Below are 72,089 nucleotides of genomic sequence, written 5' to 3'. Positions count from 1 at the left end.
TTCACAATTGATGTTTTCTGTTAACAAAGAATCACAAACTTTATCTGGTTTGTTATCTATTATACATTTATTACAAATTTCTAAAGTATATCAAATTATTTTTATTTTTCACAATTATATTCAGTTTTCGCAGTTACTAAAAATCGAAACTAACACAAGTTTGTAATCAAAATTTCAATGTACTGAGAAGATGTATTATATTTAATACAAACAGAACAGTTGTGATAAATTTTCAATGATAAAAAAGTTGTCATTCATAGTTTTCTACAAGTTCAACATAAGCTTATTTATATTCTCACAAGTTCTAAATAACATATTTGGATTGTTATCGAAACATTAGAATGTACTAATTTCTGTAATTTTTCTTTCTTTACTGTTGTTAAACACAAAATTAAACAGTGGTTTATCTTTGCTGTGATGTGCCCATGATAGATATCGAAATTTTTAGTGTTATAAGTTCACAGACTTACCACTGTGCCATTGGAAGGGGGCTGTAACTTTTGTAATAGTTTTTTTTATATATCTTGAATAATATATATATATATATATTTTAATCTCTTCAACTTAATTTAATATAATATAATCAATAAAGAAAACCACATTTTACAGTTGAAGTATCTTCATTCAGTTGTATTTGTTGAGACAGATATTTGATTTATTCACTTATAAACTTTGTACTAAAATAACTAATAGCAAAACTTCTTCAGTTTTTAAATGTATCTAAAAAACTTGAAGAATAAGAGATACCATGAGATATTTACACCAAGCATAACCAACCACTTCACACTTTTATTCTCTTCGGTTTCTTGAAATTATGTGGAGCACAATAATTTTTCACCAGCACAGAATTTATAAAATCTGCAATAAAAAGTCAGTTAATATTAAATATTAAATAATACAAATTCTATAAATTAACCCAAATGTATTTTAAAACTTAGTTAATCTATATATCAAATTTAGTTCTGAATATTGATGACAATAATTATTTCACAAAATATAAAAAAATTAGAAGAGATACAAGCGAGAACAAGATAAGTATTTAAGTATCCTATTAAAACTGTTTTGATCCTCTTTGTCGAGTATATAAATGCCACTTATCTGGAAATATAGCTTTTAAAAATTCTGTCTGAAAAAGTTTGAATTTATTAAAACAGAATAATTTTAACAAACAATAGCGAAAACTTTTAAGACTGCGACATTTAAACTGGTCCGTTATAAAATTTAATTTAGTGATATATCAAATCTGCTACTAAATATTAAGAACGATATAATTGTTTACAGTGTGCTTTCCTTAAATACTACACAGTTTAAAACAGAATATAATCTGTGACTTAAATTATGTAAGTGAATAATGTCTTATTTAATATCTAACATTTTGGTGGTAACGTCTTTTTATACTCGATAAACGTGTTCTTCTCCAATACTAAATTTACCATCAGTACCATATCCCTCTCTTAGTCTAAACTTATTAATTTTTATAACTACGTTTATAAATAATCTAAGTAATTCTTTCAGTGACAGTCTTATTTTGAAACACAAAGTGAAGAAAAGTGGAAAATTAACGCAGATATTCCTCGAGTTAAAATTTAACGGACGAGACACATACTTATCTATGACATTTTACAATGTTCTACAAGGAGTATTTGTGTGCCCATATTAGTGGAAGAAATATTACGTACACAGTACAAAGTACAGTATTTGCTAACTAAATCCATTATTCTTCTAACTTTATTAAAACTGGAGTAGGGCTTTGGCCCAAATGCAGTAATAAATTCACTTATTGCAACGTGATGGCAAATTTAGTAAAGGATTCCTGGGTATTTTTCAGTGGTCTTTCTCTGCTGCCTCATGAAATGTAGAATTCCAAGGACAAAACAAGAAATCGAAAAAGACAATCATCGTAAACAACTAACTCTCATATTTCGATCTTATCTCAACGAAGTAGGCATGGATAACATAGCATTTAAAGACGGTAAGTATTTCATTATTGGTTTGGCTTGCATTAATTGTCATTGCAGTGAAGTCAAATACTTAAAAAAATTTTAAACTTTAATCCACTCAAGCTTTTTTTTTTTAGACAACTACAAAAACATTTTTCACTGTAAATATGAATCTGCAACTTGAAAGATCAATGGTTAGTAAATCAATCTTTATTTTAATACACCTATTCTTTCCACATTTTAATTGTGCTTTACTTTCATTCTTAAGTTAGGACTAATTCAGCCACACTATATTTGCTATATCCAGTGCCGACGAGACTTTTCACTTAATATCAAAGTCTCATCAGGTAGATTGAGATACATCAAATACGGTAGTGATTTAAAAGTTATTTATTTTATCAAGCTGCACGAACAACAATCCCACCGTAAAATGTTAATATCACGCGTAATATATATATATATATACACACAGACACATGAACTTACATTTGTATTTCTAAGTTATATTCTTTATTTATTTGAATAATGTATTGATTAATATCTTTTGCTTAATTTTTGAATTTTTATCTAAATAATATGTTGTTTTAAATAAACGTTTTTATTATGTTAGTAAATACAATAACAGCAATTCGAACAATCACCGTGCACAATTACTGAAATGTGATATTAAAAAGATATAGATAGGGTAGCTGTGTTTTCAATATTATTCAAACAACTACATTAACATTTTTATTTATTTTAATCCCACAGCTTCACCTATTTGTTTTACGACTGATATATGATATTATCTTCTGAAACAAACGGTTATTAGGTTATCTACATATTTCTTATATTACCATACACATTTCTTCCAGCTTTGGAGAAAGTGAAAGAAATACATGAGGAGAAACATCAGTCACACTTAGAGAGTGAAAAGTCCTCATCTTCTCTCTCAGATCTTACCGCCACGGGTAGTAAATCTATGCTCATTGATGACGACGATAAACTAGATGAAGAGGCAGTTGTGGAAGGAACCACGAGAAGATCAGCTTTTTTAACAGACTTCACACCGCAGTTGATGGAAAGAAATCTAAAACGGTTAATTTTTAGTGGATTTTATTCATCATTCAGTCTATGGATATTACGAACTTAGTTGGTCAAAACGACTAAGAAGATAATCAAAATGCTGTGAAGAAGACTGACTGTTCAAGTGTAATTGAAACTATTACTTATGCTGGAACTTTGGCAAGCAAGAACAAAAAATCAAGCTATTGTTAGTTAGGCTAACATGAAATTATTCAAGTCTGAGAACGTTTCTGAAAAATACATAACAATTTTAACAAGTTACCAACCTATATCTGAGGAATACAATTATCTGATCAGTACTTTGATATTTTAGAAAATGTATTATCATCTATAGTCATTTCTTACTGACCTGTTGTGTCTACCGGAGTATGAATTTTTCACTTACTGCTCTTTTGCTACAAGCTAGAATTAATTAAAGTTATATAAATTAGGTTTAAATTATGATAAACAAACTAAGTATAAATAAATATATAAAGATATAGATAGATAGATAGATACACTCGCGCACTAATACAGATTTTTTGGGCTGAATTAATTATATTTAACCAGTTTAAACTGTACATTAGCTATATTTTAAATACAGTTCTTGTCTATAATACTTGTAGATCAGAACGATAAAATTTTACAATTCATATTAATTCATTTTTAGACATTATTAATATATTTACATTTTTGCTGGTGAGACTTTATGCCTGACTATTTTAAAAGTCATTCAAGAACACCTTTCCTACATATTGCCAAGTACTCTTGAAGAGATTATACTTTCTTATTTATTACCAATTGCAATGGGTAAACGCGTCAACATTAAATTTCACCACATCCATTTTGTATGGCTTATAACTAAATAGTATTAGTATAAGAAAAACTACACCAAACGAATTGTGGCACAAACGTTTTCATATCTGTATTTCGTACTTCACAAGGAAATAAATTTGATCTGTAAATCGATCTTGGTTCCATAATACTGAATGACAAGTGGCAAATAATATATATATACATTAGTTCGTTACTAAAATTTTGCTCAAACACTTTTTCAACTGAGCTAAATTATACAGTCTGGAGGCTTTTCAATTTCCTGTTTTATTTTACATTGGATACTTGAAGTTAAGTATGATAGACTGTTTACAACAAGCGCTTCGTGAGTCTTTCTTAAAAACACATCTCCAACTAGGATATATATTCTAATTTTACTCTATCATTATTATTATGTATTATTATTTTGTCTCACATATATATATAGTCACCTCTGATTAAAATAGTTTTGTTTGTTTGTTTGTTTTTAGCGCAAACCTACAGAACTGTTTATCTGCCATCTCGAGGCTCGGCATAGCAAGCTGATTAACATACTCGACTCGTATAGCCGTGGTGGCGTTATAATGTGGCGGTCAATCCCACTGTTCGTTGGTAAAAGAGTAGCCCAAGGGTTGGCGGTGGGTGGTGATAACTAGCTGCCTTCCCTCTAGTCTTAAGCTACTAAATTAGGGACGGCTAGCGCAGATAGCTCTTGTATAGCTTTGCTCGAAACTCAAAACAAACCAAACCAAAGCCACCTCAAACGCAGGTTTTACCACTGCGTTAAATATACCAGAAACATTAACCAGAGAACTTTGTTAAAAAGGCATTTGAAGCTCATAAAGCTGCATGTGTATTCTGATCTTTATGCTTGCTTCAATAAATTTAAAATCAAATATTTGATATACTGATAAATACCATTAACTTAAGCAAAGTAAACAGCAAAATAGGTTAACCATAAAATTAGCCAAAATACACATTAAATGATTATCATGACTAAATTTTTATATGATATAAACATAAGACATCCATAACTTCTGACGACTAAGCAACATTATAGGAGTTAGCTGCATTTTAGGAGCTAATTTTAATCATATGTTTGATACGTCAGTAATTAGTTCATTAAATCAAGAAATTTTGCTTATCGTAAGAATACTCCAGAAAATTGTTTTATTGCAGATTGAGACTAAATAAAGTTGATTTCTTTAAATGAGAGTTCAATAATCCTGAGACCAGTAACTTTGAAAAGTAATTATTTATAAAAACAAATAAAGGTTAGGCAGTCTGGGACAGTACCAAATATTTGTATATGTCGCAGATGTATTTTATTTTCCCTGAAAATTATCATTCGTGACGTAGAGGTTTAATGCAACTCCCATACATCCTATATACACATCGTTATTGTATGAGGTCTAACTGTAATTTGTTGGTTTGCTGATCCAAGCAGTGGTAATAAACCTTCAATAGACGAAACTGCAGTACACAGCAAAGGGTGCGGTCAATCAGATAATGCATTAGGCCTGTACGTCACAGATGTTGTTTTCAATTTTATCTTTTGTGAAAAAGGAAACAAGTTTCTAATATATACATATAATAATTAAACAGTTGGTCCGCTGTATAATATCGAAAATGAATTAGGCACAATGCCGGAATATTATGCACATACCTAAATTAGGTTAATATATAGTGAAGGACTCTAAAACCCCGTAAGTATTAATTATATTACATTAACCAAACGTACGTCTATACTAACAACTTTTACACATTACAAGAGTACAGCTTCAACAGCTTTTAGAAACATCCAAGGATGGCATAACCTGATATTTTAAAATTATGATTACACTATATTGAACTGTTAATCACATCAATCCACCGATGTAATGAATTAAAATTTCCATCCCTGAGAACAAATGAACATTTCATTACGCCATTTAAAAGAATAACTAAAACTCTATTCCTGGTTTAGAACTTCGAACAAAATGTCTTTTTATCACTGAAAACGTATCAAATGTTATTATTTTGTATTTTCGAAAAAAACAAATTATTTTACTCCAATTTTTCGTTTGTTTATCATACACATTTAATCAAAACTGGTACATAAAATTTACAAATATTTTGAAGATTTATGTAGTGTTTTGAAATAAAAAGTTGTTTGTTTTATCTCGTTTAAGGCTTAATTATGACGTGTTTTATTCAAAGTAAAATTTTGTCTTTCGCACGGGCGTTGTCTCTTTATAAACAGTTAATGTAATTATAAATGTATCAAATGAAATAGTAATATGTTTCTTTTTATCGCAAGGTTACATAATGGACTGTCTCCTCTCTGTCCACTGTGAATGTAACTTCAAGTTTTAATGTTCTAATACCGTAAATTAACAACTGACCCACCGGAAGATACATATCTTGGTCCAAGAAAAAGAATCATCCGAGACTGTAATCTTAAAAATGTATCATTAAAAACGTAGTTGAAAATACGGTAACACAATATAATTAAATATTTATCTACATATATAACTTTCTAAAATATACCACTCAAAACCAAAAACACAATTGCTCTAAACAAAAACTATAAAGAAAGACGTTTCTTTCTTCGGTTGGACTACTCTTTATTATACTACCATACCAGATGATTCCTGTGAGAAATCTTCAACGTGGAATACACTTTTATAGTTCACAACTTTTTATGATAGTTTAAGGTTTTAAGGAATCATATTAATGCAGAGTGGTGGATTTGAAAGAAACCATTCGGAAATATCAGGTGTACCAAAAACATGTACACGTTTAATCATAACAGACTACGTTTGGACTAATATATTATCTAATACTTCAGGGAATGTTTGTAGAAGGATGTTCCGAATCTTCCTGTCGATATGTCGAGGGTTAGCACAATTTATGACTTGTAGATAACCCCATAAAAAACGTCTGTAAGAGACAAACCAGTTGCATACGGATGTCATTACATACCTCATAAAGAAAAAATCAGTCACTGTTAACAAGGTTGTTATGTTTTACAATTAATCCTAGACAAGCCTCCAATTTATTATATAACGTATTACAATTTGAAATAGCTTGAAACTGACTTAAATGATAATTCAAATTTAAAAGTTAATTAAATGTCGATATGTATCAAATTTATTATATTTCTTAACAAGATTGATACAGTTTTTTTTCTTTTCTAATACAAATATATATTAATATATAAACAATAACACAATTTATAATAACGATCATTGCAAATAATGATTTATGCGCAAAAGTTTTACAAACTTACAAACAATATTGAGTGTTCTATCTGGTCTGGAAATGAATATGTTATCGAGTGTTCAACGTGAGCGAATTAATTTTGTGTTGATACAGTACAATTCACTCAACTGGAGGCTAGCTAGCTCAGCGTCGAGTTTTCCACCAATGAAGTTATATTGTGTTTCGTAAAAATACTAATGACCGATATGAATCCAATGAAGTTAAATGGTTTGTAATATTCAAAATCTATAAACGTTCCTATTCAATATATTTAAAGTTTTCGATGACTAAGTGTTAACCATAATTACAGCTTCCGTGGATTACGAAATACCAATTATAACAAATTGTCTCTAGGCGCGTTATATTCATGTTTATAAGCGTGAGAACAGTTTCTTGAAATTTGAATTTACAAAATATCATACATATTATACTAATGTTTAAATACACATGTATTATTAATTCTTACATTCGAGAATCTTCTAGAATGTTAGTGAATAGGTGGGAATTTCGTAAAGCACACTTAATATTATAAGTTACATGCATTTCTAAATATGTATTTAACTGAAACAAACCTGGATATTAAGACAGATATATAATAATAAATCCGTCACAAGATTAACTATCGTGAAATGATTGAGGGATTTTGTCTTCCTTAACTACGCAGTTTTGCAAAGAAAGGGGGATATTCGCAAGAGAACGTATTGATCCCAGCAAGACTGGGCAACTCCCCACACAGCCAAGGGAACAAGGTGTTACCTTCGCGCGAAATTCCCAAATACACTGATATTTCTTTATAGCCTCCATATTCATCTGATTTTTCACCCGCAAGTATCCTTTTATGGAGTTATATAAAAGACACAGTTTATGCTAACCCCAAGCCTTCGACTGTTAACAAGCTTAAGGACAATAAGTGCATTCGTTACTTGTTAATAACCAGGTTCTGTGCTTTTTTAAGGACGCATTGAAATGTGTACATTTTGGAACACCCATTATTAGTCTATATGTAACAATCAATCTCCATCTTAACGGCAGAAAATAAGATTACTTTGATAGGAGAAAGGGTATCACCTTAGATTTAAAAATCCAGAAGCCTGAGAGAACATGGATGTCTAGAGAGAATCTAGGAATCACTTCACTATGATGTTTTTTTTTTATCTGAATATCTGTTAACGTTAACAGCGTTTCATGAGAATGGAAATTTCTTGTTTTGCTGCTGGAGCACCATTACATCACATATCAAACCAACTTTTTTCATCAGCTACAATCTAAACCCTGTTAATGACAATTTCTACCTTCTATTGGGAGCATCATATTGAATTTAAAGCCTGCTAAGCATTGCTAGTAGTTATCCTGGATACTGTGTGAAACGTTACCACCAGGGACCACACGCGTGCTGACCTCAGGCAATGGAGAGGAGGAAGAAGAGCTAGCAATGATGATGTCACCAGAGACGAATTTCAAGAAGTGTCAATAGAGGACTCGCAATAAAGAAGAGGCAGAGGTGACAACATCACCAGAAACAATTACGTCTAGAAAGTAACGTAATAAATTGAAAGCTTGTTTCCGAAATCTGAGCCAGAGACCAAACTGGTTCACAACTAAATTTCAAAGTATAATTTAATTGACATATATTTATATATATCAGCACCAACAAGATTTCATCCTGTCTGATTATCAAGATTTTCTTGAATCACTCTCTCTCGAATAACTAGAAAAATATAACAAAGGTGAATTGCATGAAATTGACAATATTTCAAAATCAAATGTTAAGAAATCATTCAAAAAATGAACTAAAAAGCAAATTGTTGAAATATTGGTTGATAATGACTTGTGTGAGGAAACATTAGGGGAATAGCTAATCATAACTGAGTGATAAAGATAAATTAGAAAGCCAGTTAAAACTCGAACAAAATGAGCTTGAACAAGTCCGTATCGAAGCCCAGAAAGAACGAACTGGTATCAAAGCTGAAAAAAGAGAAATAATAAATCTGTGTCGAAGCTGAAAGAAAAGTAAACGCCTTGAGTCCGAACATGCTCGTATCGAATCCGAGAAAGAATTCAGACTGAAAGAAACGAAAATTAGGTCCAAATCTATTCGACCAAGGCGAAGTGACAACTTTTAATTCAATAGATATATTAAAGTACAACCATTTAATGAAAATGAAGTTGTTAAATACTTCCAACATTTTGAGAAAGTTGCCCAAACCAGCGAATGTCCTACCAAACATTTTTCATCATTATTACAAAGTGTTTTAACCGGTAAAGCACAAGAACCTGATGCCCATTCTCTCTCTGGGTTGCCCAGTATGGCCAGGTGGTTAGAGTGCTCGACTCGTAATCTGAAGATCACGAGTTCGAATCCCTGTCGCACCAAACATGCTCGCCCTTTCAGCAGTAGGGGCGTTATAAGTTACGGTCAATCTCACTCTTCGTTGGTAAAGTTGGTAAACATAACAAGAGTTGGCTGTGGGTGGTGATGACTAGCTGCCTTTCGTCTAGTCTTACCCTGCTAAATTAGGGACGGCTAGCGAAGATAGTTTTCTTATAGCTTTGTGCAAAATAAAAAAAAAAATTCTCTGCAAAATGTTGTATGGATTGTGATAAGATTAAAACAACTATTCTCAAACCACATGAATTAGTTTCAGAGACTCATCGTCAAAAAGTTTCAAGCAAGATAATCAATCTTAAAATGAATTCGCTCACAAAAAAGAGATTTATTTTGATCGATTGTGTAATTATATGCATATAAGCAACAGTTTTGAAAAACTAAGACAATTGATTACCTCAAAACTAACTTGAATGAAAAAGAAATTGAAACACGAAAGGAGGCAGATGCTTTTATCGATGATTACACTTTAACACATAAAACCACTTTTCATAGAAAAGAAATTCCTACTATTTCGGTAAAAACCTGTACCTTTCAATCCACTAAAGTTGAAGATTCTTCTAAAAATCTAGCTCCTCTACTTCGAAACCTTCTGACAGTCAGAGTAAAACTTCATCAAAACTATCAAGAACTGATTTTGCTTGTTTTGAATTTTCGCGCAATGGTACTCGAGGGCTATCTGTGCTAGCTGTCCCTTAATTAGCATTGTAAGGCTAGAGGAAATGCAGCTAGTAATCACCACCTACCACCAACTCTTTGGTTACTCTTTAATCAATGAATAATGTGATTGACGGTCACATTATAACGCCCCCACTGCTAAAAGAGCAAGGATGTTTGGTGTGACAGGGATTCGAACAGGCGACCCTCAGATTAATCAAGAACTGTCTTCCATTTTCGTAAAAAAGCCTGATCGTGTTATGTCCGATTATTAAAAAGGAGGTAACACCCGATGTGTCCATGTACACATATGGGCATAATTTCACCATATCATATGATGTTTTTTATTTGGCCACTAATATAAAGGCTGATGTATCTAAGGAGAAATTCTACGTTATGCTGGGATGACTCAATCATTGATTATTGAAGTTATATAATTTTTCATAGTGTATTATATTTAATGTACCTTTTGCGAAGCATATATGTATATATTACCATAGTTGAAAATTGTGTAACACCAATTTTAATTCTCTAACCTGGAAGGTGTAAGAGATTTGCGATTATGCATTTATTTTAATATCAATGTTTATTTTCGTTAAATATATATTTATAAATGCTTGTAACTGATAGTTTTAAGTATGTATTGCAAAATTCCCGCTCATTTTCCAAATTTGTAGATGATTCACGAGTGTAGGGACCAAGGATGTGCTACATATGTAAGTAAAATATTGTTGTCAACTGAACATTCGAGAACTTAGCCTGAAGTTTATAAATCGACGTGCCAAGAAACAGTTTTCATTATATTGTTGGTTTGCTACAGTTAGTATACTATAAATCTTGGAAGCTATAACTGCGATAACCACTTATTACTCAGAAAACTACATATATTTGACCGGTACTACCTTTTTCCGTGAGGTCACAAAACTTAGAAGTATATCACCATATTGAAAAACAGTTACTTTAATATTCATGAAGCTTATTATTCCCTTGATAGAGTGAAAAGCATTTAGCACATTATCTGTGCTTTATATCGTACTAAAGCTACAATCAGTGTTTTATGTTGTTATATATCAGATGAAACATAGTTTTTGTTTTTATTACGTAATAAAGAACTAAATATTCTTCAAGACGTGTCATGTTAACCAACCCGTTCATTTTTCTGTCCTTCTCTTCGTGTCTGGATTGTCTCACAGAGCTCACCCACTTTCTTATAGCAGGCTCATGTTTGGTCACAACTAAACTCTACTTGAATTTTATCCTTCACGTCTTGTCATACCCATTACGCATATGCTTACCTATTTTCTTGCAGGTGGCTCACATGTTTCTACAACGAGGTATTACTTTTTCCAATATCAGTTTGGAAACATAACATTCGTCATTCAATTCTTTGATATTCAATATTATCATATACTCTATTCATATTTTTTCTAGTTTCCAAACCTTATTATAATAAAAATTGTCCGGTACTACAACTTACTTCTCTTTGTATTTTGCTGTAATTCTGAAATAGCGTTATTGAATTTGACTCTCTTCTACTTGATCTTAATTTCTGCCTTCTAGTTTTTATATAATTTATTATCCGCTGTTTTATATTTGCATGATTACTCTTCTTTTATTGTTTTATATTTGAGTGCATTGTGACTACCACGCATACAAATCTCACTCAATCGTCTAGCCGTTCTTCGACATCTACTCACGATAGTTTGGATTCTATTCTAATTTGGAAGACAGTTGTCTAAGTAATTTTTAATATGTTTCTTTCTTTTTCACGTGCATGAGATCATTAAACATTAAAGGCAATCAATTCATGATGACGAGAAACCAACTTAAAGTGAAAACATATTTTGGGACGGCTGGTACGGGTATTAACAGGTTAACCTGACTGAAAAAGGTCGAAACGTTGTTCTCTGCTTTATTAGTATTAAAGGCGGCCACTTCTTCCAATTAAAGAAATGCAGCAGATGTTAACAAGATGTGTATAGTAGAATCAGAAACTACCTCTATGTTTTTTATTGTTGGAACATAACTATTGGATAGAATATTGTTGATGTTTTGCACTGCTTCCTCGAATGTTCTTTCATTCACACTCCTGTCAGTGTCCGGCTGGATAGGCTCGAGGCCTAATTTGGTATAATTTGGGCTACAATAACTTTAACATTGATATGAAAGAAAAGCGTCTTGGTGTAATAGTCGATCAGTCTATTAAGCCACCCAAGCAACGTGCTGTTGCTAATGGTAAGAAATATAGGAGTTTAGGTTGTATCCACAGAAATATTTAATACAAATCCAAAGAGGTTATGATTGCTTTGTATAGGTCACAGGTTAGGCCACTGTTCTAATATTGTGTTCAGTCATGAGGTTCTTACCTTCCTTAGATTGAATTCTTGGAAATAGTTCAAAAGAGGGTTACTAGAATGGTGACTGGGATGGAGTTGTTGTCATACAAGGAGAGACTGAAATCTCTGAAATTGTTTTATCTTGAAAAGAAACAGAGTTAGAAGGAATATGATCGAGGCATTTAAGATTTTAAAGGGAATTTATAATGTTGAAATATCACTTTTTTTTTCTCAACAGTGAAAACAGTAAGAAAAGGAAACACAATATATATAGTGATAAATTCTGATAAGATACGAGTCGCCTTCAGCTAAGACAGTTCTATGTTTCTGACAGGATGGTTAGCACTTGGAATGGGTGGGTTGCCTTTGAATGTTGTAGAGAGAGTAATTTTAAGCGAATTTAAGATTGATAGGTATAGAAAAGATAAGGGTAAGCTTTCAGATTTCAAATTTACCTATTAATAGTTTTGGTAACTTTAGAGAATAGGACAACCGAATTGGACCAATATGTTACATGTTGTTTCAAAACATTATGTTATGTTATGCTTGTGTGATAACTTGTTCTCATTTCGAGTATGCAACATATCGTTATATACAACTTGTGGCATAGACTGTACTATGCAAGACAAATTTTGTTCCTGGATAGTATGTGTTATTTCTTAATTGTTTATGTTGTAAAAGTACAGAAAATGACCATTATTCCCTTCAAACTTTGCTTTTGTGACCTTGATAATGAAATTTAGGAATTAACCTATTTTCTATGTAAAAACCGGCAAATTTGCACATTTTTATTTACATAAGGTCTGAATAAAACTACATATGAATCAAGATTTACATGTATTTATACTAAAATTATACAAAAATGAACAAAAATGTTTAGAAGTGAGTAGTTCTTTGACATTTGCGACTATAATGTAAATCACTTTCACGTATCAGCCCCAAATATAGTCTCCTATCATGTTTTCGTTATACGCTCCTTGGTAGCGACGTTCAAAGTTCAGTATACTTTGTTGGAAGCGCTCGCCTTTCTCCTCTGAGTATGTTCCCATGTTATCCTTGAATTTATTAAAATGAGCGTCAAAGATATGGATTTTCAGGGACATCCTGCAGCTTATTTTACCGTAGTTTCACCATAGCCTCAACCAGTTCCACATAATTTTCGGCCTTGTGATTGTCCAAAAAATCCCGAACCACTGAAACAAAGCTGCCCCAAGCGTTTTTTTCTCTCTCCTACTGAGCTTCTTGGGGAATTCTGTGCATTCCAGGATCTTCTTTATTTCGTGTCATCCAACGAAGACACCAGCTTTTACCTTTGCCTCAGACAGCTTAGGCGCTTGAAGACTGTAGACTCCTTATTAAGAGCTGTGACAAATTGTTTCATAAGACCAAGTTTTATATGCAATGATGGGAACAACACCTTCTGGAGGACCACTAGTGGCTTACACTTACATTGTGCCTCCCGCAAAAAACTCGGTCCGTTGTGGCCAGTGCTTCCTTTTGTAGTGCGCTGCGACGTCCCTGCTGTCCCAAAGGGAAAATAACAGGGAAATTTGGTAAAGCCTCCTTGAAGACCCATCAGGAATGCCACCGTTTTGAAGTCTCCGGTAACCTTTTAACCATACTCATCATACTTCAAGACTTCTAGCAAAGTCTTAACGCTGTTGTATTCCTCTTTGTATTTACATTTTAAAAGGTCTAAAATTTGTATAGTATAAAATATTATTATTCAAGCAAGCAAAAATTGTCCGTCTTACCTTCTAGAGTTTCTTTTGCAGTGCTTGCAGGTAAAATGAGGTGCCCAGGGTTTTCCTTGATCCCCGACAAGCATATCGAAATATGCCTTGTGGGTTTCACACATTTTAGCAGATGCTGTCACAGAGTACTTTTTCGCTCTTGTCTTGATAAACTGGCCACATACATAGCAGAATGCGTCTGGAGAATTCTTGCAGCTTGATGCTATCTCTGATAACATCAGATAGGTTTACATGTTCATTTGGCAGCTTGAACTGAAGTGAAGTGGTGAGTGGTGAGCCTCTGTATATATATTACTATGAAAAGTTCTAGAAAATTCTAAAAGGTTCTTGAACATTCTTGTAAGTTCTACAAGATTCTAGAAAGTCCTTGTAAGTTCGAGGAAATTCTCTATCAGCTACTCAGTACTGAATCTACCTGCAATGTTCTGGAAAGTGGGTAAATTTGGAAATTTCATTACTCAGGTCACGAAAGCAAAGTTTGAAGAGAAAAACAGGTCTTTTCCATTTACTTTAGGCATAACCAACTGAGAAATAACTTTCTGTCCAGGAAGAAGAAAAAGTAAATATTTTGTTACATTGTGCTATTTGCTAAAAGAAACAAAACAAGAAACTTTACGGCATCAAAATTACCGTCTTGTCGTTACAAAAAGATTCGTTACAAGTTTTTTTTTTTATGTGTGTGGTTGGTGAATTTTGTTGCTAGCTAGATTCACCACTATCTAATTCAAGTATATGGTGTTACTAGCCCACCCTTATAAAGTTGTGTAAATTTTAACAGTTCCAAAATGCTTGTAAAATTTATGGTCCATTGCCATTTTGTATGTATTTTGTAGTTCAAAAAGCTACCTGTTGCAAAGTCAGTATTTGTAACAAAAACTGCTATATCACAAAATGATGTAACAATGATAGATCCATCACAAGTTTCCCTAATACAAAGTGGGTGTAGTGAAATGTTCAGTAACTACTTGTTTGTAAGAAAATGTCGAGATTCTCTCATGACAGATCACACCTACTTTATCCCCAAAATGCTGGAGTATCCTTTTGCTGGCCAAGTAGATGATGTATTGTGTGTTTCAGCCAATAAATGCTGTGAGAGAATGACTAATGAAATACGACCTATTGTAAAAGAAAGTACAGAAAATTTATTGTTAGACTGTGAACTACAGTGGCGGACTTAGGTTTTGAGGACCCAGTGGCTAATAATTTTTGTTATTTTACATAGAAAAAATTATAAGTGAGCCCACATTAAGACCATGAATCTCTAACCTCTACCTAAATATATTTTATCCGTTGTACTTGGTTTTCATCGTATTTAATTATGTTCAAATTCATTTTGTGAAATACAAAAATAACGACTGATCTAATTAGAGGTAATTGCTCTTGTGTCTGCACAAGTTGGTACACTGTGTGTTTGTGCGTTTTTTATTCTTTAGTAGGGATAGAGTTTGTTCTCCTTTTCATCTCATATCAGTTAGGTTTTCAAATTTAGATTTATTTACGAATTTCCTACTCGATCTTCTCGTTATTTAATCGTACTTATTCGCTGCTCGTGTGGATATTGGTTTATCTGAAAACGCAGTGCATTGCATCAACAAAATAATGGGTGAATCATGTTACAATAAAACAAAAAATGTGTAAAATATATCGGGAAATTATTATGAAATTTCTTTAATCAATTTCGTTTCAAGGTAAATGTTATTTAATCATTTTTATTACTTGTTTTCTATTGTTATATTTAAAAATCTTTCTAAATATATGAACGTCAAATTTCTTGTTCTTGCATATTATTTAGCAATAATATGAGTAATAACGAAGACCATTGTTTTGTACACTTCTAGCGGTGGAAAGGGTAGTCTTGGGTGTAAATGTGTAAATATGGTAAGCCTTAGCACTAGTTAATATTAATGGTGAAAAATATTGTTGTTGTAAGTATGTCGGTAGCAAATATATAAGCAAACACTTATATTATGTTGAGTGATAGTCAAATTTATTGAAATATTTATGTATAATTTAAGCAATTGTAAACTGTTATGTTATTAGGTATTACAATTTGCCAGGTTGCATTAGCAGTCGCATTTAACATCCCACCCGCCTTCTGTTATTTTGTTTTTGTTGACATCGTTCAGAAGGGCGTGAAATCGTTAAGGTAAATGCTGTGTGAACTTTCCATACTTTACTTTGTGGAGAAAGAAAATTTTGTATTTGCATCCACCCCAATCTTGTAACTTATGTCTATATACTGTCTAGACTCTTAGAATTTAAAAACAAAACTTGTAAACCTTTGTAATTGAACTTTGAAAACCACTTTATATTTATCCGACCTATGTAGACTTTCTTTGCGTAGATTTCTTCTAGAAAAAGTAAACATCAAGCACATCCTTAAGTTTAACATCAAATATGGATAACTATTGAAAATGCAAACCCACCTTTGAAAAGTAGCAATGTTAAACTTCCACTCCACTAATGCTTGATAAATAAAACTATCTTTAACTGGAGCTTAGCATATGTATTTAATGTTGTACAAGGTGTTTGGAAAGTCACTGTGCACATGTATATCTATTAACAGACATGTTTCAATATAGAATACAGGAGGTAAATATGAATGATGATTATAAACAATGTTGAAAGTGATCCCCGTTGGCATCAATACAGGCCTGGATCCTTCTTATTTTGTTTCTAAACACTGCTATCAGTTGCTGGCTTCAAATAGACTTAATAAAATATGATTACAAAACTGCACAGTGACTTTCTGAACACCCTGTAGTTAGACGTGTCCTCTCATTGGCATGATTCTGCTTATAATATGTTCCCATTTCGTTGTGATAATATTATAAAATAATGTTTGGTAAGCCCCAAGGTTTTTATGTCTATTACCTGTTAGTCATCTGTTCTCAAGAAAACATAATTTAAATGACTTGAACTTATCCCCATAAGACAAATTCCATTTCTAGAATCATGTTAATTAGCCATTCTCTGAACATTTTCAAATCATAGATAAAAAAGAAGAAAATTGTACATAATACTCCAAGTGAGGCCTGATTAGCAGTTTTTAAAAAAATGCAGAGTTTCAAGTGTGTGTGTGTGTGTGTGTGTGTGTGTGTGTGTGTGTGTGCATGTGTGGAGGGTTGAGCATTAAGAGTAGCTTCACAGGTGGCATCTTTTTAGCTTCCCTCTGGTCAACAGTTATAATGTAGGAATAGATGTGCAAGAATCTAGTAAACTATGATCAAATCTTACCATCATCCTGTTGGTTTTAAAACCATTGTCTTTGAAAATACCATAACTTCAACTTTCATTTTTATATACATTTTCTCTACATAAGTATAGTGTCTTCACTTTTTTGACACAGCTAATGCAACCCATGCATAACCAATCATATTACATATGCATGTTATGTGATTAATGTACTGTAACTTTTCAAGAAACGGTAGCAGATGAGAATGCCATGTATGTTAACTATCATTACTGCTACTAACCAGTCAATTAAAATGTATAATGTCTTTTTGCTTCAGTGTCTCTAGCAAATAGAAAAAATTTAGAACTATTTTAAACATTTGTTTACCCTGTAAATTAGTATTAACTACATTCATCTTTAGCAGAGTGAAAATAATAGCAGCTTTTTTATTTATTTCTTTTTGATGCAGGTTCAGTGTGGATATTTTTATTGTAACTGGACTTGAAGTAAGTCTACAGCTTAACAACATTCTTTATTAATTTTTATTTAGACTGTAAAATGCACCAGGAAATACTAACTTGGTGTATAGTGCACGTTTTTCAGTAAGTAGTTTTGAAAAACTATTTTTCCTTTGGTAGTTTACTGGTCATTAACATATAGTAATTGTGGCTTTTGTGAGATATTAAATGCTAATTTGTGTTTCATTTACTTGGCAGTTTCAAAAAGTGACTTCTATAACTTTTTCAAGATCTGTAAGTTATAAAGATCTATAAAAGGTTTTGCTTACTTCAACAAGTGCCTTTTGTGAACTATTGAGAAATCACTCCATTGAACTTTTAATTATTACCATGTCTAAGGCCCCAAATGAAAATCTTGTAACCTACATTCTTGTTGTTGTTGGTGACGGGGGTGTTGGAAAATCTGCACTTACGATTCAGTTCTTTCAAAAACTGTTTGTTACTGATTATGATCCAACCATAGAAGACTCGTACATACAACATACAGAAATAGATGGCCAGTGGTGCGTTCTCGATGGTAAGTTTTGTTTTTCACAACACTACTCTTTTATATGCTCTCTTTATATTTTCAATTAATTTTGTAGAATATTTTAGTATGCAAATTTTATTTTAGTATTTGTTTTATTATTTCTTTTTTTGGAATGAAAATTATTATAGAATTGCATGAACTGTGATTTTGCAGATTATATTTCAGGGCATTTATATTTTAAACACTTTCACTTGTAAAATGCAGTACAAAAACAGGATATTATGAAAAGTTCTTGACTAAATGCTTGATAATTTTTGTTTTGCATATGTTTAGCAGTTTTTAAGCTTATTACAGTGTATGGTTTAAGAAGTGACAATTCTATTTTGGGCTAGTATTCTCCCATACAAGAACTGTAAATATGTGCACAACTTTTATGCAGTTTTATACATAGTCATCATCTGATTTTTTTTAATCATTAAAATTTGTCTTCCTCATGTAAACATCTCAAATATTCAATCTTAGGAATACTGGACTAGAGCAGTAATTTCATTTCCTTATGTTTCAATACATTGTAGTTATATTTTCTCAGTCTTAAAAAAAAATTAATTGTATGTTTTATATACTACCAGACATTCTTTATCATTATACAGTTTAATCCTTTTTGCAGGTTCTTAAATTAAATCACAGTTGTAAAAAAATAAATATCCAATATTCAGTTTTTTTTACCTTTTCCTAAATATAATTAAAATAGGTAATTAATGAACTTCTAAATTGATTAGCCCTTTTTTCATCTCTGTTTGGTACCTGGTATTTTTGTTTTTATCCTTGAAATAGTTACTGTTGATGATATTTTGTCAGGAAAATTAATATATATTTTATTTCAGATATTAAATTCACACTAAGCATAGAAAGAAATATATATATATATATATATATATATATATATATATATATATATATAAGGTACCAGTTGGTCTTTCAAGTTTCTACTTACATATACACTGATTGATGAAGAAAAATAAAAATGAAAATTTTTAAACTTGCTACTTGTTTTTCAAGAATCATTGACTCTCCTCTTAAACTTTTGTGATGTTTCAACCTCTGTTGTTGCTGACAACAACTCATTCCATAAATTAATAACCTTGCTAGAAAAATAAAACTGTCTTAAATGAGATCTAGCCCGTATTTCCCAAAATTTAAACTAGTGCCCTTAATGTCTTCAGATAAGGCATAAAGAAATCAAAGGCTTTTATCCTGTCTTTATCATAGATAATATTCTAAACATCAGTAAGATTACCACTTAACTCTTTCTTTCCTTAATGTTCATAAGAATGGTGAATCTTTTGTGTGTGTGTTCTATAGACCTTTTATTTAAAATTACTTCATATTTCTTCACAGTTTCAAATAAACCATAAGAAAAGTTTTTTTTTTAGCTTATTTTAGTACCTGTTCAACTTCATTTCTATTCACCGTCTACTGAATACCTCTCAGATCATTGACCAGTAATTCACAAAACTACTGGTTCTTGTTGATCAGAGAACCGAGCTCATCTACCTAGTCTAAGCTGTTTTTCTTTTGACAATACAACTTAAATCTTTTTTTATGAGTCACTACAAACCTTAAATGTTAAAGTCAAGAATACTCTTCCCAGCTGAGTTTTCAGTCCAAATAAGAAAAAAATTGCTTTTCTCTAAATAAAATTTTATACATATATTAGTATCCATTGTGAATTTCATGCTATTCTGTGTGTTCAGTTTTCAGTTCAGTTTATTTAAGAAATAAGGACTATACACCCAGTATGAAATTAAAGAATAAAAATATAAAAAATATACAATCATGTAAAAGAAAGAAGATCCACATAATTAATCAAGTGTGGGTCACAATGAACAAATATTGTTATAAAATATTGAATTAATTAAGATTCCTTTCATTAAGTTTTGTGCAATTTAAGCATATTGTAACATTTTAATATACATTTTTTATGTATATAAATAATTTTTTGGTTTCTCTGTGTTAGTTATCCATGTCTTTTAATACTGACTTAATATTTAAATTTATCTTATTTCACTTTGAAAATTAGTAAAAAATTTTGATTCTTCATATAAACAACTTTTTCCTTGTTTACTCTAGGAAGTTTTAAATATCCTTCTTCTTCAGTTCTTTTTTGATTTATTGATTTTATTTGTTGCCAGTTTTGAATATCTGCAATGAATCTATTCAGTTTTTTTTAACATATAATTTACACAGCAGTAGTATATTTCAATTTATAAAGCTAATTTAGTATAATCATATTGTGACAATGGTAATACACACATAATATATTTTATAAATAAATTAAAACTGTTTAATATGTACTTCCCCAGCAGATGATACCATATTATAGAATTGAATCAAACAATATTTTTCAATTCATTCTTGTGTAAATATGATTTTAATAATAAAGCCTTACTACTGATATCTTTATTTTTGTCTCTTTAGTTGAATGTGTTCTATCCAATTTAATTTACAATCTAATATTACTCTAATGTATTTAACACTGATTTTTGTGTGTAATTGGATTAAAATTCATATTATTCTTAACACATAAATATGTACAAATAGTTTTAATAAATTATCATTTTGCTTTGAAATAAGTTTTTATTTAATTTTTTGTGGAAACTTTCATGAGCACTGTTTTATTTACATTTAAAAATAAATTGCTATCATTCCAAATTCTTATGCATTTTAAATCATTATCATACATTCTGTTATGGATTGATGCTGAATCATTTTCAAAACATTTGTTCATTAAACTTAATTTCTTAGAAAACATTTAAATATAATAAAAAGAGTAATAAACTTAATGAGGGTACTCCAACAATTAAGTTATTCTAATCACTTATTGTTCTAACTGCTTGTTTAGTATTCTTATGTTTATGATAGGAGGGGCTGAAATCTCAATTTTTTTCTTGTAAAAGGAAGAGGGAGAGAAGGAATCTGATACAGGTGTTTAAAATTGTAAAAGGAAAGAATAGTGTCAATACATTCTTTTTCATATTTAACAGTGAGAATAGTAGGACAGAGATATACCCTTGTGTGGTGTATATAAATATATATATAAAGGAGACTATATTATTGTTTTAATGCTATCTTATAATTCAGTTAAACCTGGCTAAGTTTTCATTCTTATTACCTTTTTTTTTTCTAATTTATTTGGGAAAATTTTAGCTTACAAATCTTTTAATATTCTTTCAAAAGATTACTGCTTATGTATGTACATTACATAAAATATTTTTGTGAAAAGTTTATCTGTTGTGTAGGATAAGCCATTGCTGGATGGAAGAACAGAGGGTTTTACAAATGGGGTTCATTTACATTAATCTTAGACCATTGCACTTTATGATTTACATTAATGACATAGATGAAACCATTGTTAATAAATTACTATGAAATTGCAGATGATATTGCAGGTTTGGATATTGCTAACTGCAAACAGGATGCAGCTCATTTACAAAAGGATTTAGTAAATAGAGCAAGTAAATGGCAGATGAAATTTTGTTTTAATAAATGTAATGTAATGTACAAGGGTTATCATAAGTTGAATTAAGTATAATTTGGATGAGAATAACCTTAACAGTGTTATGAAGGAAAGGGATTTTGGTGTAGTGTGCAATCAGTCTCTAAAGCCATCCATGCAGTGTACTGTTGGTAGCAATAAGGCAAATAAGAATTTTGGTTGTATCCAGAGAAATATTGAATACAAGCTTAAAGAGGCTATAATTTTATTGTAGTCACTAGTTAAGCCACAATTGAAGCATTGTGTTTAGTTTTGGGCTCCTTACCTAAGAAAATGCATCAGATTGTTGGAAAGTGTTTAGGAAAAGGTTGGATTTTTGTCCAAGGAGAATCTGAAATCTCTCATTGTTTTCTCTTAAAAAAAAAAAGTTAGAATGAGATATGTAATATTTTAAAAGGAATTGATAGTGTTGATGCAATATCTTGTTTTCATGATTAACAGTGAGAACAGTTGGACTAGGGAACACAAATATAAATTTTGGCAGGATATGAGTTATTTTCAGCTGAGATTTTCATTTTTTAACAGAGTGATTGGCACTTGGAGTAGGTTGCCTTCAGATGTTGTAGAGATGGTATATTTGAGTGAGGTTAGTAGATAGCTTGACAGGTATATAAAAGATAAAGGGTGGCTTTAATTTTTTTTAAATTTATTTATAATTAGTTTTAGTTTAGAGGAATGAAATAGTCAAGCTGGGCCAGTAGGTTCCATGTTGTCCCATGACATTGATATTGAAGGCTAGTTGCTTGTCTCTTTTTAAGTTGCTGCATTCATTTTGTATCCTCTTGTTTTGTAGTACAATTTCCTATTTTGGTATTTTGTTTCCTTTATATTAACCATCATTTCTAACATAATTTTTTAACTTATTTTTCTTGAATGACAGTCTGTTGATGATTTAGGATCATTCATTTCACTTTTACATTCAGAAATTTTCTTTCTAATTTTACATACATTCTGTTTACTCATTTAGCATGTATTATAACATGCTGGCATGTGCATAGTTAGTCTTATCGTACTTACATTTGTACTTTTCTGGTTTTCTTAACAAGAAAGTGAAAATGTAAATACTCTTCATTTCATGACTGCAGCTCAGTTTCCAGCTGTTCTTAATCTAATTGGCATTTCAGCTTTGGAACAAAAGGCAGTATGGTGGCTGTATAAAAGTTAATGGCATCCTGACTGGAATATTATGATGTAAAAAATTGGCCAATCATGCTTGAGCCACAGTAAAGGTGATTAGAAGAAAATTGAGTTGTCTTAAATCTCTGTTAAAGTTATAAAAATATCACATATTTCAAATGCATATAACCATGACTTTTTTTTTTTAAATATATATATATAAGCAATTTTATAGTTATGACAATCAGATGTCAATAGTTATCCTGGTTATGCAACCATCTAATAGGTACTGATATGTTTTACTAAATAGTAATTAATAATTTAATTATTATGCTAATTTGTTGTTGTCCAAGGAAAGCCCTGACAGAGACTTTTTTGTATCTTCTAGCCATTGAATAGCACACCACTCTTCTGATATAATTACATACTTTTTGTTGGCTAGTCTCAATTAACTGTTCTCTAATGCACAAACTTTTGCTTGCTAGTAGCCTTTAATGCCCATCTAATTATATGTATATAATACATTTCAGTTATGTTTAACTATGCAAATAAGCATGCGACAACCTTCCTTTAGTTGGAGTTGAAACACCCTCCTACTGCAGCTCACTCCATTCATGCAGTTGGACCCAGTCTTCACTTTGAGATCTCTCCCATGTGAATCACTTTCTCAACATGCCTTGGTTCACCAACAAATTGTAACTGCTTCTAAGTTGGGTCTTTCTTCCAAGGCTTTTGATGACAACCTTCAATGTGTCTGATGCTTATTTTCACACCCATAGTGCTTGGGCATCCCATCATTATCCACAAATATCACATTAATTATGAACTCTTCTTTTTAAGCAGGCACCAAACCTTATGCTACCTGCTGGGTTGTTTGGTCATTTGCCCCATTATTTCATTCTTATGGGCTCAGTTTTCATAATTTTCCTCAATACCCAACTTGAAATTAAATAGGTGGATTGGATTATCCACTCTACTCAATATTTTGTTCATTTGAGAGTATTTTTCTCAATTCATATGTAAACCAAGTCCAGCCTTCTCTTTTCTGTCTGTGATCCAAGGAGTTTTTAGTTCAGAGGGCATTATCTGCACCTTTTCTTGTGTGAGAGGTTCTCTCTCTTTGGCAAATTGGTCATTATTGGAGTATTTTATTCCTTTGGGCCATTCCTACATCATTTCTTAAAGTGGGTACCACAAGATCATTGCTACTCCATTAGGGATCTTCTAAATTTTCAAATATCTCTTCCTGTTTCCTCTCAGTTTGACTTCTTCTGAAAGTTAGACAGGGATAACATGATGGTAGGGGTACCTATTCTTTTTACCCATCCATTTGGTCATGTCTTCACAGATGCCTTGTGTCTGGATTCAATGCATGCTGCAATACACAAAAAATCTATAGAAGAGTTAGGTCATCATATCAACCCTTTGGAACTGCTTACTGTTTGTGGTGTGAGGGCTCATTTTCTGTTATTTCTGCAAGACATGGCAGCTGTGATTCATTCCATTTACTCAGTGGTTGCTTCTTACATCACCAGTCACTTGATCCTGGTCCTCATATTCCTGCTCTATAAATCTCTTCTTCTAGACTCACAGCCATCAAATTCATTTGCTGGCTTGCCACATATGAGGTGCCCTCAATCTTGTTGCAAATTGTTTGTTCTATCCTGACAAAATTCTACCAACAGTTTTCTCTCAACCCCCATGTATTCTGGTAACTATATTCTCAGTGGGATATTCTTCAACTGGGTGCACTTTCTACTCACTTGAATGCCAAGATTCCTGTCTTTTTGGTTCTCAGTTCCACTTGCTTTGGCTGTGTTCAAGTCAGGATTGGAAAGACCATTCCTTTATGCATGCTGTAATATCTTTTTACCAAGCAATTTCTCTCATCCATTCTATTCCATACCTTTGATCCTTCTTGTGACTCATTTCTTTCTGGCTCAACTGTTGTTTCTCTCCCTATCCCTTCTCCATGACCTGTTGAGGTAGATTCCTAAACGTGGTGAGGGAACTACCCAGAAAAGGTTCTGTATTTTCAGTTATCTTTCTCTGGTATTTTAACATATTTGCCATGCAGCTTTATACTATGTTAACTTGCTTGTTGAAGTGAACCACTACAAACTGTTTCACTTTCCCTTCCTTTAACAACCATTTGCATTCATTTTTTGTCACCAGTTGAGTTTACAGCATGATCCCAATCTTCATTTCAGTGGTGTTCTTCTTCTTGTGGTTACTGAACCAAAGTTCTTGGGGCTTATCTTTGAAAGTACATGTACTTTAATTTTTCACATTAAGTAGTTTCATGTCAAGTGTATAAGGCATGGAACATTTCGTATACCCTTTCTTTCACCTGTTTTGGAGTGGATTAGTAGTCTATATTTTGAAGATCTATTGTATCATCAAACATTCAAATCTATAGTTTTGCTGAGGCCCTCTGCCTTGAAGATGTTGGACTTTGTACATTATCTGGAGTGATATGCTCTTATTTAATCTAGAGTATGTACACCAAGTCCCTCAAACTTTCTTTACAATGTGCAGCCAAGCTTTGATTATTACAACAGTGCCAACCTATGGTTGTTCTTCCTTTATTACTGGGCTGTGCTCTTTCAGAATAGATGGTATACTATTCTTCCTGTTGGCTTTCATATACAGACATAACTAGTCAAATTGGGTTTGTCATTAGATGATGCTTCTCAACCCTACAATCAGCCTTTTCCATCATGTCGCACTACCATTCCCACCTCTGAGTCTTCTGAAGATGATAGATACTCTTGATTGGAATTACCATCTTCCCTTCATCAAACATGTTTCAAACCATACTTTTGTTCCCATTCTTATGTTTGGTTCAAAATTGTTATTCTTTGGGCTCTGACATGGTTTGTTGTGACACAGTGGTTGCCCATAGGATTTCATCTACAGTTTTTTGTTCCTTTCTAAATTGTATGCCATTTCTCTTGCCTTGGACCACATAGAAGCTAAACACTACACTAACTGTAGTTAGTGTACTTTTAGCTGTCTGCTAGCACTGGAATCTCTTCAAATCAGTTCTGACTCTGTTCTCTTAGACATTCAAAAATGATTTCCCACTTTTTACTGTCTTCCATTTCTAATCAGTTTTTTGGGATGCTTGGCCAAGTCAGTATTCACCAGAGTGAAGTTGCTGACACTATGTTTTTCTACTCTGACACTGCCATGTCTTTGTCTGTTTCATTTGGCAGTTAAGTTGGATGAGAAACTTCATAACAAGTTTTCCCAAATCAAACCTACTATTGTTTTTTGGATGTCTATTTCTATAAGGATCAACAGGATGCTTATTGAAATAAATGAAAGGTACAATGTAAAAGCAGACTACAATTGTATGTAGAAGTTTATACCTTTCATTAAAAGTTCTACACCAGAATAACCACAATGTTTATTCTAATGTTCTTTCTCTGCAAGTCGTGCTGGTTTCATTTCAAGATTAACATATGTATGTATTTTATATAAGACTGGGATCTTAATATATAATGATGTGCTCAAGGATTTTTCATTTTATTAGTCTTCAGTGTAGTATTAAATATAAATATGTTTTGAAATTAAAAGTAACATGGTAACTTCTCATGCAATCCTAGGACTATAGTAAATTATAGTTTTACATATGGTTATACAAGTTATAGTGTCATTCAGCTAAAAATATTTATCTTTTTGTGAAACATTCAGTTGTGGTTGTTCATCATCTCTAATGGTGCTATAAATAATATATCATATTTTGATGTCATGACAAATTTTTGAGTTATTTTATCTTATGGTTATTTAAATTGACAGTTTTGATGCACTGACATAATGGAAGTAGTGGAGTCATGTTTGTAAGTGTTCTAGGTTTTTAACTCATATAGGGTCCACACATAAATAACATGGGGAGAATAATGAATTCTCAATTAGCCAAACATAAAAACAACATAGTCTTGTGAGTCATAATTACTGGTTTTAACACTGATGCTTTAAAACAAAAGTGTTTATTAACTGAAATATAAAAGTTCAATTAATTTTATTATTGATACTAAGTGAACACTTAATTACTGTATCTGTACAAACCTGCATAAGAATATGCAGTAGTAGTAGAACATTTTATAGTTAATCTATCTATAAACATAAATACACCTATCATTATTATTGGATTATGGCTGACATATCATTAACAGCAAAGGTATCAAGCTGATACAGCAGTGTATTCTAATCTTTATAGGTAAGAATAATAGCATTTTGAATTAGTTATGCTAAATACTAGGTTGAATTTTATTTATGATATCAGTTATAGTTGCCCTGGAAAATGGACACAGTTTGTGTTCAAAATGTGTCAAAGAAAACAAAAAACGGATAACTAAGATGTAGTGAAATGAGTTGGATGATTAATTTGTACATATTCATAAAATTAGTTATTTTTTAAGTATAAATATTCTGCATCAATTTTAACGAGGGAGGTAGTTTAATGTTTAGGTATGTACTTTTCAGAATATTTTTTTAGTTTCAAATTTTTTTTTTTTCAAATTGTATTTTTTATCATTAGTCCTAGATACTGCTGGACAAGAAGAATTCAGTGCCATGAGAGAACAATACATGAGGAAAGGAGATGGTTTTCTTCTGGTATATTCAGTCACTGACAAGCAAAGTTATGAAAACATACCTTACTTTCACACTCAGATCTTAAGAGTGAAAGATAGGTAAGAAAACACATTTCCACTTTCAGAGTTTTTTGTATATCCCTATTCAGATTTTTATTCTTTCATATGTTTTGAATTTGATGATGTTTAATTTCATGGTTTAATTTTTTATATAAGGCTGATAAAATTGGCTGTTTGGACTTGTGGGATCAGTTTAATGGGAGAAAGTTGTTTTAGAATGGATTGTTTACATTTAAATAGGGCAGGGCAAGGGATATTCTGAAATAGTGATACCATCCTATCACTTCAAGGTATCTCAACCTTAATTTGCCCTCTAAGCATTGCTAAAATTTCTCGGCAGTGCACCAGTCTGTTATATCCTTTCATTTTATGCCATTGCAGCAACATGTACTGAGCATGTGACCACCCTCCACCAATCATACTATGCCACCTATACCTGTATCTTTTCAACATAATACTTGCTTTCTCGATCAGCATTCTAGGGTAGAGATGTGTTTAAACTCATCTTCCCTGTGACATGATTTTGGTTGTGCTTCATAACTTTATATCAATTTCAACTTCAAGTTTTGACTTTCTTGTGTTTAATTTCCATTGTTTCTGCTGTTTGTTTCAGAAATGTTCCTGTTTTCTAATTCTGCTCTGTTTATATGCATTCAAGATTTAATATGGCAGATGTTAAAATTCCCACCATTGGTAGAACACTAGTCCTAAGGTCTCTGGTGGGCCAACAGTATCTGAAGAAACACACGTGTTATGTTGTGTGGAGTTTGTCTTATATTCAGCCAACAATTTTTTTCTTTCACATTATGCTTTTTGTGAAGAGGGATGTAACTACTGTGTGGAAATTGTTATTTTATGGCACTTTTCCACACAAAATGCTGAGGTGGATTTTGTTCAGTGAAAAAAAATACAAACAATAAATGGAAGAAACTGTCAGAAGTCAGATAACAGAGAAACTAGTTCTGACATGTTAGAAATTATAGTTCTCAGGGGACAGTCTTTATGCATTTTAGGCAAACCATACATATTATTTGAGGAAGGGTTAATATGTTTTAACTTCCTTAAAATATACATGTAAGCAGCAAGAACTGGAAGGAAACGTATGAACAACTTCCTTTCTTGGATGTTTTGTTAAACATATGAATCCAAGAACTGATCCTCTTAGTATATTGTAAAGTACCAAATTCTTCAAGATATGTTCAGTTTTTTATCATTTCACTATAAACAAGTCAAAATGTTATTTCTTCATTTTTTTCATAGAGAATACAAAATATGCCACCCAAAAACACTTGAATACAAAATTGAAAATATCTTTTCCGTTTTCAAAGAACCACATTTTCCTTGGCATTTAATTACAAATTGCCATCTTAAGGCAAGAAAAGCCTTGTTTCATGAAAGTAGAGAAACATAATAATAATGCAAAACTGCATTGTATTAGCTACAACACTAACATTGAAGCCTCTGAGAAAATGTTAAGGAAAAATAATTTTAGAATCATACATAAATATCAGAATACCATTGAAAATAACTTAATATAAAATAGAAAAACTCCTGAATATAAAAAAGCAAGGCATTTATATCATGCCATGTTTTTTTTATTTTCAGGGGTTTCTATACCATGCCAATCCTGTGAGAAATGTAGGAGAAACCACAAGAAGTACTGACAAGAGTTTCTTAACATAACAAAAAATAAATTTAGGAACCAATACAGTGTTATTTTACTTCATTTGAGCAATTCTGGCTATTGAATTGATTGGAAATCAACAAGAATATTATACAAAATGGTTAATAACATAAGAAAAATCATTTGAAAGTTGCTTAATCAAAAACCTGCATAATTTCAATATCTTCAAAGGTCACTTTAAACTTAACTGTTTGATGTTCTATGTCATTAAGGGAACTCCAAGATCAGTAGTCATGTAGGCATTTTTTGACCAGTTTATATACATATGCCAGGCTGTGAGGCTAAAGAGGTTGCATGAATGTGTCAAAACTAGTTTCTCTGATATTGGACTTCTGACAGTTTGTTCCATTTACTGTAGTTTTTTTACTAATTGCTACACATGATATTGTGTTCTTCATTTTTCAGTGTGTTTTTCTCATTCTCCATGTTCAGTGACATTATAGCAATTTGTGTGGATGAACCTCATTTCTGAACTTAATAATTTAGTTCATTGATGTCTTTTCTGCTAAGTGTTTGGTAAGCTATAATTTTATTCTTCTTTTGTCATCTATATTAATTTAGTTTAAATTTCCATATGGAATTTTATTATTCCTTTGTTTTTGTTTGCATTTTACTTCTTTTTGCTGTTACTGTTAATATATTTACAAGTTCCTTTTTGTACTACTAGTTATGTTTAATTGTGAATTAGATTAGAGTTTGTAACTTTGTTACTTTTAACTGGGTACCTTTTTATTCTAATGTTCTTTAGAGCTGAATTTCTTTTCATGTGTTTTTGTCTTGTAAATTATCTGGGTGGACTTGTATGTTTGATATTTAAGGGTCATTTATCTTCTGAGTTCCTTTAGTGGTTTTTTTACTTGGGGTATTGCATACTGTCTTCTGTTTTAGGTCAAATTTCACAGTTCTGTATGTTTATTTCTGTGTACTTTGTAGATTTTACATTTTTGTTGGTTTGTTAGTAATGATTACTTCTCAGTAGGTTTAAGTTGTGTCTTTGGCTATTTTTCAAGACATTTTCATGGTCTCCTTGAGTTTTATCATTGGGTTTCTACCTTCCATTTTGTTCTCTCTCTATCCTTCTAGATCTTCTTCTTTTATCTTCTGGATCGTACCTCATCAATGAGCTATTGAATGGGTGGTACCCACTCACCCAGGATTTAAATTTTGTGTATTTGGTGTCTCAAAAATACTTAGGAGATTAGAGTCTCGCCATTGCTCTTTTGTAGCTGTTTTCTTATTTGGAGACACCTCACTTTGTGCTGGAGTTCTACCTCACACTAGATAAAGAGCATATCTGTTCCAAGAGTATTGTTAAACCACAAAGGTTTGTCTTTTTTTATAATTGTGGCATATTTATACTTTCATGATGGTTGTTTTCTACTTATTTGATTACTTTTAAACCCTCACTGGATCCTTCATCTTTGTAATGTGGGATTTTAGTTTTGGGAGAGTGAAGGTTGTGCTGTTTCATAAGTTAGCATTTTCTTATACAGAAAATGTATTTCTGATAGGCACTTAGTTCAACTCACCCTTTCTTCCCTCTGATTTGTCAGTGTTTCTAGCTTGTATTTGCAAATTCTTAAAATTAAGGAATGTGCTGCAATTAGTATTGTAGTGCAGTATTATTGGCAAGTGGTAGCCACATGATAAACACGTTGCTGTAAAGGTGTGGAAATGAAGACTTTTAGCAATGCTCTGAAGGCAAATCAAAATTAAGATAGCTTTGAGTGTGGGGTATTAAGTATCTGTAGGAAAAATATTTTCAGTTTTGTTATAAAATGTTAACATGGCTGTAAGGGAAGCTTTAAAGTAGGACTATACAGTTGTGAAGGCCAAGATAAACTAAATGCAAAAACATAAGATACAGAGAAATGTTAAAGCCATATAACCTGAGCACGTTTAAAAAGGTGGACTTTTCTACTTTGGAGGTAAATTGAGAATGGTGGTGTAAATGATTGAGTAATATATAAATGGAATTGAGTGATGCCATGATCATTACCTGGGCTCCGAGGAAGTGTTTTGTATATTTTCAGTGTGCTGTTGTTAAGTGTATCTTATTTCTGGTGCGACAGGGATGAAAATGAGAGGATTATGTAAAAAGATGTTAGAGATGTTTTGTTTTACAGATGGTGAAGAAAAACTATGCTTAAGTTAGAAAGATTAGGGGTAAACATTGAGTTTACACTACATGAAAAAATAAAACAGAAAACAAATTAATGATTGGAGGTCACCGATTCTAGGTTCTAGATTTATTTCACTTGGTTGAATAGTATTTAGATTAGCAGTCCAGTAAGCCTTTTTTTCATCTATATATCAGCATTAATTTCAAAATCAGATCAGTTTCAATGTTGATTAGAGTTATATTGTTAATAGAATAAGGTTTTTTACAGTATTAAGTGACAAGTAGATCTTTTTCAGTTTTAATAGAAGATCTGTAGTTGTTGAACAACTCGTTTGGATATGTTCTGCATGCTGGAAAGTGCATTTTTATATTAGATAAGACAAATGGTATTTTATAAAATACACTTTTAGAGAAAAAACTCAACCTTAAAAATAGTATTGTACTAATTCATTAACTTGGTGATGTTTAGAGCAAATGCTGTTTTTCAAGCCCAGAGCTCAAACATGTTAGCTCAAAGCATCATCAAGTTCATAAATGGGATTTTATGTTGTGCAAGTAATCTTTTTAGAAATTTTACAGTTTCTCTGACTGTACTTGCCAGAAAGAGAGTCAGAAGTTTTTATTAGTTTGCAGATATGAGAATGAGCTTTATTACATTCATAAAAACTACTGACTCTTTTTCTGACAAGCACAACCAGAATAGTACAATTTTAATAGCTAATCTATGCATGGAGGTGGGTATCTATTGGAAATATTTTTCAGGTAAGGAAAATCTTAATTTTAAGAAAGGTGAAAACTATAGTTAAATTAGGCTCAATAACCTGACACAGCTCAAGGTTTTACTTTATTTCACTATTATATTTAAACTTTTAAGAATAATTGCATATTATAAATTCAATTATTGATTTTCTGTTGTGGGTGGCACATAAAATTATTTTCTCAAAATAGCAAAATAACGTGAAATATACTAGTTTCTAAACATCATCAAGTTAAAGTGTATGCAGAATATGTCAATAATACAGATGTTTATTTATGCTTTGATGTATTTTTTCTAAAATGCTTTTTATAGTTTTCATTTTATTTTTGTGTATATACATATATATGCTTAATTGTTCTTTAAATTAGCTTTGAATTGTTATAATGTTATATAATAACAAATATGTGAGCAGAGAGTTCTAGAAGCAACTGTTAAATGATTTGTTTAGGGATACCTACCCTATGTTGCTGGTAGCCAATAAGGTTGACTTAGTTCACCTTAGAGTTGTGTCAGAAGAACAAGGAAAAGAATTGGCAGCTTTGCTAAAGGTAAGCACATAAAGTTTAAATGACAGTTATTGAATGGAGTTTTACATAGATGAATTGTACAAATCTCTTAAAACTGCACCATGTGTATCTGTGTATTGCAATAAATACTTATATTTTCTCTGATCAGATTATTGTTTATTTACCTTTTTATGAAGCTTCATGCTTATCTAAATGAGAAGTGGGTAAAAGTGAGAACTATTAATGGCATTATTACAGTGGAATAATTGTTTGTTTTTGAGCTAAACCACATTAGGCTAACTGCTGTGCTCACCATATGGATTAAAACCCTGGATTTTTACCATTGCAAATTTATATACTTTTGGTGTTCCACTGTGGGACAGAGTGGAATAATATGGTTAACCCTACAGTAGGTGTACAAAATTAGTGTAACCAATTCTCACCATATATTGTTAGAAATATGGTAATTGTTCAGTTCATGATGGTCCAGAAGTTAGTTGACCTTTAGGTGTGGAATAATCATATTTGCAGCAGCAACATTTTGTTGGCCATTTGTCAGTATGTCCGTAATGCTTGTGTACTGTTCATGTGCACTTGTACATTAATCTAAAATGGATGATAATGTACTGATCTGGATACCTTTGAAGCACCATATATTATGCATTTGATTTTCTTCAAATACTGTAAAGTATCATGCCCTGTAAGTTTGTTTATTTTAAAGCTTACTTTAAACTTTATTTAATTTAAACATCTACTGTTTTTTATAATTTTTTAGCACTTCTTCTACTCTGAATAAAAAAAAAAAAATACAATGATTAAACTAATAATATGTATAAGAAAAATGCAAACCATACAAAGATACCTTCCTTGTTCTTCAGATCCCTTACATAGAGACAAGTGCCAAAGATCCACCACTCAATGTAGATGCTGCTTTTCATGAAGTAGTTCGTATCATCAGGTACAGTAGGTTATGTATTTTATTAGCAAAATTTTTGTGCTGTATTTAAGTATATAGTACCTTCACCGACAAAGTACAGTAAGACCCTTCTTTAAACTGATTTGTTATAGAACTTGTGTATCCTAGAAGTATTTTTTCATGAGAACGAGAAAAATAATTAGAAAATTCATAACTCTCTGAACACTACATTTTCATGGTAATGGTAATAGTGTACTAAATAATTGTTGTTGAATAAAATAATGCAACAAAGAGTATAGAATAATAACATGCAAAATATAGACTTATCCTGTAACTATCCGAATTATTCTGCCATTTCTACCAATGCAGTATGAACTACACAATATTGTTTCCATGGAAAAAAAAACATTTTTCTAGGAAATGATCTACAAATATCTGTACAGAAAATAATGTAATATTACACTTTATTTGATAGATGAAAACCTTGCATGTCTGGTGGTTATAATTAATATAGTTTAAATGTAAATGAGAACTATATGTATTGATGAATCCTGAAAGATGTGGCAGGAGGGGTCCATTTTTCTATTTGATGGCTCTTTAACCAAACAAGATTTGAAGACTAATAGCAAGTTACTTTTCCCAGCAATTATGATATTTTATTGAGTAATTTACCAGTGTCTAAATATAGTATTTAGACATCATTCACAGTTAAGAAACAATGCTTTCAGTTACATATCTCCATTTGTAATATTTAAATAATTGTGTTTAGGACTCTGTGCTAAGGAACCCATCCTGATTGCTAAATGGGGTATTACTGTGTTTGTTTAATTTTCCTACTTAACCTGCACGTATATGTACTTTGAAAAGTTGGCTGTGCACAATTATTTAAGGTTGCAAGTTATTACATTTCCATGCTGCTCTATCTCCTGTGTTTAAAATTCATTTATGTTTATATTGAACACTGGTATATGTATTCAAATCCATTTTTATTATTGTAAAAAACAAGAACAAAAACATAGCTATGAAAAGTAACAACACTTTTTTTTATCATTTCTAGCATTTTAGCTGAACGTTTTTATTTTTCATGTGCTTTTAAATCCCTGTACTAATTATTTTTGTTTTCATACAAATGTAAATTTTGTTTGTAATTAATTGTGACAGTTGCACAAAAGATAAAGCATACAATCCATTGTAACACTTAACCAAAAACATCTGAAGTCTTGTGTAATTTTTTTTTAAATTGAGAGTGTTTTATAATTTGTATACTCATAATTAGATCTTAATGTAATATCATGGTTTAACACAATAAAAATGTATTGTTCCAGGTAACATTATGAAAGTAAACTAGAAGGCTAAAATGTTAAGAGTAAAACTTATCTTGTTTTTACACATATTTTTTACTTGCATATGTTAATGTTTCTAGTTAACATTTCTACGCAAGTCTGTGTTAGCATTTTTCCTCTGAAGCTAGTTTATGCAATGGAGATATCTACCACGAGCTAGGATTCCTTTATTATATAAAATCATTTAGGTTTGGAATTGTTATGAGATTTAACTGTTTAAGCAAATGTGAACTAGTTTAACTGCAATTTCTGAATGCATTGATTCACTGAATCTATTCTACAGCTGGTTTTATTGCATTGGAAAAAAACGGCAACAAAATACTAGTATATGGAAGTTTGAAACTTTAGAATTACTTTTTACAGATTGTGTTCCTTTTAAAATAAAATAACTTTTTTACAATTGATACTTGTATGAATTTAGAGCTTTGAAATTAAAAAAAAATGTGATATTTTTCAAATAAACAGTAAAGAATGTTTAGCTGTGCTATATATTTTAATTACTGACTTTTATATCTTTCTAAATTTTTGTAAAACATATCTGTGAAGATTTATTTCATAAACCTGTACATTTAATTTTTGTTTGGTTCATAAAACACTATGCAATTTCATATGATATTTATGATCGCTTCTCACACGTGAATATTTCTGCTAAAATTATGCAATTTTTTCATAGAAACATGTCTGAAGTTAATTCTCTGAAATTGAATCGATTGTAATGTTCAAAATCTATAAACATTTGTGGTCAAATATCTGTAGTTTTCCAACTAATAAACATTTATCACAGTCATAGCTTCTAAGGTTTTGGTGTACCAACTGTAGCAAACTTACAACAGTATTATTAAACTGTCTCCTTGTGTATTGATTTAAAAACTTTAGGTGATGTTTTCAAAAATTCAGTTGGCCCAACAATACTATTATTTACGTACATATATATGTTGTTGATTCTTATGCTTGAGAAATACTTTACAAATTTAGAGAACAGCAGGATTTTTGCAGCACGTATTAAACAATATAAGTTATATACATTTCTAAATATATATTTAATAAAACAAACATTAACATTAAAATATATATTAGTAAACCTGTTATGTTGTGCTCTCATGCTACATTTTGTTTATGTTGTGTTACAGAAAATGATTTTTTTTTCTTATGTGTAAGGATGTGGCACTATCTATGAATGTAATTATTGTTAACATATTTCAAAGGTAAAAAATTATCAATAATCGTAATAACGTTGGGTAGAGAAAGATGTTAAATCACCATTAACATGCCCCTTGTTTGGTTGAGATTGGCCTAGAGACCTAGTAGTAGTTAGAAAATGGACAGATAGATAGACACACAGGTTTCTGTGCTTCATATATATATTTGACAATGTTTTAAGACAGGAACTAGTGTTTGTGAGTTCACTAAGTAATATATGCTATTTTGTTTGTGCATTTCTTTCACAAGTTAAATTAGTTACAATACTGAATATAATTATTTTGATTTGAATTTGTTGTCAATTATTATACTTTTAATGATTGATTTGTATTGTTAAACTATATTATGTTTTTAGGACTAATTTAAATTTCTTAATATAGTTAAACCTTGTTAAATATTACATTTATGGCAGGAAAGATTACTAACAGCAATGCTACCCAACAGACAAAACAATGCATTGTAATTTTTATATATAAATACAGGAAAGAGAAACATGTATATATATTTAGTTATGATGATGGCCTGGTTGATTTTTATTTGTAGTGTACTTTTGTTGGTTGTAATTATTTCTGTTATATACTATGCAATTTAGAGAAGATGTTATACACACCAAAATGTTATTTCAAGATAAAGAAATGTATACTCATTATTACAATTTAATAGTTTAATAACAAAATGACAAAAAATGTGAAATCTTCTATCACATTAAGTTTTTTTCATTGGGAAGAAAATTACTGTTTTATTATCAGTATAAAACACAGGCAACAGATTGAGGGTTATAAAAGAGATTGTATAAAAATTAATGAAGTGTTTAATATGTCTGAAGATATATATTATTAAATAGAATTCTAAAAAGACCTTTTTATTGATTTGTTGTCATCATTTCAAGTAATAATCCAAACATCCAAAACAAACTTGTAATAAAAATAGTAATACAATTGGTAGCTCACTACAGTTCTCTGCTTTAGTTCCAAATATATTTTATTATTTCTCAGTAATCTTGTCTCTCCAGAGCTACCTGAATTTTTTGTGAAATTTTAAGCCTATTGGTACTTGAATATTTGTAAGTATTAATTTGTCAACTTGGCTACTATCTTTTTTGTGTGTGTAAATCTTTTATATTTGCACTTATTATCTTTCACTTTGTTTTTAACATACACACATTTGTTTCATAATTTCACTTAAAATTTTTTTATGGCCCAACTTGGTTTGGTTGACCTTTAAGTTCTCATATTGTGTTTACTCCACACTGTTGTGCATATTAGTGATTTGAGTCTGTAATTTAGTGTAGAATATTTATTCTTACACATAATTATATGATATTATACTAAACTAAAGAGGGGATTTCATTAAAATTTTGATTTAATGTAAGCTTTTGATCAAATTATGAATGAATTATTCATTGACCCATTTTACCAGTAAGTAAAATATTAGAAGATTAGAGAAAATGATTACATTTTGTGGTAGGATAAATTGTTGTAATCCACAACAATGAGACATAGGTGTGTGTTTTTTCCTGTAGTACAAAGTTTGAAGCATATGATGGCATACCTGATTTTATGTTAATGTGTAGTGAAATGTTATTTTATGGCTGTAAGCATTACCATAGTAAAGTTAGATTCTGCTTAATACAGTTTTTTTTTCTTTCATTCCAGAAACCAGCCTCCATGTGTTAACAGAAAGAAGCAGAGAGAATGGTGGAAAAGGGAAAGACATTGTATGCTTTTGTAGTGCTGCAAATTTTTAATGCACTTGAAAGAAAAACTCATTTTACCTGTGAACCAGTACTTAGCTCAAAAATCAAATAATGATCTCTGAAGAGAGGTTCACTGTGCATGCATTTTGGAGCATGCAATGATATTTCTGCAACTCTTGTCTTGTTTTTTTATTTCTTTGAGATATATTATGTTTTTAAAATTTGCATAATACATAGCCTACTTTGACATTTTAAATTTACAGCAACAATTTAAAGTTCTGTCAGGTCAGATAGATCAAATAAATGTACTCTCATCTCAAAGCTGTTTGATACATATTTTAGTAAGATACTTCATCTTTCATTAAACATTTTTCTAATAAAAGTGCCCTAATCACCTGACCTAATAGTACATGTTAACATAAAAAGCAAAAAGATTTATAAATAATAACTGTGAAAGGAACTAAAAAAACTTGTATTTTCATTGTTACTTTTGAACTAAAGTATTGCTTATAAAGTTTTGTAAGTTGTATGTTTTATACTATTCTTCAATAGTTCTGAGTATTGTATTCTAGCTGCTATTTTGAAGTTATAAAGTGAATCAAAACATAACAGAAAATATATGTGTAAAGTATATATATATAGATATAGAAACTGCTAATTTTGTTTATAGTAGCTACAGTTCATGTGAAGGAAGCTCTAAATGAAGAGAGAAATACTACAATAGGAATGTGACACCAATTTAAACAATAAAAATAGTAAATGAGCAAATGTAATTAATTTCCTAAGTTGTATTAGGAATTGGTTTGGATATAAAATTTTGCTTCAATCAATAGATACCTTAAAATTTTATTTTAAAAAATGATTAAGAGAGACAACAGTAGCTTCCCTCTAAAACTGGAATTAGGAATGGAGCTGTAGGCAAATCGTGTAAAGTTAATAATAGATATAATTTCTTTGAGCAAAAATACCATTGGCAGAAAGTAAATCATGTTTATATATATTTGAAATAAAGTTTGGTGAATTGGAATCTACACTGTATGATTGAATAATGATTTTGTGTGAAGTACATAAAGATCTTCATCATATTTCAAATTAATTTATGGTTCTCAGTTTTAATGTTTAAGAAATGTGTACCTGAACTTTGTAAGATATGCATGAATTATAGAACAGTTATGTTACTTTTGAAATGCAAGGGAACAAGAAAAAGTATAACACTGTTGCATCTCTATCTGCAATGACCTTTTAGGAAAACATTCCCAACAACTAAACCAAAATATATGAACACACAAACGTTTTATATGTATAAAACTTGAGTCACAGACAATGTTGAAGGAAGGGTAAAATGTACAGAAGTAAGAAATAGGGCCCACAGAACATTAGATACAGTCTAGCAGATTTAACATTTATTCAAAAGCCTCAGTTGTAAAATAATGTCTAAAATAGGATCAGATATGGGTGTTCAAATCTACATCTCACTTCTGGAAACAGGAACTGCTATCATTGTCAGACTAGACATTGCTTTGTAGTCAACATGCCATAATGTGAATTTGAATGAATCTCAAGCTGCAAAATCATGCCCCAAACTTAAGTACTGTGAGTACAATATAAGAGTGATGGTCAAATCCTACTGTTTGATTGGATAGGAGATTACAATGGATGATGTTGACTAGCTGCCTTCCTTCTAGTGTGTCTTAATATGAGAGGCATCTAGTGTATGTAGCCCTTGTAAATATCAGAAATAAATAAGCCTATTTTTTCTGTAGCTACCCCTCATTGGCTTATTAGTGAGGCTGTGGTCTTAGGTTAATACCCTTGGTGGGCAGAGCACAGATAGCCCATTGTGTAACTTAATGCTTAACTACTGAAAACAAAGCAAATCTGTCTGTAGGTAGTTATACTCTAGGTAATAGTTGCTCCTAATAATGGGAATGCAGTAGAAAAATTAAAAATGAAGTAAAATTTAAAACAGTTTACTGTAAGTGGAATGTTGTATTTTCTAGAATTAGAAAGTAAACTCTCTTATTTTGTCTTTCCAGTAACAAAAAATTACTGATGTTGTCATCTTGGGTTTTATTATATTGTTCATACAAGTATGTGACTAGTTCAGGAAATGGAAAGCTAATGGCAGAAGGTAAGATTTATTTATTACTCCCAGTGGACCCCTTGTAGTTGCAACTGACTATTTTTGGTAAAGGAAGCAATTGTTGTGGTTGGGTAACACAGAAAAATGATCCTCCATGTTTTTATACTAACACATTATCCATTTTTGAAATGTAGATTTCACCCTAGTTTTGTCAATGTGATAAATTTTCACTATGAATTATAACAAATAACCCCAGTGTAATAATGCTAATAAGGAATAAATATGTATGTTACATGTAAAAATGCATTTCAGAATATAGTGTATGTGCTTGTACAAGATAAGTTCTTCATATTTAAGTCCATACATGAAGAGACATTATAAGTGATGTTTCAGGAGTATTTCAAAACTCATTTAAATTCATCATGCTTTCAGGTCATAATCTAAAGGTCATGACAGAGATTACCTGTGGTAATAGCACCCAAAAGTATTTTGGATATCCCATTTAACAGATGAAATCCAAATGCAGATGAAACACCACTCATTAATCATGGAAGTTCAATTAAGTGTGTAGCGTTTAGTGCTTGTGCCCACAACATCACAATTTCTGTAGCCTTTCACTGTCTGCAGCCAGTTACTCATAAAGAGATGTATTCAGATCAAAAGTAGAAAAGTAAAGGCATCCCTAAAGTACTTCTACTAAACATTACCTACTGTCCTTTACCCTCAAAAGTTTTAAAAAAATTCCTAAAGTAGAATAACTACCATAAAATTCAACTTCATGTTACTCCCACACTGAACCCTTGTATATACACTGGTAACTCTTGTATTTAGCTCTAAATTTAATTCATGTGCTTTTTATAGAGCTCAAAAACATTGGGATTTGGTCTTTTGAGATTTTTGAATTCTCCTCACATATAACTTCCACTGAAATGAAAGTTTTTTTGGAGAATGGGGCAGTACCTGGAACTAAAATAAGTATCTCTAATTAGATGATATGTAGGGGTTGGGTATATAATGGTAGCTTAAAACAGCATTAGACTGTCACAAAGTTTTTAAAAAAAGCCTTGGGAAGTTTCATATATTTTAATCATGTTACAAATTAAATACACTTTGTAAAGGAAAATTAACATTTAGCCTTCTAGTCTTGTTTATGTGGGAAGTAAAGTGGACAATTAATTTTTTTCACTATATTTTCAAAGCTTTTTACTGGAAATAATTTGTCCTGTTTGTTAGAAGCTACTTATTGCTTTCTACATCACTGAAGTCTGTTAGATAAAAGCTGTTGTTGAGGGGATATATGTGCACAGATTACAAGTGTACATTTGAAACTGATTTATAATTTATTTATATTAAAAAATACATGTATGTAATATGAACGTGCAATTATGAGTGAATAAACACTCATAATTAGAAAAGAAAATATATTAGAATTTAATTTAAATGAACAGGGAAGGACCAACTTAAGATTTCACATATTTTAAAAGTTTACAACTTAGCATCGTGTTAGCACGAGGTAACATAAGCTCCCCTCTCTTTTTACTTTATTTTTCAATACTTTTATTTTACAAGTTTAATTTGGGCAAGATAAATCACTCAAAAGCTTTGTGTAAAAGAATAACTCGCATTTTTTTTAAAACAAGATCTAGCTAACTCCACTAAGCTGAAATTGTGGCTGCAGCCTTGAATGAAGTTAACTTTCAATAATTGAGAGAAAATGTGTTACTAATAATTTTCATATCCACATATTTCCTAACTGGGCATTTGTAATTCTGTAATTTTAGTAGCAATAATTTGTATAGATAATGAAAGTTTTATAAAAAGTTCTTGTTTCTTTCATTTACTTTGAATATATCTTCTTGCTTTGTTCATTGCACTTAATTTTCATAATTGACTTAATTAAAGCCAGAGGTGTCTAAAATATTTGAGGCTCAAGCCCATAAATACAGGAAGTTATGGCATTTCAATATAATATCAATCATGGTTTTTTTTATTCTCATTTCTAAAGACACCAACTGAGAATTTGGAGCATCTTCATATAGAAATGTGGGTTGCCCTTTTGGCCATGGGAGCATTATAATGTGATGATCAATTCCACAATTCATTGGTAAAAGAGTAGATCATAGTTGGCAGTGGATGGTGACTAGCTGCCTTCGTTCTAGTCTTACACTGCTAAATTAGGAAGGGCTAATGCAGATAGCCCTCATGTAGCTTTTCACAAAATGCAAAACAAATCAAACCACTGTCATGAAAATATTAAAGATTACAAGTTCTATATCTGTATTACATTTACTAACGTTTTGATATTGCATGAGATACAAAAAAATGGATGAAGTTATAGATAAGATTATTTTTACTGCTTTTGTTTTTTGAAAGTTTAACCTTTCTGCTATCAACCTAAAATGCTGCTTAATCTTCACAACTAACCTGTAATTTGAAGAGCTCTTGCTAATAAGTTTCAAGATTGTATTCCAAATAATGTTTAAAAATATCTGGGTGGTCCATGGAGAAAATCAGGAATAGGTGTTAGTATATGAATGAGGTCTACAAACTCTGAAGTACAGTATGTTAAGAACTGCTCCATGTATTGTCAGTTGTTAAATGTAACAAGGTTGTTTATGTTGGGAGAAATGCTCTAATTATGAGCCATGTCAGTGGACTTAGTTGTTTGTAGTTAAGAAATGTTTTCAAATCATGAAGTATATGAATGTAAATGACCTTAGGGCAATTATCACAAGGCAAAATAATTGAGGCTTATAATTTCATGTGCTTAACAAAAAAATTTACAGATTGAAACAGAAACTACCATCTTAGAACTCTAGATGTTCATCTTGGGAGAAAGGCATGTACAAATCCCTGGAAATAAGTATCTACAGTTCATAATTTTATGATATAAGTGGTTAAAACATCTGGCAGAATGTCCCAAAATAACATGTATATATAACTGGATGTGACTGTCAAAAATTTTCTTAGCACTTTTTTTATCTATGTCTTAGTTATCTGAATTGTAGCAAGCAGTTTCAGTTAGTGTGCATTTATATAATTCCTTAAGTCTTTCTTTTTTATGTCTGTATTGATGGACATTTATACTTTAGGTGTGTATTGATATGGAATTTAATGTAGTCAAGTTGTTGCACATTGGTTGGAAGATGTGTGTTTTGGTTATGCAAATTGGCTATCTACACTGTATTCCCACTGATGAAATCACAAATTTTGGTATTGTAAATCAGTTACTATTAAACAATTGCTACAGAGCCTCTGGGGAATAAGGATACATGTTGTTACTCTATTTTTGAAAATATAGTAATACCCCATTTAGTTCTCAAGGGTTCCTGAGAACAGAGCTCCAAAAAGGGTTATTTTAATATTAAATGGGTGGGGATATGTAAGTGAAGATAATTTCTTTTGTGTGCTTTATTTAGATACTGGTAAATTTAACAACTTATTCACTTTAACATTGTCAACTTATTCACTTTAACATTGTCATCCCTAGAAAAAAATCAAATTTTTTATCAACTTGCAGTCTTGCTTGGTCACAGAGCTGTGAAATAGAAAATTGGACCTCTTCTGCCACACCCACTTGTCAAATCCTTTCTTCCAGGACTTGTCAATTCATATATTTACAACTTTATTATTATAACCAACAGATGAGAACTTTTTTTGTCTATCACATGACAGAGATTTGTATATCACTTGAGCAGAATTTTTTTTTCACTGGAAAAATATTGTATATATAGATAACATTTTAACAATTCATGTTGCATCATAGAAATGCCAGAACAACTGATAGTTATGGGACATTTTATGTTACAATTCTGTGTTCTTTGTCATATTTTATTAGGTTAAAAGTATTTAGTACACTCTACTATTAGTGTGAAAATTTAGTTTTCAAAGAGTTGTGGATTTTATTTTTTTCTCTCTCTCTTCTGAAAAAAAAATATCAAGAAGACAACAGCTCTATAATAAATAAGCTTAAGGTACTGAGCACATTCTTTGTGTAATTTTATCCTTACAATATAGTTTTAATAGTTTGATCTCTCAAAAAATAATCTCCAGTAAATGCAACCAAAATTGAAAGATATACTTATCTAAAACTGTAACTGTTAAGTATAAGAAAAATTCTTAGTAATAAAACCTGGTGGGCTAAATAAGACAAGATACATGTAAAGTTTTCTAATGTACTGTCAGACAGTCATCTACAGTTGATATATGAAACATTCATATTTATTCTCTGAATGATCACATAAAAACATTTTTAAAATTGTCAGTGTTAACAAAGTGGACTACAAAACATTATTTACTGCATATACATGTAGTATAGACATTGATATTGTATTTAAAGCAATTGCCTTTATACATCTATCTAAGGTATTAATAATATCTATAATTCTCAAAATCTGGGAAAAACAACACCTATGTTAATGTGCTAGTAGGGTTCAATGCACACATGTCACAACCTTTTGCTGACAATCAATATAGTATGTATTTGCTGTCAATTATCAACTATTCATTATCCTAGATAGAGTTCAAAGTAGAGGATAGAAAATACTAGATACCGTTTACAGGAATACTAAAAAACAAACAAATAGGTATGTATGGAAGTTCTAGAGGTTTTGCAATTACAACATAGAAACCACATGATGGACAAAAAATTTTTTCATGTTAACATCATCTTACACTCTACCTTTTCATAGTCTGAACAAGACTGATATTGTCAATTCAGAAACATCTTCAGTACAAATTGCTGAAGTACCATGACACAAACCATATAATAATGAACTGAAATGTGTATTTAAAATTAATTGCATCAGTCAGTTTCACAAACAGTGTACTATTACAAATAGTAGTTAATACATGTTTTTTAATAGTTGTAACATCACTGAATCATAGTGCCGAGGTTTGGAATATCTGACATACTACTGTTTAGTGTTTATCAGCATAATATTCAAGTGTTGACAATTGTATATAATATTATGAAGATATGAAAACAATACATTAAGTAGAAAGCAAATTTTGAGGGCAGTTGGTTATAGATAAAATGTAGTAACGTATTTGTTTGTTGCTAATAAAATATTCAATAGTAATCCTTCACAAAGACTTAAACTGAGCCACAATTTCATATGCATGCACAACATAAATTCTTTATACCAGACTGCTCCTTCTCAATAAAAATTTAATATTTATGCAGAGTATTATGGGGGAATTTAAAGTTCATCTTTTGACTGTTGGTTCGATTTGTCTTCTATATCTGTATTATTTCTAACAAATTTTATGAGATTATTTAAAGTTATTTCACCAAAATATTTAACTGGCTTATCCTTTTCTTTTGCTGAAATATAAAATATTGAAGGGTAATCACTTGTATTGTATATCTCAGGAAAATCATTTGCTTCAGCATCAAACTTTCCAAACATTATACTTTTATAATCAGTAAATTTCTTGGCTAACTTTTTGTATATTGGCTGTATCCAATGGCATGAGGAAGACAGGGAATCACAGAACTGGAGAACCACAGCTTTATCATTTGTTGTAACAAACTGATCAAATGTTGATCCGACAACAGTGTAAACTGGACCAATGTTTAACTTTGGAGCAGGCTCAGATTTGATGTAGGTTGGAAGTTTGCCTACAAAAAGTGAAAAAGTTATTTTATATGTAAATATATTTCAGAAATTATATAAATATTATTTAATCTTGTAAATTAATTTGCATATTAATGTAAGCTATAATACTGTTCATAAACATAATCATTTTTAACTCTTTCAAAAACAGTATTTTTAATTTCTTAATACAAAATTATATATCTTTTCAGATCAACTCTGTAAGTTACAAAATATTTTAGAAGGAATTTTATCCACAGAGTTCACAACAAAATATCTAATGTCACTATATTTACATGTGAAATAATTATGCCAAGCTCAGAATATTTGTGAGAACTGAAACAAAATGTAATAAAATTACTAAGCAATTCTGGTAGGAAAATAACATTTTTCCTGTCTTGCAAACATTATTCAACTGCCAGAGCTAAATTTTTATTTTATAAATAAATGAAAAAAATCAAGGCTATTAACTTATGTTGTAATTGATTGAAGTTAATCCATGATGACGAGAAAACCCACTTGTAAAGAAAAATATATATAAAAACAGCTGGTATGGGTTGTGAAAATTCTACATAAAATTTTCTCGACCCATACCAGCCATTTTTATGTATATATGATTGAAGTTAAACACAATTACACTTGGAAATAGCTTGCAAATTTAAATTGTTTGTGAAAAGTAATACAAGTAGTTTAGTGTTTGCATTTTTAGTAATTATTCAAAATAATCATGTTGAAAAAAGTATTTCTAAGACTTTGAAATATGAAGTTTTAATTGCTGGATTAGCAGCACATGAGTACAACGGTAAATACACATAAAATCATTAGCTTAACTTGAGGAAATTAATGAAAAGTAACACATCCATGATTCATTATGAAATCTTATGAAAGTTCATTACTTTTATGACATAGCTTTTGGGTTATAAAATTTTAGCATGTTTATGTAACAGCAGAAAATAAGCGTATTGGGCTTCATACCTGATAAAACAGTTTCAATAAATTTCTTCAGTTCTTCTGCACTAAATGATTCAAGAGGTTCCATTGAATATCGTTGTTTTGGTGTCTTGAAGAAACCTACATTAACATCTTCTCCACTATCATCTAAGCCAAGATTTCTTAGTTCGTCTGCAAATTCTTGTTCATGACAAATAGCAAAGGTAATTTGTCCTTTATAATCTTTGGCCACTTTGGCAACTTCTTTTCTTACCAGTTGAGTTCCTGTTAAGAAATAAACAACAATTATGAACTGTTAAGATAAATAAACAGCAAATGTATACACACATGAAAATGGTATGATACCCTCAATAATTTGCAGTTGCTGAACAGCCTACTTTTATTAACGACCTGTTGGGTAGTTGCTATGTTTGCATGCAGAAACAGATTGAATAGCTATAATGAACATTGGTACTCAATATTCATTTAGAAAGTTTGTGCAATATTTGGAACTGCAAAAGTTTAGGAAAATAAAACTCATAATGATGGTGCATCAGACTGTAGAAAAATGCATTGCACGTCTAAGTATTTTGTTATTAAAAACTGAATAAATTAAACCATAAATGTAAAGTAAATTGTCAGTGTAAGAGCAAGCTACTTACTGATAATATAATTTAAGACTCGGGAAGACTCGCTTTTGGCAAAAACTCAATCTTATGTGTACCCAGAAGATTATTAAAAGAACTTGCACATAGTGCATTATATATACATGTGAATTAAATATTTTGTGGCCTATTCTGGATATCAGTTTTTATGAGGCTGTTACATGTACAAGTGCTTATAATATGAATATAAGCAAAAATCAAGGATTTCTCTTCAAGAATATTAGTATGATATATGTAAATAAACATGTGTACTAAAAGTATCCTTCACTGTTAGCTAGTTAAATGATTATTTTTCATTCATTATATACATAACATGTTTACATTTTTAATTTCAGGAACTTTCTGCTGCATATGTTCATATCCGTTTTATTACATGAACAGCATGCTTGCTCATTTTTGCACACTGATGATAAATTAAAATAGCTCTAATATTAATTCTACTTTCTACGATAAACACACATTAACTGAAAAGAATCAGAAAAAAATGTAATTACAATAATTCATTATTTCATACAAAACCATACTTACGAATTATGTTTTCAAAACCAAAATCTACATCATAATATACTAGAACTAAAGGGTAGTTATCTTGATAGAGCCAGAGATTTTTGCTTGTTCGCTGCCCAACAAGTGGAACAGAATATTTTGTTAAAAATGTTTCAATACTATTGGCATTTCTTTCAATCTGTAAAAGAAGTATTTTTAATCAATGTTAGTTTTTTAAGAACATTTGTTTTATAGTTGTAATTTTTGTACTAAAAAAATAACAGAAAACTTCTTAAGAAATATATAATTTAGTTCTCTTAATTTTTTGATTAATCAGTCAAGTATACAATTTAATCTTACTCGCATATTTCTTGAAACTACAGAATACTTGGAGTGCTTTTAGGGGGGGGGCTGAAATTTCATGAAAAAAGTTTTACTAATAAAGATGTGCATTGAACAATTTATGATATATTTTAAATGTCAGCTGTTATGAAACTGTAGCATATACATTTAGGCATAACATTTTGTTTTCTTTCAGCGATTTTGTTCTTAGAAGAACCATTCAGGTAAAATGTTATTTTCAGAATATATGATCCCACATTCAGTTAAAATCAAGAAAAAATCAAAACTAAAAGCAAAAATACTTTTAATATACTGTTTATATGCACATTTGTTGGTGTTTAGTGTATTGTTTACAGTCCTTTATTGTGCCAGCTACAATGATGATGGCTATAAAAAGTGCTGTATGATGTTGTCTTTAATGGTTTCTGAAGCTTCCTATAAAACCTTCACTATGTGCACAACTTTTACACATTAGTTGTATAAAACAGATTTTATTATTTAATTTCCTATTTAGAATTTGTTATTGAAACTTGAACAGGAATACAGGAATGTATGGTGTCACTAAAGTAATCATTACTACTTCATAACATCCTATTATTAATTTGATTACTAAGTCAGCACAGAGAAATTTCATGCACCATAAATATTTCCAACCTCTTTGAATTCAAAATTGGATTCTTCATACTTGGAATGGTACACTTCTGGTTGAAACAACACAATGGTTGGTGCAGTCACTTTGTAATATGTTGCAATAGTTTCACTGAAAGTGTGTAGAAAGTTGAATTTCCTTCTCTTCTCACCAGCTAAAACAATAAATATTTGTGAGTTAAATTCATTTGTTTCATATGGAAAGTGCTAAAACTTTAAGAACATAAAAAGTAGAAAAAACAACTTATTCTTAATAATTTGTCCCAAAGCCCAAAATCCCTATGTTTAAATGTAATAATATAACATTATTAAGTATCAGACTACAGAATTACAATTTCATTTCTATAGGTCACTCGTTATGATCCATTTGGATTATTGTCTTGTTCTTTTCTCCTTACATTAGGAATGACAATGAACTGTTGGAAAGGGTTCAGAGGAGGGCTATGGGGATGAAACCTTTTTTTTTTTTTAGTTGATGCATCATTTGTTTGTTTTTTTATATCTATTTGTTGGAATGATATGACTGCCAAATACAAATTCTGGTGAGGTAGGAGTCATTTTTTGCTAAGACAGTTTTATTTCTCTAACAGGGTAGTTCTTCTTTGGATAGATTGCCTTCAGATGTGGTGGATACAGTAAATTAAAGAAAATTTAAGGCTATTCTTGATAGATATTTGAATGAAAATGACTGGTTTTGAGTTAGTTTTAATAGTTTAATCAATGGGATGGCCTAGATGGACCATTAGGCCCCTTGTTGTCCTTAAATTTTGTATATTTTATACAGAATCTAATACTGAATAAAATACAGATCTAAACTGTATGTATAAATGCAAAGATTTGGATGTAAGATACTTGAATGCTAAAAGCAAGCTTTAGATGCAACTTATTTACAGTGAGTCATCCAAATAAAGATACTACATAATTATTATTTCACATAATAATTGCAGTCACTTAGAACTAAGATACCAGATAGATTAAGCAAGGAACAGAGCTTAGAATTACAAGGATGGTAGTGTAAGTGCAGAGGTTGTGCTAAATACAGTGTGAATTTGCTGTACTATGGCCCATCCTGTATCTGCCTTATCACACAGTTTTAATTTTCATTTAACATAATAGTCTAAGCTGTTCAATCTGCTAAAATGAACCCTCAAAAAATAAAAACTCAAAGCCAGCCCTTTTCAACTGTCCCTTTAATTAACTGTATCCACCACATCTGAAGGCAACCCATTGCAGATGCAACCACCCAGATAGAAAAATGGTCAAAGGTCACAACACTGAGACCTGAGGTACTTTACTCATAACATTAATCCAATTTTATTGGCTCCATTCATAACAACTCTCACTTTCTTCCATCTAGCTAGTTTTCTGTTCAATGAGGCAACCTATCCTCCACACTTCTTTTTGTGACACCTTGTGAAATACTGTCTGAAAACTTAGATATACCATATCCACACCTGTACTATCATCTACATGAACAGTAGATTCTTCAAAGAATGTCAAAAGATCAGTGAAGAAAATATTTCCCTTAGTCACAGTGAAGAGAAAGTATAATTGTCTAATAATGTAGTTTGAGCAATCATAGCAATATTATAGTGTGTTATTAATTCTTAAAGACAATGAATTGCATCAACAAAAGAATATCAGTTATTTCACCTAGAAATATAAATAATGGTATTCAAATTACCATTGCTCTATGATGTAGATTTGGTACAGCATGGTGTAACAAAAGGGAAATGTTTCAAATTTAACAGAATTCTTTTGGACAGTTGCCAAGTGCATCATAATGATATAAAAAGCTTAAGATTTTGGTATTAAAAATACATCACAATGAACAAGAGGTTTTGAATTTTTACACTGTATATGTTATATTATTTAAACATTAAATATGTATGGGTTTCTTTTTAAATGTGATTGTGAAAACATATCTATGTCATAACAATTTGAACTATTTTCTTACCCTAAAAGTAAAAAAAAAAAAAAATATATATATATATATATATATAGAAGTGTATACATCTGCATTTAAATGTTTTTATTTTTGATAACACTGTGATGCAGTAAAGTAATCTGTATTATTTACTGAAGTAATTACTAAAATTTGTTGAAAATGAAACATAACTGAGCAACTTAGATACTATACCTACTAACAAGTACTCTTTAAAAAGGTTATCCTTTTCATTTCTGAAAAAGCCAATGACATTTACATCTCTCTTGCTTTTGTAACTGTCCACAGCTTTAATAGTTTTTACTTCTTTGCTTGGAGGTCTCGATTCTTCTTTCATGTATTCTATGATACCTTTACATGTAAAATTTAAAAATGGAATTAGAGTGATATAAAGAGTATAGATTTCTTTCACAGAGTCTATTATTAGTGACAGCTAATTATTATCAAGCTTACTAGATTATAAAGCTATCAAGTTTATGCATGGTAAGGGAAACTGCTAATGTTGTAATTTAGTGAAGTTTTACTGCGAAATTGGAATTTATGTTAAGAAATCAAAATATTCTTTTACATAACTTCAATAATATTACTGAAAGTTACATCACTGTCAACATTTTTGTTTACATTTATTTTATTAAATACTGTTTTTGGCTATACTTTATATTTGTTAAAACAAATGTAATAAGTTAAAGATGTTATCAATCAATACCTACTTATAAGCAAATATACAGTTAATGGATTATTCTTAAGACAAAGTGAAGGATAGAAATATGATAAAATTCCGTTCTGAAACGGAGAAGACAAGAGTGCAGGTCCACTGCTGATACAGCAGTAAGTCTAAGGATTTACAACACTAAAATTTGGGGTTTGATTCCCCTAGGTAGACTCTGCAGATATCCCAATGTGGCTTTTCTATAAGAAAACACACACACCAGAGTACACAAACCTAATACAGGCATGATATTGGGAAAAAGAACAAACTGAAAGTTATATTACTATATGACAGAAATAAGTTAGTGTTGAACAAGATGATAAATGGCATATAATTACTGCTAACAACTGAGTTTAGTATTAGAAATGCACTCTACTAACATGAGGAAAGAAAAATTATACTTATTAAAAATATTCATGCATATGTTGTTTATTAACTATCTGTTGCTTTACTTGATTTGTTTCTTCCACCTTCATAAGGATATTGACGCCCCCAACGGAAAATGTAGAGAGTGGGAAAAGCTGAAACATTGTTATTTACAAGGAGTTCACCTTCTTTACTACAATCCACTTTAGCAAAAGGCACTGGTGGAACGTTTTCCTTCATAATTCTGGCAGCTTGCTCGTATTCTGGAGCCAATGCTGAACAGGCCCCACACCTAAAAACCTCTTAAAATATTAGCTCGCATTGACTTCCAAACAATTTAGGTAAACGATAACTTAAAATTTAATATGATGATGAAATTAATTGTATACACAAAATGTACAATAATCTGAAACAAAGAAAAACAATATCAAAGATAACAAAAATTTGTTTTAGAATTATAAAAATATATAATTGTTCTGTTTTTATCTAACGTATACAAATACTTTTTACAGCTTTACTTAGTTCAGTATGTCTTTATATTTTAAGTACTTCTTTACGATGGGTATTTAAACACTACTATTTACCATGGTGCATAAAACTCCACAAGAATTAGGTCGGTTTTATCAACAACATTAGTGAAATTCTTATTGGTCAAGGTTATCACAGCCTCTGCAGGTGGTTTCCACTTCGGATCAGCTCGTTCTTTCATATATTTTACAATACCTGCAACAATTACAAAATACTTTTTAACGCATCATTCAATGTCCTTTCTTATTAATTCTATTTTATATTTTGTCAAGATACGTGCTCTGTACAATTTATAAAGCACTTATTTAAAACAATAATGTTAGCGATCATTAGATCAGTGAAGTGTAAAACTAACTGCTAAGAGATCAAAAACAAATATGAATGTGTTTTTGTGTGTGTCTTTATAGCAAAGCCACATTGGGCTATCTGCTGAGCCCACCGAGGGAATCGAACCCCTGATTTTAGCGTTGTAAATCCGTAGACATACCGCTGTACTAGCGGGGGGCAACAAATATGAATCACATCTTCAATACGTTATTTTATAAGAATTTCAATATGTTAAAGGTTCACGTTGGCCATTAAATTGTACCTGCTAAATATGAATATCTAATATGGTGTAACTTCTATGTTTGTATACAGCATAGCACTTGGATGCATCATTATAAATACAAATTTATAAAACTTTTAGAACACTTACTGATTTTTATAGGCCCAAGTTCTAGACAACCATGATTTATTGAATTTTGAGTTGCGCTAAGAGGACCTTTTTTTATGCATACAAACTTTTGTAGGTTTGTCTTAAATAATTCACTGAACGTTGATTCAATTGCTTTTATTTCTTCATCAAACCAGCTGCCTTATAATAGAGAGCCCGTAAGTAGATGTGTGCGGAATGAGACAACCCCACTTACCAAGCTACATCTCTCTCTATCTCTCCAGGTGTTTGAGTATATATATTTGTATACCCAGGAGGGTCAGGTACACTAAACCTCTTCCGTTACTTAGTTGGAATGGCCTGATTAATACATTTAGAGTAAATACAAAATGGCTGAAGTAATAGCATAACTTTAAATGTGGCTCAGTGGTAGAATGCTCTCCTCCCAAGCTACTTGTGTTATGTAATATCATTACTTTGAAAAAAAGAATATTTAAGTTGTATATATGAAACGACTAAAAAGGCCACCAAAACTACACTAAAACGGTATTTATTTTCATTGTTATGTATTTCTGTTCTATAAAGTATTTTTTGTGTGAAATTGCAAAAGCATTATAGTACACAAATCGGTGACGTGGAATGCTCGGCTTCTGTGCCTAAAAATAGGTTTAGTTCACATATTATATTTAAAGTCGCAATATAACTTGTGTTTAAATCGCACATCAATTATAACATATATTGAATTAACTGATTCCCGTTGTACCACTCTTTCGATACTGAATTTATCAGTAAATATGTTGTGGTAAATAAAAACAACTTGATCATTTTTTTGCCTTTTATTCCTCATATGAAACCAAATCAAACGTATAGTTTGGATAATCTTAAATTAAACCCGTATCAGCGCTCCCTGTGTTGAGAATCTTTATAATGATTGATTTTATAAATTACAAACTTCGACTTCTCTTAACATGTTCTATTTGTGACCAAGTAGGGCACATAGCTAAATTCTGAAGGCAGAATAAGAAAACTGTGGCAAGAAAAAAAAAAGTAATATGAAAGATAACAATTTTCAAATGGCGATAAATAGGCAGGCGATAGTTGGAAAACTCTGACGAGAAAAAAGAAAGTAAAATATAGTTAACTCACAGGAGATGAGTAAGCGATAATTGAGTTTAGCACTAGAGTTAGAGAGGCTGAGTAACTACAGTATGAAAATTACAGAAATAGATACAAAGACATTTTCTGGAACGTGTTGTATAACATCATCTACCACTGAGGCTAATTTGCTTACTATAAAAATAAAAAAATGTCTGAAATTTCTTATGATATTTACAAATATGACTGAATTTTGAAGATGAAATAGTCATAGAAGTGAAATGAGTTAGAAACGTAGAGTTTTAAAACACAACAAAAAGAATGGTAACACGTATCCAAAGTAACCAAGTAACAAATAACATCAGAAAAACTCTGAAATATCGATGCTTAAGAAGTAAGTCACTTAGTAAATAATAAAAATAATGATGAACTTTTAATTACTGTGTTTGTTTTTGGATTTCACACAAAGTTACACAAAGGCTAGTTGCTCTAATTAACCAGAGTAAAACTAGCTGAAAGGCAGCTAATTATCAACATTCACCGCTAAATCTTGGGCTACTCTTTTACCAACGAACAGGGGTATTGACCGTCTCATTATAACACCCTCACGGTTAGATGAGCGAGTATGTTTAGTGTGACGGGGATTCGAACTTGCGACCCTCAGATTACGAGTCGAGCACCATAACCTAACCACCTGGTCATATCAGGCCGTAACTAGTGTGACGATAGGGAGTATAGATTGGGAACAAATAATGAAATAGAAAATTAGGAAACGAAAGTTTGTATAAATGCAGTAATGAAACTGTAGTAAAGGTATGGGAAGTAACTAAACGTAACCAGCACTATTATCGTTAAGGTGGGAAGGAGTTTAATACAATGAGGATAATACAATAGATGATTGGAATCAAACAGTTCTCCCAAAATATTTTAGACAGACAGTATTAAAGTTAGGACATGAAGCAGGAATTATGGAAGTGAAAAAAAAAACTGTAAAATTCTATAATAGTCATTGTAAACCCCCAAAATGGGATACTTAAGAGAGTAAATTGAACAACTAAGATAGCATATACTCTTTGCATAGTGTTACCCAGGTTTTGATCTCTTTATCAGAGAAAAAAATCTTCATATTGTGTTTTTGTATTGAAAACATCAGGTCATCCCATAAGTAATGTTTGAAAATTTAATACAGAAAGTGCATAATCATTTCTGTCTTTGTAGAAGGCTTTAATGGCCAAAATATGTAATAAGACGTGTATAGAAATGTTCAGACAAATAAAAAAATTCAACTCCACTTTTTCAGATCATTAACCAAATAAATCCTTATTACGATGGATGTGCCTGAAGAGCTAATTAGGTATATAATGCTTTATGAGTTAAATGAAGGCAATAGTGCCGTATAAACTACACGAAACATTCAAAGTGTTTATGGTGCGGAATCTCTCAGTGAAAGAAAATGTCGAAGGTGGTTTCAGAAAATCAAATCAGGTGACTACAGCTCAAGTGATGCGCCACGTTCAGGTTATCCTGTTAAGTTTAATTATGACTTGCTGCTGGCTGCACTTGATGAAGATTGTGCTGTAATAGTTGAAGAACTAGCATAGAAGCTTCATTCAACAGTTCACTGTTATTTGTAACAACGTGAAAAGGTGTCAAAACTTGAAAAATGGATCCTCCACGATTTGACAGAAGCTAACCTTAGAGCAAAAGTGGACATTTGCATTTCTCTTCACTCTCGTGAACGTAACTCGCCTTTCTTGGACAAGTTAATGACTAGAGATGAAAAGTTGATTTTTTTTTTTTACAAAAATGTTAAGCGCCGCAGACAATTGCTCAGTGCAAAATGAACCTCCACTCTAAAAAATCTTGTTAAGCGTTTGGTGTGATAGTGTTGGTGTGATCCACTTTGAGTTGCTGCCACTCAGTGTGACAATAACATCAGATTTCTATTCTTAACAGTTATGGCACTTCGTGATGACGAAAAAACCTACTTGTAGAGAAAAAATATATATTTAAAAACGGCTGGTTTGGGTTGAGAAATTTTATGTAGAGGAGCGAAAAACGTTTCGACTTTCTTCGGTCACCGTCAGGTTCACAAGAAGAAGTAGGTCGAAACGTTGTTCGCTTCTCTACATAAAATTTTCTCAACCCATACCAGCCGTTTTTTACATATATAGTTACAGCGCTTGAGTGTTGCACTGAAAGAAAAGAGGCTTGCTTTGATCAATCCTAAATGTGTTGTGTTACACCAGGATATTCACGCCCCATACAGCTATAATCACATCTACAAAGATTGAAGAGCTAGACTGGGAAAAACTTCCAAATCCTCCTTATTCTCCAGGCCTGCCCCATCTGATTATCACCTATTCCAAAGTTTAGAGAACTATCTTTAGGGAAAAGAGCTTGGAACACACGAAAATGTCAAAACCACCCTCTCTACTTCTTTTCCTCCAAACTCTGAGAATTTTATAGAAGTGGCATTCAGAAACTTGTGAATCATTGGCAGGAAGTAATTAATAATAATGGAACATACATTGTTGATTAAATAATATTAAAAACGTTTGAAATCCTTTCTCTTTTTCTGAACCTAGAAAACGATGACCTGATATACTGAAATAGGTAAAATGACATTTTCTGACTATTTTCTGTTGTATAACATTACCACTGTGGCTAATTTGCGTATTATAAAAATAATCAAATGTAAAAGGAATATCTTACGGTTTGTTTTGAATTTTTGCAGAAAGTTACAAGAGGGCTATCTTCGCTAGCCGTCCCTAATTTAGCAGTGTAAGATTAGAGGGAAGGTAGCTAGTCACCACCACCCACTGAGCTACTCTTTCACCAACGAATTTTGGGATTGACCGTCACATTATAATGCTCCCACAGCTGAAAGGGCAAGCGTGTTTTATGTGACAGGGATTCGAACCCGCGATCCTGGATATCTTATGTTCCTTTTAATATTACTGAATTGTTCTGAAAATAGGTCCAAACTTTGATGGGATGTGGAGAATTAGTCTGAACTAAGGAAAATTCTGAAAATTAATTAATAATAAATTTTGATATTTTTTCTTACAATTTAAGGGTATATGCTATCATAAGGCCACGCTAGAAGTAATGAGACAATAGAATTTCGTAACTAATATATGATATCACATTATGTGATCTTGTATATCGAGAAGTCCTCCAGGTTCCAACATGATTTTCTTCCTGTGTGTTGCTACGTAAAAGAGGCGTTAAACCCTTTGATATGGTTGCATACATTAATAATAAAAACAATAAAAAAGAACCTGCTACGATGGAGTTATTTGTTACTACGGGAGGTTAATTTACAAAATGTTATAGAATATTGGACAGCGAGTGGCCATTGAAATGAGTGGCCTCTTACACATGGGTTATAAAGACCAGTCTTGTTCTGATTAAAACAAGTATGTATTTTATATATATATGGAATGTAAGGTCCATCCAGCTAGGGTTAAAAATTGAATGTCGTCTTTGAGTGACTGGGAAAGAGGGGAAGATATTTTAAAGTTACTGATTCTTACTCTGTACACTAAAGGCAGAATGAAGCAGACGGGAGTTATTCTCAGACTAATTATCTATTACTATGTATAGAATGCCGTGGAGATATTTAATTATTTCCATAAATACTGTAAACTTGTATATTAATCCACAGAAAGAATGAACTTTCTGAAATGTTGAATATATATATATATAAACGCCAATATGTATTTGTGTGTATCTGTTCCTTATGCCTTTATACATTTATTGATCAATCAGCATCACACTTGACACAATGATACAAGATAACATGAGGAATGTCATGGGAGGAGTTAAATCCCCCTCCCTATCTAATTTCACATTAATATAATTCTTGAACACTGTTTGTCTCTCTTTTTAGTACTGATACCTCTTTGTATATTTATTGCACTTTAATGTTTATTGTACTAAGAAAAAAATAGAAGCACAATCTCTTATCCTTTGTTACAAACGCGTTTTTATTTCGCCCGTCCAACAGATGTGTACTCCAATTAGTATATTTATAACAGACGGTAAATCTTTTGAAATATTGTAATAATTGATATGGCACGGCATGGCCAGGTGGGATAAGGCGTTCGGCTCGTAATCTGAGGCTCGCGGGTTCGAATCCCCGTCGTACCAAACACGCTCGCCCCTTCAGCCATGAAGGCGTTATAATGTGACGGTCAATCCCACTATTCATTGGTAAAAGAGTAGCCCAGGAGTTGGCAGTGGGTAGTGATGACTAACTGCCTTCTAGTCTTACATTGCTAAATTAGGGACGGCTAGCGCAGATAGCCCTCGAGTAGCTTTGCGCGAAATTCAAAAACCAACAAATAATAATTGATATATATAACTGAAATTTATGAAGTATTTAGAAAAGTCTGCAAGCCATTAATGTGATATATACATAAATAGAAGGTAATTATTGAGGTGTTCGTTAGAAAAATATGACTGGTGAAACATTGTAAAAAAAGAGAATATGGTAATACATTAGACAACGAAGCCCTAGGAGAGTGTAGAAAATATATACAATCTACATTGAATAGAGTCAACATTACTGAATGTATTCGGGCCAAGATGGATAAAGGTGTTAAATGTGAAGTATTAATGTTTGAATGTATTATAATGTTTTAGTTAGTCAGAAAGTGAAGTGTAAGAAAGTGGATGATCTATTGGTCAGTTTCCTGCTTACTTATGGACTTAAAATATCAGAAAATGATCAGAGTGATTAGGTATAATGGTGGCCTTCCTAAGTTTAATCATTACACAGATTACGAGATTTAATATGGTTATGAAACATTAACATCAGCTGCCAGAAATACAGGCTTACTTATTGGTCGTGAAAAAAGAAGACACGAGGTGAATTTTTAAAACAAAAGAAGCAACTTAGAATATTTCTGGAAAAGAGATAGAAAGACAACGATACCAGGTTAGATATATGAGTGAAAACCAGAAACAGAAAAGCGTGCAACTAAAAAAAATAATATGCCTCCATCAACAAATGAAGATTAACTTTTTAAATCCAATAGTTGTTGATTACTGTATTGAACAACAATTTACGTTACGTTGATGTAAGTCAGTTACAAACACGAATAAAGGCACAGCATAAATAAAGTTTATAAATGTGAGAAGGGAAAACGTAGCGCGAATAAGTCATTTTTTAGCACTAACATTCACACCACCAAATTCTTATTAATAACACGTAGTCTTTGGTATTCTCGAACACACTGAAAAATAACAAGTAAGCTACGAAGCGAACATAGTTTGATAAGATCTGCTTAGCAAACTGTAATTAAAACAAAACAAAAAGTGGAACTTGCCGTCATTTTTATAATTTACCCATGGCTTCACAGTGTTAAAAGTATTTTTATTTTTGATAATAATGGGGCGAGAACCACGCAACCTGAGATACAAAGTTGGCAAGCTAACTACTGAGCTGGAAATAACGAATATGATGTGAAACGACAACAATTTTGGTTGTTCAAAACAACAGTATTTTAAAATATTTTCAAAAATAATTCCATAGACAAGACAATTACCCATATTTTTACCAGAAAAGTACACGTTTTGGGTACAATCTGTTACCCAACACCACTTCGTCTTGTATCCCAGTTGAGAGTCCTAAAAATCTGATAGTTTTATTTAAGATATATCTATATAAATAAGTTTTTTTTAACAGCAAAGACACACATGGCGATATGTTGTATTCATCAAGGAGAACCGAACCTCTACATTTAACGCTGTGAATTCGTGTACTCACCGCTGTCCCATCTAAGAACATATAAATAAGGAAAGATAAGATACTTTTGATATATAATATAATACACCAGTTGCCGTACCCTTAAACGTACAGGAACACTCACGTCATTCTTTGGAGGGCGTGCTAGAGTTTGTAGAGATGGCTCAGAAATTATTGACACGAAATATGGAACGACAGTGGTCATTAATAAGTGACATGGGGTCAATTCCAACTGATGATTCTCCATAACACTTCTTGGGGTTTCTAAGAGTTATGCTGAGAATTATTGAGATTGGTAAAAAACGTTTTGATGTGAAAAGCAGACGTATGGGAGAGATACTTCTCTCTTATGTAGCATTTAATTCGACACGATCAATCAATCATACAAAGTAAGTTTTATTAATGTAATTCTTGATTTGACCCCATCTATCGTCACTTCATGTTTAAAAAAAAATATATCTGGAACATTGCAGCGTGATCTTATTGAGGCCGACCAAACCCGACACAACACATTCTTATCGATCTATAGTTTATCCATTTCAAACTTGATAACAATGTTCAGCAGTTTGTCAATTAATTAAAACCAGATGAGTTTTCATAAAAGTTGAAATTAAAGTAACTGGTCCTACATCGCAAGTTTGAATAATTAATGATTTTTTTTTTTCATTTTGAAATGTCATTTTAGCTTCTAAATGATGACTAAAATGATAGAACTTTACGTCTTACCATCTCATGTAAGCTTAGCTAGCTTAATTATACGGATCTCAAGATTTTATGAAGTTAAATATGGTGCTGAAATTGTGCAACAAACCAATTTAATATTCCTGAAACGATAATTTATAATTTAGTAGTATTAATTACAGAGCATTAATTACAATAACGAAAAGAATAACATTAAAAACACAGCTAGAGCCTCATTTAACACTTGTTATTTTACCTTCCCATTCTCTTGGACCATCATATGGGAATTCTTGTCCTTGACGAAAGAATATCATGGTTGGATACGCAGTTACTTTATAAGTTTTAAGCAGTTCTTCCTCTACAGTACCATCTACTTTAGCAAGAATTACTGGTGGATTGTTCTCTTTCAAGACTTTGGCAGCTTGCTCATATTCTGGTGCCAGTGTTTGACAGTGTTCACACCTGCAAAACCCGAGGATAATACTTAGACATTAAAATCATGTAGCATAATCTTAAAATAAAATAATTTTCATATAAAGAAAAATACTCGTGCGTTTACTACACACTTATACAATTCAGTGCACCTTATTCTACTAAAGTGAACAAAAGAATATTAGATTGAATAAAAATTCTGCATCTCATATGAACATGTACGCCATTATTACGTTGAGTAATCTGATTTTTTTTACAATACGGCATACAAATCCATTATATATCTGTGTATTTTTTATATTCAAACACCTACCTATTATTAATGAGAATTAAAAAACATTCCTCCTAAAATTCAGGTTAAATTATTTCAAGTAATTTAAGAGCAGTGTTGAGTAGCAATAATTAAAACATCACCTACATGGAAATGAAAAATGAGAGTTATATAGAGAATAATAAGTTTATTGAACTTCATTTTAATAGTTTTTAGTAATATATCTTAAACCTTTGTACTTATCGTGACATAATTTCAAATACACAGAGAAAATGACAATGCGACTAAAAATATTGAAAATTTCACAAGTTCATAGGTATGAAACTAACACATGAATAGACTTTATACAGTATCACTTCAGAACATGATTATATTGGAAATATCTTTCTTGCGTAAGGAATTATAATACATCCTAATAATTAATGTTGTCCTTATTTTAAGATATAAACCTGGCCATATCTCAGTCTTAATTCAACCAAAATCCACTACTTTTTAACTTTCATTATTATAGTTTCATTTTTCCCTATGAAATGTAGCAAGTTTATACTTGAACTACTGCCATATTGCCAAAAATAATTTCCCTTTTAAGTATTTCTGAACTTTTTCACAGAAAATATCGCTGAAGAATTCCTGAGTCTTGTGCTGCTTTCTCCAATAACAATGGTCATGCAAAGGTTTTGGAAACATTCAGAAGCTCTATTCTCCAAATTTTTACTTAAAGAATAATAAAATAACATGACTGGTAAGTGCATTATGGACGAACTAACCCTATTGTAATGTCTATGTAGAAGTTATTTTCTTTTATATCTTCCAGGCTTACCTGAAAACTTAAAAGATAGAACTCTCACTAGTCTTGTATGTAAATGCACACATTCCTACTCGCTGTATTTGTTTGTGTAAAGGTGTAATAAAATATTGTCTTTTAAGTTATCTACAAACTGTACATAGTGTTATCACTACTTCATTTTATAATGTACAAACGTCAAAGTCCTGTTCACTAGGAAATAGCTAGTTAATATAATTGCATTTAAGTGATATAACGGTACATTTGAACTTTAGTAATTAGTAATTAATTACTCAAGAAATAAATCAACATACTGATGGAATACTGAACTCGCACTTTGATATGAGTACTATAAATGTGCACAAGAAAAAAAACTTATGTTTCGTAAAATATTACCATGGTGCATAAAATTCCACAAGAATAATGTTTGACTGTTTAATAACACTAGTTATATTTTCACTTGTCAAGGTAATCACAGTTTCTGGAAAAGGCTTGCTTGCAAGATCATCCTCTTCAGTCACGTGTTTCAGGATATCTGAAAGAATCATATATTATTGGTTTTAATCTTCAAATCAACGTTTAAACGTTTAACATGGCAGAAAGTAAGCATATTTCTTGTAGATAAAAAAGAAAAGCTGCAAGTAAAAAACAAGGTTGGCTCACAAAGAGTTTAAGAGATAAAATTAAATAAAGTATCATAAGCTAGAGAAATTTAAACTGACTGTTATAACAGGAGACATAGAAAATTATAGAATATGATGAAAGTTGGTGGAACAGAAAATTAGGACGCCAAAAAAGATGTGTAAGAAAATGTTGACTAAAAATTTTAAAAAATGATAGTAAGGATTTCTTTAAATACATTAAGGGTAAATAGAATATTAGAATGGGACAATAAAGAAAAGCTAGTATCTAATTCTTACGAAAACGTTGAAAAGTTTAGAAAACTATAAGTCTTCTGGGCCAGATGATATTTTTCCAAAGGGTTTGACGGAGGTTAAAGATTAGATATGCGAGCTACTTAGTACTATTTTTTTCAGGTCTTAAATGGGGGACAGGTACCAGAGGATTGCAAATTAGGTAATATACCTCCTCTTTTCAATTGTCACTGTAACTATAGATCCATTAGTTGTGGAAAAGTTTTGGAAAGTCTGTTAAAAGATGCTTTGCAAAATAATTCACTAAAGTTTAGAAATTTATTGGATTGTCAACATAGTTTCACTTAGGGAAAAGCTTGCCTTACAAATCTTTGGCATTCTTTGTAAAGTTTATTGCTTATGTAAATGAGGATAAGAGTGTAGATTTGATGTATCTGGATTCTCAGAAGTATTTGGCAAGGTGCCACATAAAAAGTTTGTAAATAAAATTATTTCGTTGTGTGTGTAGAATAAGTTGGCAAATTGGATAAAACAGTGACTGGATGGAAGAAGGCAGAGGGTTGTTCCAAATGTAGTTTCAGTCAAACTGGATTATGTCACAAGTAAGAACCTCAGGGCTCAGTCTTACGACCTTTATATTTTTTTGATTTTCATCAATGATATAGATGAAGGAACAATCAATAAATTACTTAAATTCGTAAATGATTTTATGGTAAGCTTGGTTTGTTTTGAATTTTGCCAAAATCTGTATGTGGGCTATTTGCACTATTCGTTCCTAATGTAATAGTGAAAGACTAATAGGGAGGCAGCTACTAATCACCACCCGCTGTCAGCTCTTGCAATACTATTTTACTAATGAATAGTGGGATTTACCGCTGTAAGAGCGAACATATTGAACGCCAGCTTTCTATCCCAAGTCGAGTGTCCTGACCACAAGACCATACAGTATATACCAGGCTGTTCAGTGTTAACTAGTGAGATAAGCATCTATAGCCTAGGATTATCAACGTTACATCAACTTCATTATTTACTGGCATGATTTCATGATAATATATAAATACTGAATATTATGAACTCCGGGAACACCGATTACCTTGTGTAAAAGAAGTACCACATCTCTTTAGAAATTTATCATTCTTCGGTATTTTTGTTTTATTTGATTTATAATTTATATCAGTATTATTCGTCATAGATTTCAACCGTCTTATAATTATTTGTTGCATTAATGTAAAATCATGGATTGAGGGCCAAGAAGAAGAGTTCTCGCGAAACGGCGTAAAGGCGTCAGAACATCGCTGACTTAAATGTACAGAATCAGGAGAAGATTATGCAGATAAATAAGTCAGAGCTGAACCAGAGTAACGTTTTCGACGCTCCTCGTATCGTTGGATGATATGTATATATTTCATCATAACATAAATCAAACTTTGAAAGACTTACAAATATATCTTCTACAGTAAAACACATTTTAAAATTTTAAGATCAATTTATATATTTTGAAGAAGTATCATTTTAGGTGCTCCAGTGATAAAATTATACATACAAAGCAATCGAAAAAATATTTCCGCCTAAAGTCAAAGACAAATGCATAGCTCTATTGAGTGACAGTCACGGCTGATACGTTTGAGTTGTTGAAAAGTTTTATTTTTCAAACCTGCAGTCGTAGTTGAATTACCTTTTTCAACCGTTGGTATATTTTTATATTTAAACATACAATACGAAATCAAAAAGAAGTACATGATTACATGTACATTGCACTTGTACATTGGGGTTCACACCAATGAAAATAATTATTAAATATGAAAAATGGTGGTGTATCAACACGACCAGTTCCTTTTACAATCTTAAACACCTTAATTAGATCCTCTGCAACTCTTAATTTTTTGAGTGAAAACAATTTGAGAGATTTAAGCCTCTCCTCATATGACAACCCCTTCATCCCAGGCACCTTTGTAGTAACCCTTTTCAACAATTCGATGTACTTCTTAAGTTAAGGATCCCATTATTGAACACGGTATTCAAATGTTACCTAACCAGTGACTTGTACAATGAAATTATAACCTGTTTGGATTTGTATTAAATATTTCTGTAGATAGGACTTAAAATCCTATTTGCCCTTCCATAAGAAACAGCATATTGCTTAAAAGGCTTTAAAGACTGGTCAACTATTACACCAACATCCTTTTCTTTCATGACACGGTTAGGGTTATTCTCATCCAAATTGCCCCACCCCTGCCCCAGCAGCATGCCTGTGGACTTATACCGCTAGAAACCGGATTTTGATATCCGTGGTGGGCAGAGAACGTGTAACCCTCTGTATATCTTTGTGATTAATAACGAAACAACAAACAATAATCCATACAAATTATACTAATAATTCAAATTAAGATAACCCGCATGCATTATTTTGCATTCATTATAATTAAAACCCGCCTGCTATTTATGTGCCAAACTCAATGAATGAGCTAGATCCTTTTGTAAAGTAGCAACATCCTCTTAACAGCTAGCAACGCCGAAGACCTTAATATCAGACCAGGCATGGCAAAGTGTTTAGGGCGCTCGACTCGCAATATGAGTTTTATTGGTTCATATTCACATCTCATCAGACATGCTCGCCCTTTCAAACGTAGGGGACGTTATAATATGACTGTTAATTCCACTATTCGTAGGTAAAAGAATAGTTTAAGAGTTGACGACGAGTGCCATTGGTCCGATTACTGTTCGGTCAGTAGTTTAAAGACGGATGAAGGACGACTTTCAAAATATTTTTATATCCGTCGTTAAAGTAGTTTTGATTTGGGAACGTTTCAACTTGTTTGTTCTGTTCAACATTTTGAACTGTACAAATATATCACAATTGTTTCAGTTTTTCTCTTCTTTTTTTAAGTGCTTTATGTTACTATCATAAACATTCTCTCTTTGTATGCAAATTATGCATACCATGTTCTGGAACTCGCAAAAACATATGGTCAGGTGGTTAAGGTACTCGACTCGTACGTAACCTAAAGGTTGCAGGTTCGAATCTACATCACACCAAACATGCTCGCCCTTTCAGCCCTGGGGACGTTACAATGTGACAGTCACTTCCACTATCCATTGGTAAAAGAGTAGCCCAAGTGTTGGCGGTGGGTGGTGATGACTAGCTGCCTTCCCTCTAGTCTTACACTGCTAAATTATGGATAACTAGCCAATATATCCCTCGTGCAGCTTTGCGTGAAATTCAAAACAAAACACAGAAACATTTTGTTCAACTCTAACCCTTTCTAGGAATATGAAACATACACAGGACAGCGTGTCAACAATATGATGACGTCAGCTGTTTTCTTACTCACCAACGTATGCAATGTTGAAGTTCTTTAGCATGTAGTTGACCTCCTGTCAGCCGAGCGATGGAAACAACATGCAACCTCAGAAAATCATCCATGGTGTAAATAAATACTTACCATTGAAAACAGTGTGTCAACTTGCACCTAATTTGGCTTCACTCCAGAACTCACGCCACTTAGTCAACCAAACCAAACCTACTTTGCGTACGGCAGAAAACGTTGGAGAATACGTAATTTATAGCGGGTGTTTTGTTCTGATATATTTAAAAACTTTCGAAACGGCCCGGCATGGTCAGATGGTCAGGTCTTTCGATTCTCAATCTGCGAGTCGCGGTTTCGAATTCCCATCACACCAAACATGCTCGCCCTTTCAACCGGTCAAATACAAACAAACAAATTCTAAACTATTTTAAATAAATGAATTTGTATTAGTGACGATTTTTACCCTACATGGAGGTGCGCAACATGGTTGAACATGACCGAATATAGCGACATAGAAAAAAAAATGAAATGGCGAGGTTCCAAAATCGCCTGAATCATTTTTAGAAACATTATCCCAACTGGTTATAAAGGCCACATTTAAAGAAACGTTTCTCCAGCTGTCTTAAATAAGATCTTTAATAAAGGTTTAATTTTATGTACCAGAAATTATGCATTATATTATCTGTAGCTTTATACAGAAAATGAATACAGTGCTGAAGGGGTTGATGAAATATATTAGTTGTGGACACTCTCATCAAATTGTGTATTTTGTATTTGTGGCTTAAAAGTTCTAAAATAAAAAGTTTGTAATTAAACTTGTTAACCTGTACCCCGGTGGTACAACGGTAAGTTTACAGATTTACAACGCTAAAATCAGGGGGTTTGATTCCCCTCGGTAGACTCAGCAGTCTAATGTGGCTTTACTATAAGAAAACATGCACACACATACACACTTGTTAACCTAACAATTAATGACTGACTATTCGTCAGATCCAAAACTTAGTGACTAAATTAACCGTTGTTTCTTTAATCGAAGAAAACGAACAATTTGTGTATAATTATCGAGTACTGTAAAAGAGAGTAATAAATCGTTCTACATTACCCGCAGTGTAAACAGAGGCGTAACGTAACTTTTTCAGGTAACTGCCTTAACATTTAAGACCAACAATGTCAGGATCAATAAAACTAATGTCAGTCTAGGACGTAAATTAGTTATACTTCATAAGTTTCAAATGTATAAAAATACTAACGCCTATTTAGGGTTGGAGCAGTGGCCCACCAAAACTTTACTCTTTTTTTTTTTTCTTTTGAGAAATGTTAAATGTCTAGTTGACAGATTATGTTATGGGTAATTACTTATATTAATATATTTGTCTTTTGCTCCTCATAAGCTTCTGTAGTTATTAAAGATGATGTATGAGCTCCAAAACGGTGTTACGTCGTCAACTGTTGATGTATTTCATGGAAAAATAGGGTTTGCCTCCTCACTAATTATTTGCTGAAATTATGCCACCGTACGAAAAACGCATATTTTAAATAACAGTTCGTCGAAAGTTTCCCACTTGTGTATTTAAATATTACATTTTCTGAAGAAAATAATTTTGTTTCGAAAGTGGTTTGGTTTGTTTTGAATTTCGTGCAAAGCTACACGAGGACTATCTGCGCTAGCCTTCACTAATTTAGCAGTGTAAGGCTATAGGGAAGGCAGCTAGTCATCACCACCCACCGCCAACTCTTGGGCTACTCTTTTCATCAACCAACTGTGCAATTGCTTGTAAAATTATAACGTCTCCACAGCTGAAAGGGAGAGCATGTTTAATGTGACGGGAATCTGAACCCGTGAACCTAAGGTTACGAGCCGAACGCTTTAACCACGTGTTCATGCCGGGCAAAAAGTTTAGAAAACTGCTGTACGAATATTTCTACTATTACATAATATAATAACACAAACTGACATGGGAAAATAAAATGTATGGTGTGCACAGTCATGTGAAAAAGTTAGGACACCCAATGAAAGCCAGTGTATTTTTGTAACATGTTTGGATATATAGATATTTAATCTCAATTTCAACAATACTGAGAGATTATAGGAATATAACTAAACAATTAAAATTGAAGAAAAGACTTTTCAACATCTTCTGTAAATGTAATTCTACAAAAATACATATTCTAACTGAGGAAAATTTAGAACACCCCACATTTATTCCCACTTAAAATGGCTCAACTCACACACAGGTGTATCACACTAGGTGCACATGATTAGAAGATCGTTACTCAGCATTGTGAATGAGGGTTGCCATATTTGAACCTCAGAGATTTAGTTTGGTGTGCTCCTGACTGTTGAAGTGAGAGTGAGCACCATGGTGAGAGCAAAAAATCTGTCTGAGGCCTTCAGAAAGAAAATTGTAGCAGCTTATGAGTCTGGTAAGGAATTTAAAAAGATCCCAAAAGATTTTGAGATCAGCCATTCCACTGTCCGGAAAATAGTCAACAAGTGGAGAGCTTTCAAAACTAATGCCAACATGCTCAGGCCTGGTCGTCCAAGCAAGTTCACCCCGAGAGCAGACCGCAAGATGCTAAAAGAGATCTCCACACACCCTAACATGTCATCATGGGACCTACAGCAAGATCTGGCTACTGTTAATGTGAAATTGCATTCCTCTACAATCAAAAAGAGACTGCACAAGTTTAACTTGCATGGGTGGAGTGCAAGAAGGAAACCTTTGCACTCTAAGAGAAACATCAAGGCCGGACTGAAGTTTGCTAGAGAGAATGTAGACAAAGACCAGGACCTCTTGAATAATTTTCTTTGGACAGATGAGTCCAACATTGAATTATTTGGACACCAGAACAGAGGACATGATTGGCGTAAACCAAATACAGCATTCCAGGAAAAGAACCTCATACCAACTGTGAAGCATGGAGGTGGAAGTGTTATGGTTTGGGACTGCTTTGCTGTAGCAGGACCTGGACAGCTCACAATCATAGAATCCACCATGAATTCTACTGTGTATCAGAGGGTGCTTAAGGATCATGTGAGATCTGTGTGAAAATTAAAATTGAAGCGGAACTAGACCCTGCAACACGACAATTACCCAAAACATACCAGTAAATCCACCAAGGACTGGCTGAAAACTAAGAAATGGAGAGTCCTGGAATGGCCGAGTCAAAGCCCAGATCTTAATTCCATTGAGATGCTGTGGGGTGACTTGAAACGGGCTGTACATGCAAGAAACCCATCAAACATCTCACAGCTGAAAGAATTCTTCATTGAAGAGTGGGGCAAACTCTCTTCAGACCGATGTCAGAGACTGGTAGATGGCTACAAAAAGCGTCTCACTGCAGTTATTTCAGCCAAAGGGGGTAACACTTGCTATTAGGGGGTAGGGTGTTTATCCATGTAAGATTCCAGGATTCGATTCCCGTGGTGGGCAGAGCACAAACAGCCCATTGTTTAGCTTTGTGTTTAATCCCAAATATCGATTCAAAATAGATGGCCCTTTAGGGCCACGTAGTTAGGAGACGCTCAACTCATAATCTCAGGGTTGCGGGTTCGAATCCTTTTATTACCAAATATGGTTGCCCTTTCAGTCGTGGGTGCGTCGTTATAATGTGAAGGTCAATCCAAACATTCTTTGGTGAAAGATTAGCCGAAGCGCGGTGGATGATGATGACTAGCTGCGTTCCCTCTAGTCTTACACTGCTTAATTAGGGAGGGCTAGGGCAGATAGCCCTCATGTAGCTTTGCGAGAAATAAAAAAAAGAAACAAACACTTTACGAGAATGGGATTAATTTGTAGTTGACTTTTTGGATAATGTTAAGTCTGGGACTTAAGGCACTTGCTCATTTTATTCTTATTTCGCTGATTTCATACTGAAAATGTTAATGTCCGATTAATAACGGCAAAGTTTTTCTTCATACAAGTAATCCCTCAATGAATTTTATAAAACACCATATTCTATGGCTCTCCTAAAGTATCGACACTGGAATCACTTTTTTAACTTATATTGAATTTCTAATACTAGAACGTAATTTTGCGGTTTATTCATCACATTTAAAGCTTTTTAAAAATAATTTACATCTAAGGATTTACCACAATATATGTATGTATATATATGTGTGTGTGTGTTCTGCAAGCCAACGATTAAAAAAAAGGGAAAAACAAGAAACTGTAAAATGTTCACACGACATAGAAAGGTTAAAGTACTGAACAAACTAACTATGAACTGTTGGTTATTCAGATAGTGCTTCTTGATGACGTTAACACTGAGAATTTACAGAGGTTCGGTCTTTATAAAAAAAAAAAGGAAAATAATTATAAATTGTTGGAAAAGGAAAGTCATTCAATAATGACGGACGACTCTGAAAAAAATATTTAATGATGATTTAGTAACGTATTTTCAGAAGAAGTTAAGATGAAGATTACATCCTTTTTGGAACTGTCCAACTGCTCTCCATTAATTTCTCTGACCTGATAATTGGTTATTTACAGCTTATCACCAGAGAAGTTCTTATATAATCAGTGAATAAGTTGCTTAATGGAATTTAAGAAGAAAAATACGTTAAGAAATACGTTTCGTATATTTTTTTTATCTGCAACGTGAAATGTTATTTCATTAGTAGCATCTTTAATATTTACATATAAACTCACCTTCTTCTTCTAAACTTTCTGATTCTACATCTTTCGGAACGCATGTCTTGAAAAGAATCCACAAATATAGTATGCATAGCACTACTCGATTATATTTTTATGGTACATATTTATAGAGCTAGATGCAACAACTATCCAGTAATAAATACAGCCAACAAATGCTAAAAATAATTGCAACACGACTAATTTTCATATCTGCTGATTACATGAATTTGATGCTGATATATCTAGCCTTGCAGCTTTAGATTACACGTGTTTGCTTTATAGGCATTTTAGTCACTTAATGGGCGGAGCTAAAGTTAACACTAAATTAATTTAAAACGATAACTTGCTGTACTATTGCTAAATATCTATTTTTAAAACAAACTAAAAAATCATGTGAGCAATGCAGTAGGATTATTAAACTATTTTTTAATATCGAATTCAAAATGAAACGTTTCGGCGTATTCGAATTATCCAATAAGTATCTGCCAAATCTTCAACGAAGTAAAAATGTTTGTTTGTTTTTTGAATTTCGCGCAAAGATACTCGAAGGCTATCTGCGCTAGCCGTCCCAAATTTAGCAGTGTAAAACTAGAGGGAAGGCAGCTAATCATCACCACCCACCGCCAACTCTTGAGCTACTCTTTTACCTACGAATAGTGGGATTGACTGTCATATTATAACGCACCCACTACTGGGAGGGCGAGCATGTTTGGTAGGATCGGGATTCGAACCCGCAAATCTCGACTTACGAGTCGAACGCTTTAACACACTTCCCCATGCCGGGCCCGAAGTGAAAATAAGAAATGCTTTACATAACCGCTTGCTTCAGTAAGTTCAAACCCTACATTTATTACTTAGACTACACATTTTCATTCTTACCTTATAATACTTAAAAATTAGTCATATTTTTTTCTTTTAGAGAACATCGTACAAACCTGAAATAATGTATCAAAACCATCAGACCAAAAAAACATTAACTCCAACTTTTCTGATTTTTACTTCTAAGTAATTCGTAATCTGGCTGTTATCGAAACATATAAGAAAAATACGATATGAAGATATATTTGACTTTATTAGTCATGTCTGTCCTTATCCCCATTCTTTCTCTATATATCCTTATTATGATGATGATTTACTTAGACTCCATGTGGATTAATGGGTTGCTTTATGAATTTGGAGAAGAAATAAGGGTCAAGTTAATTTTAAGTTGACGTGAAACATTCTTATAACTTTCATGAAAGTATAACGATGTTTAATACCCCGTTCATCATGTGTCACAATAGAAATTGCTATTAACTTCACTCTCTCATAACTAGTTTAAAATATATCTTAATTTATAAGATATGATCAGGTAACGTTTCCAAATGTTTGTGTAGGTATTCTGCACACAGTAGTGACACCTTAG

General features: G+C 31.8%; 3 protein-coding genes across 8 annotated transcripts in view; 2 read left to right on the top strand and 1 right to left on the bottom strand.

Moving 5' to 3' along the window:
• Positions 1-3,505, top strand: part of LOC143235491 (uncharacterized) — a 17,005-nt gene extending 13,500 nt beyond the window's left edge. The window contains exons 3-4 of the mRNA XM_076473703.1: positions 1,829-1,972; positions 2,795-3,505. Of these exons, the coding sequence (XP_076329818.1) occupies positions 1,829-1,972; positions 2,795-3,072 (422 nt within the window). The 3' untranslated portion in view covers positions 3,073-3,505. The remainder of the gene's footprint in view (positions 1-1,828; positions 1,973-2,794) is intronic.
• Positions 3,506-15,936: 12,431 nt separating this feature from the next.
• Positions 15,937-38,923, top strand: LOC143233927 (ras-related protein M-Ras-like). Of its 5 annotated transcripts, none has more exons than XM_076470823.1 (7): positions 16,013-16,319; positions 17,818-17,854; positions 18,206-18,383; positions 27,554-27,707; positions 32,680-32,779; positions 33,616-33,695; positions 37,852-38,923. In XM_076470823.1, exons 1-7 carry the CDS (start codon positions 16,204-16,206, stop codon positions 37,925-37,927), a joined length of 741 nt encoding a protein of 246 aa, XP_076326938.1. In that variant the 5' UTR covers positions 16,013-16,203; the 3' UTR covers positions 37,928-38,923. The 5 variants fall into 5 exon arrangements, with proteins under 5 accessions (XP_076326939.1, XP_076326941.1, XP_076326942.1 ...); XM_076470825.1 differs by having other exon boundaries at positions 16,033-16,051; positions 18,065-18,383; XM_076470824.1 differs by having other exon boundaries at positions 15,937-16,051; positions 17,818-18,383.
• Positions 38,924-43,973: 5,050 nt separating this feature from the next.
• On the bottom strand, positions 43,974-70,934 carry LOC143233926 (protein disulfide-isomerase A4-like). 2 transcript variants are annotated; one of them, XM_076470822.1, is made up of 10 exons: positions 70,700-70,934; positions 62,261-62,399; positions 60,634-60,839; positions 52,248-52,386; positions 51,750-51,955; positions 50,784-50,939; positions 48,650-48,798; positions 47,696-47,852; positions 46,548-46,787; positions 43,974-45,598 (listed from the first exon to the last, which is right to left on the bottom strand). In XM_076470822.1, the coding sequence occupies exons 3-10, from the start codon at positions 60,689-60,691 to the stop codon at positions 45,177-45,179; spliced, it is 1,527 nt and encodes a 508-aa protein (XP_076326937.1). In that variant the 5' UTR covers positions 60,692-60,839; positions 62,261-62,399; positions 70,700-70,934; the 3' UTR covers positions 43,974-45,176. The 2 variants fall into 2 exon arrangements, with proteins under 2 accessions (XP_076326937.1, XP_076326936.1); XM_076470821.1 differs by lacking the exon at positions 70,700-70,934 and adding an exon at positions 66,072-66,196.
• Positions 70,935-72,089: the final 1,155 nt, after the last annotated feature.

This window comes from Tachypleus tridentatus, chromosome 12 (genome assembly GCF_004210375.1).
Source record: "Tachypleus tridentatus isolate NWPU-2018 chromosome 12, ASM421037v1, whole genome shotgun sequence".
NCBI classification, from domain to species: domain Eukaryota; kingdom Metazoa; phylum Arthropoda; class Merostomata; order Xiphosura; family Limulidae; genus Tachypleus; species Tachypleus tridentatus.
This window is presented reverse-complemented; position numbering and strand designations above follow the sequence as displayed.

Excerpts from the sequence above, each read along its gene's own strand:
- LOC143233927 (XM_076470823.1), top strand. The coding sequence starts at position 16,204 with ATGTTATTAGGTATTACAATTTGCCAGGTTGCATTAGCAGTCGCATTT. Across the intron at positions 16,320-17,817 it reads AAGGGCGTGAAATCGTTAAG|GTTCAGTGTGGATATTTTTA; the intron begins GTAAATGCTGTG and ends TTTTTGATGCAG. Across the intron at positions 32,780-33,615 it reads AATTGGCAGCTTTGCTAAAG|ATCCCTTACATAGAGACAAG; the intron begins GTAAGCACATAA and ends CTTGTTCTTCAG.
- LOC143233926 (XM_076470821.1), bottom strand. The coding sequence starts at position 66,102 with ATGCTAAAGAACTTCAACATTGCATACGTTG. Across the intron at positions 60,840-62,260 it reads GTGGAATTTTATGCACCATG|GTGTGAACACTGTCAAACAC; the intron begins GTAATATTTTAC and ends CGGGTTTTGCAG. Across the intron at positions 46,788-47,695 it reads TGGTTTTGAAAACATAATTC|GAACTCAACTGGTAAGAAAA; the intron begins GTAAGTATGGTT and ends ATTTCTTAACAG.